Source organism: Narcine bancroftii, chromosome 11, assembly GCF_036971445.1.
Source record: "Narcine bancroftii isolate sNarBan1 chromosome 11, sNarBan1.hap1, whole genome shotgun sequence".
NCBI lineage: Eukaryota > Metazoa > Chordata > Chondrichthyes > Torpediniformes > Narcinidae > Narcine > Narcine bancroftii.
This window is the reverse complement of record NC_091479.1, coordinates 37,114,052-37,186,140: the sequence shown is the minus strand read 5'-3', so window position 1 is coordinate 37,186,140 and position 72,089 is coordinate 37,114,052. Positions and strand designations below refer to the sequence as shown.

The window sequence follows — 72,089 nt, the reverse complement described above, 5'->3', positions numbered from 1 at the left end:
TCTCCTTGCCGGTGGCAGCATCCCAGACCTTCACTGAGCTGGGGAATTCCCTGACCCTTGGCACTGGGACATCTGTCCCATCTGAGCCAGTCCTCTCTCTTCATCCCCCCACACTGGAAGCTGTGCCCCTGTAGCTGGCTGCTACAGTACACACTACCCTTCACCATTTGCCCCAGGACTCCTGCTCTCACTTGTCCTTCGACAAGCTGTGTGACTACAGCCTGGACCTTCCCCCACCTCATTACCCTTGGCCCTGTGGGTGAGTGGGTGGGACATGACAGGGGGGTTGTAGGTGGTGGAAATGGGGTAAGAAAGTTTGGGTGAGAACCGGGAAAGAGAGCGATGATTATCCGGCCAGGGAGAGGCATTGGGGACAGAGTCACTGGGCAGGGGTCAGAGCCTCAGGGAAACAAGGGCACTGGAATTTGAAGCAATCACAGCTCATGGAAAGTCGGAGGAAGAACCCTGGGAACCATTGAGAGTGGCAAGGTTAGCGTCGCGGTTAGAACAACGCTGTTAAGGGGCCAGCGAGCCGGATTCAAATTTGACACTGTCAGTGGGGAGTTGTACGTTTTTCCCATGTCTGCATGGGTTTCCACCAGTTGCTCCTCATCCTTCCACCATTTAAAACGTACCGGGGATTGTAGGTCATTGGTGTAATTGAGTGGTTGTGGCTCATAGGCTGAAAGGGCCTGTTCCTGGGCTGCAGGTGTCAATCTAAAATCTCCATCTAAAATGATAATCCAGCCTGTCATGAATTTTTTAAAGATTCAACTCAAATGACTGGTCCAAATAGACAACTCTGAAACAGTCCTTTCGCTCCTTCTTTTCTGCTGGCCAAGCTGCTTGCAAACAAACCATATCCCTCTCAACCTTTTCATTCGATGGACCCATTCAACTGACATTACATTGTCAACCTGTGGGCCTGTGGGAATAAGTTATTTCCCTGCCTGGCAACCTGATTATGTTCCTCCATACTGGTGAAGTTTTGGAAGTCTGGTTGGCGCATGCGCTGTGGATTTGCGACTTGAAGTTGGGTTCGCGCATGTGCGGCTGATACGCACGTGCCGACTGAGGGCCACTCAGCAAAGTCTTTGTGAAAGCGCCAACTAACAAGTTGCGCATGCGCACTGAAATTAAGATGGCTGCCCCCAGCCGATGGACCCTGAGAAACTGAGTCACAAAATCAATCTGCATATTTTGGGTCGTACATTTTGTCTGTTCTCTGTTCTCGTTTGATTTTAAAAATAGTCTCTAAGACTTCAGGGCTCCTCGCACAGGGGCAAATCTCCGACTTGCGTCCATTGTGGGACCTTTCGGGTTTCATTGCGGTCGCAAGTCGGGGAGGACCTGTCGGGGGTCATTGGGTCGCTTAGGAAGGGATGGAAAACAAATCTGAAGGAGTTTAGAGATAGTTATTATTTTAATTGCAGGAGTTTAGAAACAGTTATTATTTTAATGTCAGGAGTTCTGAAACAGTTATAGAAGGTAGAAAGAAAAAGCAAGAAAAAAGCTAAAATGTTCTTTGTGTAAAATGGCGCATGAAAAACAGCAGAACAGAGTAAACAAGATAACAGAGGAATTTAAGAAATATGCACGTACACACACAAAGAGCTTGTTTAATAGGGGGTGGGGAAAGGAGGTGTGAGTACGGGATAGGAGAAAGTCGGACTCAGTCAAGAGTCAGGCGAATAGGGAAAAGTGCCAAACCAATCCAAGAAGGATAAATGTAGGAACAATGTAAGGGGAGGTGAATTGAAAAATGTATAAAAACAAAGAAGCTTCCCGCCCTCGGTGTACTTTCCCGAGGTAGGGGGAGAGTTCCCAACCTTGCAATGTTGTAAATGTAAATAAATGTTCTTTGTTCTCGACTTTTGTCTCGAGCAGATTTTGTGAACGTGAAGCCACTTCTCACAAATCCATTTTTCTTTGCTTCCCAGTGCTCATAGAATGTGTCTGATTCCATCCGTTGTTCCTGTTGTAGCATCACATTCTTCATAAAGTTAGATGTTATTTTTTAAAGTAGTGTCACTTGAACAATAATGCTCCAATCCTTCTGATCCTGATGTACCAAGTGTTTAAAATGCAATGTTTCTCAGTTACTTGTCCAAATGCCTTAAAAATATAGGGACTTTGGTGTTAACAATACAGAGTCAATATTTCACTAATCCTTTTGAATTTATGATCTCTGGGATTTCTCGTCAAGTTTTCTATTTAGGTTGGTGTATCTTGCAGACCTGTTTGGTTGCAGCAAGTAAGAAGTTATCGCCTTGTAGCATCCGCTGTGGCAGCGCTACCACATACTGTTTTAAATTCCCCACGTGTGCTCGCTGGCCAACCCACTTCTGGTGACGTAATCCCTGACTTCCATCTTTACGTCATTGTGTCGTGGAGTCACTCTCCAGCTGGCTGCCGCTATGTGGAAGTGTAGGGCTCCTCAGCCCATACATGGTGCTAGGAGTGGGCTCCTTCTCGGCAGTGAAGGGGAGTCTGTGCCATCTTGGATTATCCAAGTGTTGCAGCGATTTGGCCTCTTTTTGCTCACCTGGTCTCTTGACGCACCATAATCTCAGCATTTATAAGGGGGAAATTCTTTCAATGTTTCATTCACTTTTATTACAGAATTCTTCCTAGATTATCTGTGTAACATTGAATGTTATGGGTTTTCATGAACAGGGATCATGATTTTACTCATAATTTGGTGAGCAAATGGATGGGACATTTTTACTAATGCCCCATGGGAATCGAAATAAAAATGAAGTGACAAAATTTGGAAGGTTTGTTGACCCTTGTTTTTAAGCAGGATGTCAGGATAACCTTCATGTTACTTGCTGAATTAAAATGTGATTTGTCAGTTCTTAATGGCAGCTGCCATATTGGCATTGCAAGGAGAGATGGGAAATGGGTCAGGTCCTTGGTGGTCCCAGTAATGCAACGCAGAAAGATGTCACGGGGCTGAATGTGGTTTAGGGAGGGTGAGGGTATTATTTTTTAGGAAACGTATGTGGCCAGCCACCTATCAATATTTTTTGTCAAACAGAAACTGCTGCTGGTAGAAGCCATTTCCTACTTTGAACAGGCCCAATGTCAATATCCAAGCACATATTGTTAAGAGCCCATAGGATCCCAAAACCCAGCAGCAAGAGACATTCACCAAGACAAGTGGTTTTTAAAACAGAAGTTATTTTTAATCAAATTTAAACATGAAATTAGAATGAAACTTTAAATTAACTCTATACTTAACTAATCCAAATGAACCACCTTCTAATTCTAAGCACACATGTTTGTAATGTGTATAAATTTAAGAAAAGTTCTTTGGTTCAAGGTTCAATCTCACTTCTCCTTCTTCCAAGTTCTCTGGATGCCCAGCCTCCCCCTCGCCCTACAACTCCCCCCTCACCCTCCCCCTTACCCCTGCCTGGCCCCGCCCCCTCCCCTCATTCACCGCCCCCGCCCCCTCCCCTCATTCACCTGCCCCGCCCCCTCCGGGCTCCCGCCCCTCCCATCACCCTCCCTCTCCCTCATCCCCATCCCCTCCCCGCACCCTGCACCGACCCCTCGGCTCCACCCAAACACCCCGCTGGTACCGGCCACTCCTGGGTGGGGCCCGGCGGGCTGCGGGTCGCCCGCTTGCGCGGCTGAGGAAGGTCCCGGCGCTGCCGCCAACTTCATCCCATTCGCGCCCGCGGCGACGCGACGGACCCCGAGCAGACGACGCCGCCACCAACGTCCCGCCTCCTCACAGCAAGAGCCAATCAGCCCGCGAAACCGCCCATCAATCCAACCCGACTTTAGCGTCCAATCCCATAGCGGCCTCACCGAATCAACCATTGGCTCGCGCAACTGAAGCAACCAATCAGCGAGCGAGCGAACACACAGGTGAACCCAATCAGCATCGCAAGACAGAAATCAAAGGCAGTGGAAGGAGCAGGAGACCTTTCGGCCCTTCCACTTACAACTACCCCAACAACTCAATCTAATCCTTGGGAAACACAGGATCACTTTGTCTTGGCTCCAGGATTCCTCTGATCTCAAGAAATACATTGTACCCCAACTGCAAGGGAGACTATTTATTATCAAACTTTCCTTTATATTTATTACTGCTTCCAATTTAATGGAGGACACAAGTGGTTGTGTCAGCCAGCTGGACCGCCTCGGGGAACCTCATGGAGCAGGCAATCTTGGTGAGAAGGTAACTCATCCCGCGGGAGGCTGGTAGTGACCCTACAATGTCATTGTAGATGTGGCTGAACCTATGTGGTGCTGGCTCGAATGTCTGGCATGGTGCCTTCACGTGTGTCTGCATTTTGGTCATCTGGCAGAGTGTGCAGGCCTTGGCCCACTGACAACCTGTTTCTGGAGGCTCAGCAAGACCAACCTATTGACCACCATTTTGACAGTACTGATGGCCGGGTGCGTCAGATTGTGCACCTCATCATAAAACTGCCATCTCAATGCTGTCGGCACGATGAGGTGGGGTTTGCCATTGGAATGTCGCAGAGGAGCGTCTACTTACCAGGATCGATGTTAACATCCTCCAGCCTGAGCCTGGACACTGCTCTCTTGCTTGCAAGGATCTCAGGGTCATCCTGCTGTCCCCTGCCGAGGGCTAAGTAGTCTATTCACTGGGACAGGGCCTGGATAGACTTGATTGCGGGGATGGGGCAGTGCGTCACCCATGATGTGTTGAATGTCGGTAGTGAACTCAGACTCATATGAGAGGAGTCGCTGCTGCTTGGCCGACCACAGGTCCAACACTTTATGGAAGGCAAAAGTTAATGGCTTCTGGTCCATGAAGACACTGAATTGTCTACCTTCCAAAAATACCTTAAGTGCCTGACTGCCAGGTACAGCACCAATTGCTCTCAGTCAAAGACGCTGTATTTGAGTTCAGGTGGCCAGAGATGTCTGCTAAAGAAGGACAGGGGCTGCCATTCCCCTTTGATGAATTGCTCCAGTGCACCCCCTACTGCTGTGCAGGAAGCATCTACTGTGAGAGTGGTGGGTGTCTCTGGCCTGGCGTGTACCACAAGGGTTGTGTTGGCCAGTGCGTCCTTGGCCTTCTGGAACGCCTCCAAATCCTTTTGTCCCAGGTAATGTCTTTACCTTTCTCCGCATGATGTGGGCCACGGGGGGGCGTGGCAAGATGGTGTAAGGATCAGACGTGCCTTCCAGTCCTCTCCTGACTCTATCTTAATGTTTTGTCTAGAAATGCCCGTTAAAATTCTTTAAAAGTTTAGATAACTTCAGTGATGTTAATTTAACTTATGATGGTAAAATTGGTGGAAAAGAGCAAAAAAAAACGACAACAGATTATCAAAAAACTACATTTTCCAAAAGTTCAAGTTTTGGAGCCTACCTACAGGAAAGACATCGAGACTCAGCCTGAAATGGATCCCAGGAGAAAGGTACAGCTTTCGGATGTAGAGTTCAATATTACATCGGTAGAGCCCTCTAAAGTGGGCGCCAAACAGCCTTTAGAACAAAGAGTTACTCAGGTTCGCACATGTGCAGTACCATCTGACGGCAATGTTATGAATGAACCACTTGTAGTAACATCAGTTGAAGTACCGGCTGGGGAAAGGCATTTGTCAACTGTAGCGGTGGCACTGCAAACTGCACCTTTTGAGATAAAAGAACCTATACAACTTGATGGACTGGGGAAAACCCCGGCCAGCGTCCTCCAGTCATTGCTGGAGAGGCTGTGGCTGGGGTTTCCACACGCAGCTATACTACAAGGAAGGCAACCAGAATGAAGGAAGCAAAAGAAGACCCTTTGGTTATGCAGAAGAAGCAGGAATCTGTTGAGCCAGAATCTCTTCCAATTGAAAAGATTCTTGTGAATCTTGAATCTAAATGATCTTATACAATGCAGGGATTATCCAAGATTATGACTGAACTTGGTACTAGGTTTAATACTCTGTGGTGAAAATACATTCTCAACAGATGGCTGAGTTTGGAGCTTTTAAGCTTGAAGTGAGAGATAAATTTAATTCGTGTGAAGAAGATATAGACGAAATACGAGATCATGTTTCAGATGTGACCAAAATGGTCAAAGACTTACAAACTCAAAATAAAAATTTGGTGAAAAAGATTGATTATTTGGAAAACCAATCCAGACGGAACAATATAAAGATTATTGGTTTGCCGGAAGGAATGGAGGGACCAGACCCAAGAAAATTTTTTACTGAATGGATTCTGCAGGTGCTGGGTCAAGAACATTTCCTGGAAGGTATAATACTGGAACGTGCTCACAGAGGCTTGCGTAGAAGACCTATTTCAGGTCAAAGTCCAAGACCTGTTTTGGTTCGTTGCTTGAATTATTACGACAAGAAATAATTTTACGAGTGGCTATTAGAAATGCACAACAGAGAAAATCACCCTTGATGATTCAAAATAATCGAGTTTTCTTCTATGCGGATTTGAGTCAAGAAGTTATGTTCCAATGACGGGAATTCAATTCTGCTAAAGAGTTGTTGTGGAAGAAAGGTTATAAGGCAACCTTTAGATATCCAGCTGTTTTGAAGGTTTTTCAAGATGGTTGCCAACCAAAGTTCTTTGATTCTCCAAAGGAAGCTATAGCATTTGCTCAAGAGCTGCCAATTACTCGGTTTCAACAGAGACGTAGTCCGCCGCGATCTCTAAGAAGACAAGAGATGGAAGAAAAGAGCCGTGCTACAAGAAGGAATGGTTGTAATGGTGACTCGGCAGTTGGAGCTGATTAAAAGAAGAGTTGTTCTTTTTTTTAAATTTTTTTTTAAATATTAAATAATGATGATGTTAGTTTAAGATGAAGTGAGAGTTGGGGGAGAGAACTGGATGGGCACTATTTCCTGAAAGTCATCTGCTACGTGTGAGTTATCTCACACCCATTTTTTTGGGAGTTACCGCATTGCGCGGTTTAGACGGGAGGGGGTATTTTTAACCTCCTACCTGTTTTTTTTTCCTTTTTTTGTATTATTAGATTAAAGAGTTAAGGGTTTTCTTTTGTGTTTATAAAAAAAAGCATGAGAAAGTATTTGATTGTTCAAAAAACTAAAAATTCATGTGGTTTTTTTTGTAAAGTTTATTCAGTAGATAAGGAATATTTGAAATTTAAATGTGAATGGGATGGATAAGTTTTTTTTTTATATTTTTTCTTTAACTTTAAGGTGAAAGGAGTGGTAATTCTGGTGTATATTATTTTGCTATTTTAGTTATAGAACGAAGGGAATAATGGTGAAAGTTATAAATTGAATTGTACAATTCTTAATGAGGCTTGAATTTTGTTTTTGGCTTATGCTCCATTTGTTGAAGATATAGATTTCGTTGCAGATGTATTTTTATATTTGGATATCTGAATTTTAACGTAATGATTGGGGATATTTAAATGTGGTTTTGGAGCTTTTATTGGGTAATTATTCAAGGTTAAAAGGGAAAAATGGTGGAAGAGTACCAAATTTGAATTGTACAATGTTTAATGAGGTTGGAATTTTGTTTTAAGATGGCAGTTTATGTGACTAATATGATGATAGATGTGAAGTTAGTTGATATTTGGTGAAGGTTTATCTCTATTGAGAAAGTTTTATTTTTCATCTTTTTTTTTCTCATGCTACAATTTTTTTTAAAGAATTGATTATTGTTTCAGAATTTTTGATAGACAATGTTACTGATTTTACTAATTTTTTATATTAAGTTTGTTAATTATATGTTTCATCTTAACTCTGTTAAATATATGCATTTAAGTTTGATTTAAATATGTTTTTTAAGTCTGATATCTTAGTATTAATTACTTTCCTTTTTGTTAGTATTTTAATTGGTTATGTTTTTGTTTTTTTTGTAAGTGGGTTTTTTTCTCACATATATTATTAACTTTATTAATTCTTCACTCTTTATTTTGGGGGGGAAGGGGGGGTTGTACTAATTTGAGTTGGGTTATTAATGTGTAATAATTATTGGGGAGGGTATAGTTTATTTAGATTACTGATACTGTATTGTAATTTTATTGTTTTGTTCTTAATTTTTAAATGTAATTCTATATGTTATTCATGTTATAAAATCTTAAATAAAGTTTAAAAACAAAAAAATGATGTCGGCCACAACCGGTATGAATCAGTGATAAAAATTAATCGTACCAGTGAATTCTTGCAGCCCCTTCATTATGTGGGGTTTGAGGAAGCACTTAACAAACTCTACCTTTTCAAGCAGGGTTTAGTTCCGTGCCTGTTTATTTGACCCCCAAGGAAGTCGAACGTTTCCAACCTGAACTAGCACTTAGCAAGGTTTATATCGTAAGTCCAAATTCCCGCAGCCAGGCGCACAGTCACATTAGACGGTCTCTGTTTAGCTTCATTGCCACCACTTTGACATCTTGTGGTTACTGCCACCCTCTGCTGTTGGAGAATATCCTCCTTGATCTCAGCCCCTCAATGTAACTAAGAACCCCTAAAATGTCCCTAATGTTTTGGCCTTCATCACTACTCCTGGCAAGGCATTCTTGACACCCACAACTCTGGGTAAAAGAAAATACCCCTGATATCTCCCCTAAATCTTCCTCCCTTTGCTTTAGACAGATGTCTTCTAGTGTTTGCTACTCCCATCTGGGTTTCAGGCAAACTGAAGGGCATCTTTCACCGAGTTTCTGGTTTTCCAGCAGTTCTGGATGTCTATCTCTGGATGCTCTGCTCCGTGGACCACCCCGCAGTATCCCATCTAGTCCTGGAGTCTCTGTGTCAGCAATGCTCTGCTGACCACTGCCTGATGGCTTTGTGGTCAAATGTGTTTGTCTATGAAACCGTTCCCAGGAAGGTAAAGGGGCAAAGTCCTGCTGACTGGAACATTGTGCAGCACCATGGCCAGGCCAATCTTTCGCAACACCTGAGCCAGGTAGAACCTCAGCACAGAGCAGCATTTGGTGCCCTTGCACTTTGGTTACAAGCACAGCCACACACAATTATGGTCATGCTGGTTACACCCTTGTCCCCATTGATTGATGATGTACACGGTCCTTCTCCAGACTATATCCATTTTGGACCCCCACATGAATAGGAAATTTGTTTTGGGAATTGACAGGGTGGTGGTGTGGGGATGGGCCAAACCTGGCCCACGTGCAGCAGGACCGAAAGTTCCTTGCACATTGCACCTGATAATCAGGTTTTACCCGAATGACAGAGATGGGTATCTGTGTGGTTCTCCCTGTCTCCTGGACCTGGGGGTCTTTGTACTGCTCCCCATCTCCTTAAGTTGGTGCTTTGTTCTCCACCACCCCCACAAGAAATCCAAGACCCCTGGATGGAGGGCAGAGGCGCAGAGAGATCAGTGAGAACACGGGTAGTTTCAACAGGGTGGGGTCCATCCAGGCGCCTGATAACAGGAGGAACCAAGTGGGAAGGAGGATGCAGGGCATTCGATAGCAGGACATTGCAAGAGCGTGGATTCCTCGAACTCTTCAGGGGAGAAGGCGCTGGTCGATCCATCAGTTTAGGTGGGGCAGGGTATAGACATGGCAGCTGACTGGAATTGTCAGCGGGTTACTGAGACCTGGGAAAGGAGGGGAAGGAGGGTGCAGTAGTGTTCTGAGAGTGCTGAGGGAGAGGCAACATGGGTGCCACCTCAAGGCAACGGTCCCCTGATTGATTGCAGGGATGGGCTCTGTAAATAGACTCATAGATATCCAGCACAGAGCATCTTTGTCGCCCTGCCATCAGGAAGGAGATATGAAGGAATAAAAGCAGAGCAGCCAGGGAGGGAAATAGCATCTTCCCACAGGCCATGAGATTAACAAGGCAACATGAGCTGGATGGGAGCTAAGAATGAAAAGGGTGAGAGGAATATGGACTGATTACAACAGCTCAGCTAGCAGGAGAGAGGGGCTGAAGGGCCTGTTTATGTTTTCTCTATCTGGACCAGCTTTTGAGTTCAAGCTTTAAAAAACCCAATCATTTTTAAATTTAATATCAATGGTACAGAATGAATCAAGAGACAAGATGTCTGTCCAGCAGCAAGCGTCGAGGGCACTTCCTGAAACGGAGGCTCTGAAACCACAGGGAGGTTCTGGACGGAAAGAGGCCCAGCTTCTTCTGGAAGGAGGAGAGGAGAGGCAGGGGAAATGCGGGGGAAGGGAAGGGGAGGGGAGGGGCTAGGGATGCCGTCCACCGTTCACCTCCCCTTTCCTCTACCCCGTTCCCCTCCCCTTTCCACTGCCCGTTCCCCTCCCACATCCCCTCCCCCTTCCAGTCCCCAGTTCCCGTCCCCCGCTCGCCTCCCCATTCCCCTCCCCCTTCCCTTCCACCTACTCCTAACCCTAACCCCTAACAAAATCCTAAACCTAACCTTAACACTACCGATACCCCCTACCACCACTCCACGTCCCCTAACTCTACCCCCACCCCGTCCACTAACCCTAACTTTATTCCTATGCCTATGCCACGCCCTAACCCCAACCCTAATGCTACCCACCATCCCCTAACCCCAAACCTCACTCCTCCTCTACCCCCCTGCTCCTACCCCCTTCCCCTATACCTAACACAGCCCACTTCCCCGAACTATAGACCTAACCATAAACCAAGATATAACCCTACCCCATGTCTCCTAACACTAACCCTAACTCTACCCAACTTACCCAACCCTAAACTAAACCCTATCCCTATCCCTTACAACCTACCTCCTTCCCCTAACCCTACCTCCTACCCCTTCCCCATACCCGCACCCCCTACAACTATCCCCTTCCCCTAACCATACCTCCTACACCTTCCCCATACCCACACCCCCTACAACTACCCCCTACCCTATCCCTTACAACCTACCCCCTTCCCCTAACCCTACCCCTTCCCCATACCCGCACCCCCTACCACTATCCCTACCCTATCCCTTACAACCTACCCACTTCCCCTAACCCTACCTCCTACCCCTTCCCCATCCCCGCACCCCCTACCACTACCCCCTACCCTACCCCTTACCACAACCCCTACCCTTACCCCCTTCCACTACCCCCTTTCTCCTACCCCCTTCCCCTCCCCCTCCTTCCCCTAGGTTAGGGGTAGGAAGGGGAAAGGGAAGGGGGAGGGGAAGGGGAGGAGGAGAAAGGGAGGGGAAGGGGGAGGGTTAGGGGAGGGGATGGGGGAGGGGAAGGGGAGGGGGAAAGGGGAAGGGAAGGGCGGAGGGGAAGAGGGAGGTGAAGAGTAGAGGGCTGGGGTTAGGGCATAGGTGTGAGGGCAGGGGAAGGGGAAGATGAGCGGGAGGGGGTTGGGATGGAGGAGGGGTAGAGGAGAAGAGGGGAAGTGGGTGAAGGGACATGGAAGAGGCAGGGAATGGGGTTGGCAGGGCCAGAGGGATACGACGGGGAGGGGTTCAGGCCATCATGATGTTGTCCGTCCTCTGATCAGCTGGGATGCAAGGTTCTTCTGGACTCGTGTCTTGTCTCTGAGATCGCTCCTTCTCCTGGGAAGAGAAATACGAGTGATAGAGATACTGTCTCTGAGGCCTGAACACAATGACTTTGGAGGGTCCCAACACTTCCCCCATCATCCCCCCTACCCCTGAACCCTCCCCTCCCTCACACCAGTACTCTCCATTTTTCTTGAATTCCTGTCCATATTAAAATCCTTTTCATGCCTTTTTTGGACAAGCCTCCGCTACTACCCCGACAATGCATTCCAGCCACCCACTACATTCTGTGTGAATAAAATGTACCCCTCACGTCTTGCCTAAATTTCCCTCAGCTCACCTTATTTAGACGTCCTCTGGTATTCTCGCCCCAGGAATGCACACAATATTCCAAGTGTGGTCTGACGAGAATTTTATACATCTGCAACGATACCTCTCGGTTTTTGAACTCAATCCCCTGACTCCTGAAGGCCAGCACACAATACACCATCTTAAACTCCCTCTCAATTTGCACAGCAACCTTGAGTGATATATGGAGCAGGATCTAAATATTTCTCTGTCCTGCACACTGTTCATAATCCTGCCATTAACCAAGTGCTCTGCCTACACATTCTTGTAATCCGTATTCAATGAAGATATTGGTCTATATGAAGCTACTTTTAATGGGTCTCCAACCTTCTTTGGAATAACTGTTATTCGTGCCCTTGAAAATTACTCTGGAAATAAACCATGACCAGTTGCTTATTTAAGTACATCTGATTTACAGGATTGAACTCCATCTGTCACTTCTCTGCAAACTGGATGACCTATGACAACCTTCTACACTGTCTACAACATCTCTACCTCTGTGTCATCCCCTGACGTACCCACCCTTCCACTCCCATCGTCATTCATAAAAATCACAAAGAGCAGGGGTCCCAGAGCAGATCCCTTTGGAGCGCCACTAGTCATTGTTCCATCTACTACTACCCTCTGTTTTCTGCAGACAAGCCAATTCTGAATCTACACAGCCAAGGCTCCATGGATCCCATGCCTCCAGACATTGTGAATGAGGCCTCCGTGGGGACCTTGTCAAGCACCTTACTAAAATCCTCGTGCAGCACATACAGACCTTGACCTTCATCTATTTCCTTTGACACCTCCTCGAAAAACTCAATTTGACTCGTGAAGCAGGACCTGCTCCTCACAAAACTATCCATGAGTTTGCCCAGCATGTTTGGGCATTGCTCTCGGCCCAAGAATCTGCAGACTTCCTGGCCAGTCCCTCCCTTACCCCTTCCCTGAGCTTCCGCATCCATTAGAACATCAAGCATTGCTTGGCCCATAAAGGCTGTACTGACCTTTGTAAATGTTCTCCACAACCTTTACCTGTACCACACCCATAGGAACATAGGAAGTGGGAACAGGAGTAGGACAAAAATGGCCTATCGAGCCTACTCCGCCATTCAATACGATCATGGCTGATCTAATTTATGACCAAACTCGACCTACCCTGCCTTCTCGCCATATCCCCAAATTCCTCTATCATGTAAAAATTCTGTTCCCTTACATCCACATGCTCGTCTCAGAGACTTTTATATGTACCTATTCTACCAACCGCTACCACTTTCTCCGGTGACGCATTCAAAGCTCTCACAACTGTCTGCATAAAAAAAATCTCCCCTCACCTGAAGCGGATGCTCTCTGAGATTTGCACCTGACACTTTAGGAAAGGTTTCTGGCTGTTCATTCCATCTAAGCCCCCCACAATCTTATTTAGAATAAGTTATTAAGCTGTGGAAGGGGCAAGTTGGGAGAGGGAGGAGGGGAGAGAGCTGGTGGGGGAGGGGTGAGAGCTGGTGGGGAGGGGACAAGGCCGTGTTGGGGAGAGGGATCAGGACCGCATTGAGGTGGTGAACGGACAGACAGGGGTGGATCTACCTGCCGAAATAAAGGAGCAATAAGAAGGCCATCTCGGAATCTACCAGCATCTTCTGGGGCTTGATGTCTCAATGGAAAACCCCCTGAGGATGGAAGTAGGCCATGCTCTGCTACAGCTGGTACATGAACATCTGGCAACACAACTATATAACATGACCCACTCTGCCTCCACACTGGCCGGGTCTATATCCTGAGGGTAAGGGGAGGTGGGTGACGGGCCCCTCCCTGCCAATCAACATCCATCCTCATCATCCTCTCCACCCCTCTCCCCTCACTACCCTTTCTCTCCTCACCAATACCCATTGAGACCCTCATGCTCCCTTCATCGATATCCAGTCCCCAGCGAGACTCAGCCAGTAAACTCCTTCATATCCTCCAACCCCACCATCCAAGCTTGCCCCAGTGGACAACTTGACCACCCAGACCCACAACCACCTTGATGTAGATCATGGGAATGGGCTGCTTGGCCTTAAACATGCTGGACCATGCAGTGAACCGTCTCGGGAACATAGTCCAGACCCAGATTCAAATAAACCTCCTCTTTCTCTTGGACACAATGCAAACATGTCAGCTTGATTTACCCTTCAACACCCTGTGCCTCTCCCAACTGGAGTGCCAGCCCCTCCTGCTCTCTGTAGGCCTGATGCCCCCACTGTTCAACACAACATGGCATGAATCCAACGGCTCAGCGAGCAGAGCGTCAACAGGCCGTAGTGGACCCATCCGCTGCCCGATTATTCGGCTTCTGGTGAGACTGCACAAAATGTGCAGCTCTGACCGCCCTCCCTCGTGAGGCAAGGATTCACCGGGAGAGAAAAACCATTGACGTTTCAAGATGAGAAAAGTTTGCAGCCAGGTGTTGGCTGGGGTCGTACATGTGGAGGCTGAGTTGTTGGGACGATTCAGAGCAGGCGTTGATTGGGAAGGGCACCAAAAGGTTCTGGGGAAATGAGTTATGGGGGAAAATACATTCGTGAAATGATTTGGGGAAACAGACTGGAGGGGCTGAGTGGCCGAATTTGGCGACCTTGTCTTGTGATCTCGGCTGCTGCGGTCTGAAGTTGAAATGGCAAGAGGTCATGAGTTAATGGGTGAGGAGCAGGGCAGCCAGCGTCAAGGAGTCGGCACTGGTCAGAGGGGCAGGATGGAGGCAACAGAGAGGCTGCAGCAAGACAGATCGATTGAAGGAATGGGGAAGGTAGCAGCAAATGAAATGTATCAGAGTGGGGGTGGGGTGGGTGCATGTGGATCTTACCTTGACTACAGAGGAGTAGAAGTTGAGAAGAGGGACGATGATGGTGTCATCCAACTTTCGCACGATCTGCAATTTGCGGTTCTATGGCGAGAGAGGAACATCAGCAAGGCTGGGCGATGGGTCGGGGCCCTGAGGGACGACTTGTCCAAGTTGAGGGGGGAGGCGGGGAGGAGATTCGTCAAGTGGTCAGAGGTGGGGAACTCCTAGGGAGGCCGTAGTGGGGGACTCGTCGAGAGTCGTTGGGGGGGACTTTTCGTGTCGCTGGAGCGGGGATTCGTCAGGGGGTTCAATGAAGTATCATTTCAGTTTTTATGATTGTTTTCCCAGCTTCTACTAAACAATGAATTTGCAGAAAATCTCTGATATTTGCCAGGGGTGTGTGTGTGTGTGCGTGTGTGTGTGTGTGTGTGTGTGTGTGTGTGTGTGTGTGTGTGTGTGTGTGTGTGTGTGTGTGTGTGTGTGTGTGTGTGTGGGGTGGGGGGTTGTGTGTGGGGATGGGGGGACTGTTGTTGGTTTGTGTGACTTTCTCTGTTTCCAAACCCCATGGCTGCCTTGGTCTCTGTCAGATGCTCCTCTTTCCACCCACCCTTCAAAAATGTGTTTGGGGTGTTGTTTGTCAATTGGGTGTAATTGTGTGAAACGGGTCATGTGTCGCAAGGGCCTGTGAACATGCTGTAGGCCTAAAGTTAAATATCAGGGTGTTCCATTTCCACACAACTGCTCCTGCCCCTCACCTTGAATCTCTTGTCCTACAAGATCTTCTTGATGGCAATCAGCTCTCCGGAGTACACCAGCCTTGCCTGGTGCACCACACCGAAAGATCCATTGTCGATGATTTTATCATCTGTGCACGACACCACCTTGGAGACGTTGGGTCCATGACACGGTGTGGCCACCTCTGTTGTGACCTTATTGCCATGTCCTCTGGGGCAGAAGCAGCAGCATTTACACACCCAGAGGGTACACAACAGGTCATTTATCCCAACCCAGCCTTGCTGTCCAAGTTAGTCTCTACCCCTCCCTCTAACTCCCTTCCAAGGGTCACCTAAATGTCAGAATTGATCCTCTGGTAGTTCGTTCCAGCCTCTCAGTAGAAATATTGCCACCCCAGGTCCCTCTTTGATCACTCTCCTCAGACTGAAGCCAGTTCCGCAGACGTTCACTTTGTCTACAACCCTCCCTCCCTGAGAGGATCGGGTCATCCTTGACCTTCAGCACGTCCCGGGGAGATGAACCACTCTGAACGCTACCACAGGTTTAGCAGAAGCCCTCCACATTCCCAGAAGCTCAGCAACACCGTGATCTTCCATGATGCAAGCGAGACCCCGTCGCCTGAGGGAGCAGGTGGTGCGGAGAGACCCCCACGCTTCATCGCTCAACTCTGCTGGGTCCGCCGCAGCAGAAACACTTTCTAACACCTTGATCCAGGTCCACTGGGGGAAAGAATCCTATCCCGGTTGGGGGGGTGTGGGGGTGTATGCAAGGGTGGAAGGGATCTTGTAACCCGGGGGGGGGGGGTGGGTGGAGGAGCAGTCCTGTCTCTCAGTGGACAGATCCCATTCCAGGTGGAGGGGGAGCTCTGTCCCATATCTGTTGAAAGGTCTACCTTCCATCCCCCTCGCAACTTCTCTTCTCCCTCAGACACCTCACACTCTCCCCTTCCCCGATTCCTCTACCACAATCTCATCCCCCACCCAACACCACCCCCATGGTTTCCCCAGTGCCTTCCGTCCCCTCGCACCCCATCCTCCCAGCTCAACCCTATGTCCCCTACCTCTGATCCAATCTCCCTTGACATTAGCCTGTGGTGCAACCCCGTTCCTTCGTTCTCCCCTCCACTCCTACAGACCCTACCCCTGTATTCCCTCACATGCCATTGTTCTCCCCTCCCCAGTCCCCCCAGCTGCCTCATAAAGTGCCCTGCACTCAGGATGGGGAGAGGGGAAATTAAATGCAGCCTCCATTCTCTCTGCCCACACTGGGTGAAGGATGGTGCCAGAGGAGGCTCTGTCCCAGTCGGGGAGCCTGTAACAGGCTCTTTATCTCACCCATGGGTGCAGGGTGCTTCCAAACACAACCCTGTTGATCAGAGGGTCCCTGGGATGAGACAGTGTTCTACTCCGACATGCGGGCCAGAATCCCCTTCCAGGAGATGCATCTTTCTCGTGTTGCTGTGCCATGGCACAACTCAGCTATGGCTGCCCCATGCAGTGACATCATCACCCCCTCTGTGTCATCATCTCCCCCCTCTGTGACACCTCCCCTCTCTGTGACACCACTAGTGTATTGGGCAGGGACATCCAACCATTTAAATCCTCCTCAATTTCCCCAAGCAAGGGGAGAATAATTCAGCTGGTCTAAATTACTCGTTGTTATCTATTCTAACTCCTAGATATTTGATCCCATTTTGCCTCCACATTTGTTGACTATTTTCTTGACATTGGCTCTAATCCCCCTTCCTAAGTGACATGATTTTGCACATATCCCAAAAGAACTTATACCCAGTGATCTCCCCATAGTCCTCCAGGGTGGTGCACAACTTGGGCAATGAGTGTGTTGGGTCTGTCAGATATATCAGAACAACTTCTGCAAATAAATTGATTTCATGCTCTTCCTGGCCTGTTCTGAAACCTTTAATGCCTGAATCCTGGCAAATGGCCTCAGCTAATCGCTCCATGGCCAGTACAAACTCACTCACTGGGGGAGTGGGGGGGGAGTCAGACCTTGATTGGCATGCCTGTTGGCTACCTCTGTCCCTCTCATCTCGACAACTGTGGCTCAGGTTGGGGGAGTCTGTGCTGCCTCCTGCAGTGCACAGCAGCACTGCTGGACCACCGTTATCTCCTTATTTTCCTGGGCCCTCTCCAAATCTTTCCTTTCTATGATCTCACATTGGTTTCTCAGGAGAAACACTGGCAGCCAAAAGGCACCCTCTGATTCCCCTTAGATTTTGGGAACCCCAACTTCTTGAAGTGGGACAACACGTGGTGATCTATTTTCTCAAGATGTGGATCCAGGAGCTTGGACCAGTCTACCAGTTGCCGTGGTCCGCCAGCATGCTTGCCAAGCTCCCCAACCCTGCACTCTCGTCAGTCCACCCGCAGATCTTGTTCTCCCTGCCTGCACTAGATTTCCTGTCCCGATTCCAAAGCATCTCCACTGCAGCTGTTTTCAGTCGGAACTCGAAGGACCCTGCTCACTGCACCAATTATTATGTGTGTGAAACTGATTCGAGGGTTCCCAAGGGTGGCGAATTTGAACACAGTTGTCTTTTATTGACACATGTAGTGAAGTTGCACGAGGCGTAAAAGACACACACAGACACAACCTCGGCGGATTAATCGATACACTTGCACCCACTCATGGATAGAAGACTTGACAATTAACTTTTCACATACGATACCTTGAACAGGTCATGCATTCACTCATTGATCTTGGATGCCTGTGGGTGGTAGGGGATATGCAGGTGGCCCCAAATACTTGGCATCACCACCCATTGCTGGTCAGACATTACCCGATAGGGTATTCCACATATGGAGCACGCTTAAATGGTGCTTGGTCGGCCCGCTGGCAGGACATCCGAGTATGTGCTGACCATCGTGAGAACATATCACTTTTTATTTTGGCAAGGGAGAGGCCTGATATGGTCAATTTATCAGACTTGGCCAGCTCCCGAACCCCAGCGAATGTGGCCCTTGGTTTTAATTGCTGACAAATAGGGCATTTGGCCATCACAGTTCTTGCAACATCATGAGACCCCCAGATCCTCTGTCCATCATAGTGCCCCCATATGCCCACATTTATGATGCACCAATGCTGTCAAGGCTCCGGGGTCTCTCTGCTTGGGGAAAATAGTGGCAGAGCATATTTGAGCAGCTCAGTCCACAGTGGCATCGCGTCAGCTTCAGCGGTTTTCCTGGAGGTGTGTCCATCCACGTGGTGGACCCTGACTATTCTTTTGTTGTTCCACCTCTCAGAAGATCTGCCAGTGCTGTTGTCCTCAGAGCAGGCAGCCATGGATCTGCCTCCCTGTCTCCTGACGCCGACCCATCCACACTGACCTGCTGTTTGGCACAGCCCAGAAATCCTGTTGCACTGATCGGAAAAGAGGCTCCTGGGCCCGCCTGGTTGTCCCTTTTCGGATCAGTGCCACAGCTGCCAGCTTGGACAGTTGGCTCTCCCCTCCACCTCACCCTCTTGTGTCAATACTTTATCTGTGGTGGGCTGGAGCGCTCCAACTTTACACCGTTGTTTTTTGCACATCCACCTGCCGGAGCCGTCAGTAAACCAAGCTTTTTCCTGCTGTCCAGCATTGAGGATGTTGAACAGTTTGCCCCAGGCCATGGTGCCAAGCTCTTCTCGGGGTCATTCAAGTGGGAGGCTGTTACTTTCGGACAGGACATGATCTGTTCTTGCAAGTGGCTCAGCCCTTCGGGCCCGGCCTCTGTGCGGTCTGCCATGTACCACTTCTTCGGTCCGCTGTGAGTGGCATCCGCAGATTTAACCCATCACATGTTGGGGAGGTGTGGCTGGAGTGTGACTGTCTCTGCTGCCATCTGGTTCTCTGTGGTGAGCAGGCGAGCATCTGACACTCAGATGGGGAGTCGCGGGAGGCAGCTTCCAGGAGGGAATTGAACCAGAAGCTGTGTGGGACTCGGCGACCTTGCCTCTTTTGCTCAAGGCTCCACTAGGCCATTGTCTTCATTGCAGAGACAAGTCATTCAAAGGGTCTTCCAGTTTTGAGGGGTTGGGGGGTGCTTGTGGTCAGTGGCAGTGGTGTTCAACAGCGTGTTTTACCATTTAAGAAGCCATTTGTTGTTCAGGTCGTCAATGAAGCGGAGAGTTTTTTTTCTGGGCAACATTGTACAGTAGATGGAGGGACAGGGTGAGATGGGGAATATGTTGGCACCAGTAACCCAAAAGACCCACAAAACTTTGTGCCTCAACTTGTTGGTGGGCACCGCAATGAGGATTTTGCTTTGAGCAACCATTGATATTTCTCTGCTGCCTGGATGCTCAGGAAAAAGACTGTTGGACTAGGACCCTAGACCTTTTCCAGGTGGTGCCTCCCTGGTGCCAGTATCTGGGGTGCTGCTGCTGGTGTCCAAGACATCTTAAAGTGGTCCAGAGGTTGCGGTACATGGAAATACCAATGACATAGGGAGGAAGAGGGAAGAGTTCCTGAAAAGTGGGTCCAGGGCGTTTGGTGAGAGCTGAAAAGAAATAGCATGAGGGGAGTCATGTTGGGATGACTGTCTGGGCCATGCGACAGTGAGAGCAGGAACAGAATGAGGTGGAGGATGAAGGCGTGGCCTGAAGGTGTGGGTAAAGAGCTCCTTGAGGGCATCCTATTTGCCTTGCTCGGGAGGCTGATGTCAGAAGTCGATGAGCCTTGCTGCCATGTCCTGATGAGCAAGAACATCATGGAAGAGTAATGGATGTCATCAGCGGTGATCTCTTGGAGGTGGAACTGGTCCTTGGCCTGTTTGAACCCCACGTGTGGCTGCGACATCCAGAACATTGACTTCTTCAACCAAACCATCTGAAGAGCCGCCTGGACCGTGATCTTCACGTCCAACTGAAGGGCTGGGTCCTGCTGAGGTCACCACTGTAGCAGACACTTCTGTTGAGGAGAGAAGTGGGAGAGGGTAGGATATTGGGGATGGGGGTGGGGGGTGGTTTCTTTATTCTTTCTTTTATAGATGCCACACATTAGATGAGCATTATTATTAATTGTGTGAATTTGTTGTGGTTTTAAGTTTATAAATATTTTTTTTAAATGATCGGCAGGACCACGAGTGGCAGATAGGATCATGGGGACCCTCTCCCCCCAACCCATCCACCCCAAATATCAATGGGATAAACCGGGTTCATTGTCAATGTCGTCGAGGATCCCTTCCACGTGCCCACAGCATTTGGCAGCTCTTCTCATCAGGAAAGAGGTCGAGGAATATCGGAGCCAGTAGCACCAGGCCCAGAAACAGATTCTTCCTGCGAGCAGTGAGAATGGAGAATGATGGATGACCGGCTCAGTCAAAGACTCCATGACTCTGCTATTGATTCAACAGAATTTATTTCTTTTTTGGGAGGGACTGCACGTGTATCATTTGTCTCTCTGTGCGTAGGTCCCGTTGTGTGTTTGCAGAGGTTTCCACCATGAATACAGTTTCCTCGGGTTAAATTTGAACGGGTACAGAGGAGCTTTCCTGGATAGGAGAATGTATCTCATGAAACAAAGGTGACTGAGTTCGGGCTTTTCTCTTTTTCACACCAAAATTAACTTTATTCTAAAATTATTGACCAAGAGGACAACTGTTCCATGTCTTTTCTCATCCTCGTGTTGCATGCCTATATTCCCTTCACTGCACACGTTCTCTGTTTAACATCATTCCACCACTTTGACACCTTGTGGTTACTCCCTGCACTCTGTGGTTGAAGGGGTTCCCCTTAGTCTCCACCCCTCAAGACCCGGAGGATTAGAGTCCTTCCCCACAGCGCCCTCGTGTTGGCTGCGCCAAGCCTCAGTGCATCTCTCAGCAACCTGGAATAGGCCGGTGGGCAGCGTTCCCTCACCCACATCTCCATGTGCTAAATGACCAGCAGGTTAACGTCGAACAGTTGTGCCCTTCGGACCTCGATGTTGCGCTAACCTATCAATTCCAAGCAAAATAAAAACTTGACCCTTCCTCCTTCATAACCCTCCATTCTTGCAATGGAGGGAGTGCAGAGGCAATTCACTAGCGTGATACCTGGAATGGCAGGAATGACTTATGAGGAAAGATTGCGCAAATTGGGATTGTACTCGCTGGAGTTTAGAAGATTGAGAGGGGATCTCATAGAGACATATAAAATTCTGGCAGTACTGGACAGAATGGATGCAGATGGGATGTTTCCAAGGATGGGAAAATCCAGACCCGGGGCCATGGTTTGAGGATAATAGGCAAACCATTTAGGACCGAGATGAGGAGAAATTTCTTTACCCAGAGAGTGGTGAATCTGTAGAATTCATTGCCACAGAGGGCAGTAGAGGCAGGTTCATTAAATATATTTAAGAGGGAATTAGATATATTTCTTCAGTATTAGGGTATTAAAGGTTATGGAGAGAAGGTGGGGACGGGGTACTGAACTTTAAGATCAGCCATGATCTTGTTGAATGGCGGAGCAGGCTCAAAGTGTCGAATGACCTACTCCTGCTCCTATCTTCTATGTTTCCTTCATTCATGTGTCCAAGAAGCCCTTAAATGCCGCTAATATTTCAGCCTTCATCACCACTCCTGGCAAGGCATTCCTGGCACCCACAACTCTGTGTAAAAACAAGTACCCCTGATATTGCCCCTAAACCTTCCTCCCTTTGCTTTGGGCTTCTAGTGTTTGCTTCTCTTATCTGGGTTTCAGGCAGACCAAAGGGCATCTTTCACTGAGATTCTGGTCTTCCAGCAGTTCTGGATGTCTGTCTCTGGATGCTCTGCTCAGGGGACCACCCCACAGTATCTCATCAAGTCCTAGTCTCTGTGTCAGCAGGAATTCCATGCTGACCACTGCCTGATGGCCCTGTGGTCAATAGTGTTTGTCTATGCAACCATTCCCATGAAGGTGATGGGGCAAAGTCCTGCAGACTGGGACATTGTGTGGCATCAGGGCCAGACCAATCTTTCACAACACCTGAGCCAGGTAGAACCTCAGTACATAGCGGCTTTTGGTGCCCTTGCACTTTGTTTCCAAGCACAGCCATACACAATAGCCATGCTGGTTAGGGTTATTCCCCCATTGATTGACGACGTACATGGTCCTCCAGACTCTATCCATTTTGGACCCCCACATGAATAGGAAATGTGTTTTGGGAATTGACAGGGTGGAGGTGTGGGGATGGGCCACACCTGCCTCACTTGCAGCAGTACCAAGAGCTCCTTGCACCTGATGACCGGGTTCTACCGGATTGACAGAGTTGGGCATCTCTGTGGTTCTCCCTGTCTCCTGGAACTGGGGGTCTCCTTACAGCTCCCCATCTCCTTGAGTTGGTACTTTGTTCTCCACCATCACCACAAGACAACCAAGACCCCTGGATGGAGGGCAGAGGCGCAGAGAGATCAGTGAGAATACGGGTAGTTTCAACAGGGTGGGGTCCATTCTGATGCCTGATAACAGGAGGAAACCAATGGGGAAGGAGGATGCAGGGCATTCGATAGCAGGTGGGGCAGGGTGTAGACATGGCAGCTGACTGGAATTGTCAGGGGGATACTGAGACCTGGGAGAAGAGGGGAAGGACGGTGCAATTGTGTTCTGACGAGAGAGTGCTGAGGGAGAGGCAACATGAGTGGAACCTCAAGGCAAAGGACCCCTGAATTTTTTGCAGGGATGGGCTCTGTAAATAGACTCCCAGATATCCAGCAAAGAGCATCTTTGTCCCCCTGCCATCAGGAAGGAGATATGGAGGAATAAAAGCAGAGAAGCCAGGGAGGGAAATAGCTTCTTCCCACAGGCCGTGAGATTGACAAGGCAACATGAGCTTGATGGGAGCTAAGAATGAAAAGGTGGTGAGGAATATGAACTGATTACAACAGCACAGCCAGCAGGAGAGTGGGGCCGAAGGGCCTGTTTCTGTGTTGTCTATCTGGACCAGCCTTTTCAGTTCAAACTTTAAAAGACCAAACCATTTTTAAATTTAAAATCAACGGTATAGAATGAATCAAGAGACAAGATGTCTGTCCAGCGGCAAGCGTCGAAGGGACTTCCTGAAACGGAGGCTCTGAAACGACAGGGAGTTTCTGGCCCGAATGAGGTCCGGCTTCCTCTGGAAGGAGGAGAGGAGGCAGGGATAATGTGGGGGAAGGGGTGCCTTCCTACATTCACCTCCCATTTCCTCTACACCGTACCCCTCCTCATTTCCCTGCCCATTCCCCTCCCTCATCACCTCCACATTTCCTGTGCCCCGCTCGCCGCCCACGCTCCCCTCCCCAACCTAACCCTAACCCCAAACAAACCCTAACCTTAACGTTAACACTACCGATACCTTTAAACACTACACCACATCCCCAACCCTAACTCTTATTTCCACCCTGTCCTCTAACCCTATACCTACGCTGTCCCCTAAACCCAACCCTAATCTTACCCACCTTTCCCTAACCCCAACTCACACCCCACCTCTACCTCCTACTCCTACCCCCTTCCCCTAAACTTAACACAAGCCCACTTCCCCGAACTCTAAACCTAACCCTAAACCTCGACCTAACCCGAGCCCACATCTCCTAACCCTAAACCTAACTGTACCTCTACCCGTCCCTGACCCTTATCTTAAATCTACCCACCTTCCCCAACACTAAGCTAAACCCTACCCCTATCCTCTATACCTACCCCCTTCCCCTAACCCTACCCCATTCCTGCACCCCCTACCACTAACCCATTACCTACCCCTACCCTCTCACTACCCCCCTTTCTCCTACCCCCTTCCCCTATCCTTCCTTTCCCTAAGTTAGGGGTAGGAAGGGAAGGGGAGGGGAAGGGGAGGAGGGGAAGGGTAGGAGGCAAAGGGGAGGGGGAAAGGAGAGGGGAAGGGGAGGTGAAGGGAGGAGGGCTAATTTTAGGGCATAGGTGTGAGGGTAGGTGAAGGGGAAGGTGAGTGGGAGGGGGTTGGAATGGAGGAGAGGTAGGGGAGAAATGGGAGGGGAAGTGGGTGAAGGGATATGGAAGAGGTGGTGAATGGAGTTGGCAGGGCCAGAGGGAGAAGGGGAGGGGTTCAGGCCATCATGATGTTGTCCGTCCTCTGTTCAGCTGGGATGCAATGTTCTTCTGGACTCTTGTATTGTCTCTGAGATCGCTCCTTCTTCTGGGAAGAGAAATACGAGTGAGAGAGATGCCGTCTCCGAGGCCTGATCACGATGACTTTGGAGGGCCCCAACTCTTCCCCCATCACCCCCCTCCCTACCCCTGCACACTGGGGCCTTTCCCTTCCTCTGCTTTACCTGAGGAAGTGTGTTATGGAGGAAACCACAATCTATATCTGCAGAGCTCAGAGTACCGTGTTTCCATCAGGCAACACCCTGGTTCACCACGACATGGCAGCAAGATGCTGGACAAATCATGGATGGATCAGTCGAGTCCCTTCAGCTGACCCATCTGAACCTACCCCACAACAATATTACTCTTCCCTCCCTCTCACCAGTACCTTCTATTTTTCTTTTATTCCTGTCCCTATATTAAAATCTTTTTCATGCCTTTTTTGGATGAGCCTCCAGTACTATCCCTGGCAATGTATTCCAGCCACCCACTACATTCTGTGTGAATAAAATATGCCCCTCACATCTTGTCTAAAGTTCCCTCATCTCACCTTATTTAGACGTGCACTGGTATTCTTGCCCCAGGAATGCACACAATATTCCAAGTGTGGTCTGACGAGAATTCTGTACATCTGCAACGTTACCTCTCAGTTCTTGAACTCAATCCCCTGACTCCTGAAGGCCAGCACACAATACACCATCTTAAACTCCCTCTCAATTTGCACAGCAACCTTGAGCGATTTATGGCGCAGGATCTAAATATATCTCAGTCCTGCACACTGTTCATAATCCTGCCATTAACCTAGTGCTCTGCCCTCACGTTCTTGTAATCCGCATTCAATAATGATATTGGTCTATATGAAGCTAATTTTAATGGGTCTCCAACCTTCTTTGGAATAACTTTTATTCGTGCCCTTGAAAATGACTCTGGAAATTAACCTGTACCAGTTGCTTGTTTAAGTACATCTGATTTACAGGATTCAACTCCATCTGTCACTTCTCTGCAAACTGGATGACCTATGACAACCTTCTACACTGTCTACCCACCCTTCCACTCCCATCATCATGCATAAAAATCAGAAAGAGCAGGGGTCCCAGAGCAGATCCATTTGGAGCGCGACTAGTCATTGTTCCATCCACTACTACCCTCTGTTTACTGCAGACAAGCCAATTCTGAATCCACACAGCCAAGGCTCCATGGATCCCATGCCTCCCGACGTTCTGAATGAGGCCACCGTGGGAACCTTGTCAAGCACCTTACTAAAATCCACGTGCAGCACATACAGACCTTGACCTTCATCGATTTCCTTTGACACCTCCTCGAAATACTCAATTTGACTCGTGATGCAGGACCTGCTCCTCACAAAACTATCCATGAGTTTCCCCAGCATGTTTGTGCATTGCCCTCGGCCCCAGCATCTGCAGACTTCCTGGCCAGTCCCTCCCTTACCCCTTCCCAGAGCTTCCGCATCCATTACAACATTAAGCATTGCTGCCCAGTACAGACCTTTATAAACGTTCTCCACAACCAACTAACCCTTACCCGTACCACACCCATAACTATGGGTGGATTCAATATCCAATTAACTTCTTTGTGAAGTAATGCATCAGGAATTTGATGTTGATTCCCATTTTGAATAACTTTTCATAATTCTCGCTCAGCTCCTTTAAAGTTAGATCCATTATCAGAACATAATTCTTTTACTTGACCATGTCTAGGAATAAAACGCCAAAGAACATTAATAAAAGAGTCTGTATCAAGCAATGACGCTGCTTCAATATGAATTGCTCTCATAGTCAAACAAGTGAAAATAACTCCATATCGTTTTTCAACACTTCGTCCTCACTTTACTTGCAAAGGACCAAAATAATCAACTTCCACGGATGTAAATGGGAATTCATCAGGTGAAACTCTGTCCTGTGGTAAATCTGCCATTTGTTGTTGTCCAGGTTTTCATTCTCTCTGTTAATCACAAAGAGATGACACCTCATGATTTCATTATTAATATATTTAAGCACTGATGTTCTATCAGTCCAAAACACAGGATCTGCTAACTCCATCTGTAATTCTCTTCTTAACATAGCGTCCATTTTGCTCGCCATAGTAGCAGCAGTCAATTCCATTCAAGGTCTGGTGACTGACTTTAATGGAGCCACTCTGGCTTTTCCCATTACAAATCCACCATCTACTCGCACTTGGTTATTTCACAGGACTCAGTAACTGACAGGATCAAATCCACCTTCACTTACATCAGAAAAATGGTGTAACTTAGCAAATGTGGCCACTCCAAAGTCTGTTGACGTCAAAACTTCCAAGTATTTGAAGACGCTCAATCTAATTTTTCCAATCTTGTGCAATGGATTCTGGATTAGTTTCATCCCATCCAAATGTTCTTCTGCACAAAACTGGTATTTGGCCGGGCTGATCATTAGGCTGAATTCGGCCAGTCGGGAGAAGAGGGTGTGCAGGTGAGACTTGTGTTGTGCCCAGTCTCTGCTGGCAACAAGAATGTCATCCAGATAAATGAACACGAATTTCAAATCTCTGCGCACTGTATCCATGAGGTGCTGGAAGGTCTGGGGGGTGTTCTTGAGCCTGAAAGGCATGCATAAAAATTCGAACAAACCGAAGGGGGTGATGATGGCCGTTTTGGGGATGTCCTCGGGGTGCAATGGGATTTGATGATACACGCACACCAGATTGACCTTGGAGAATACTCTCATATCATGCAGATTGGCCATAAAGTCCTGAATGTGAGGGATGGGGTAACGGTCAGATACTGTCATGTTATTAAGCCGTCAATAATCTCCGCAGGGGTGCCAGCCATCGGAGGCTTTTGGGACCAGGTGGAGCGGTGAGCCCCAGGGCTGTCAGAGCGACGAATGATCCCCAGTTCCTGCAGATGCGAGAACTCCTCTTTCGTTATCTGAAGCTTATCTGGCGGGTTTAACAGTAATGTACGATAAATTGTATCAGACACTGTGACCCCAGGTTCACAGTTGGGAGAATAATTAACGGTGATGTACAGTCGACGACTTTGGCAGATACTGTGACACTGTGTTCACAGTACTGAGAAGGTTTAACAGAGAAGTATGGTAGAATAAGGCAGAATCTGTGACTCCAGGTTTACAGTAGTAAGAAGGTTTTAAAATGATGTACAATAAACTGAGGCAGATACTATGAAATCTGGTTCAGTGTGGGGAGGAGGTTAATGGTGATGTAGAGGAGACTACGTAGATACATTGATACTGGGCTCAGAGTGGGGAAAAAAAGCTTTATTGGTGTTGTTTGGGAAACTGAGGCAGTTACTGTGACACCGGGTTCATAGTGGGGAAAATGTTTAACAGACCTGTACGATAACCTTTGGCAAATAAAGTGACACCAGCTTCATATTGGGGAGAATTTTTAATGATGATGTACACTAAACTGTGGCAGATACAGTAACACCAGGCTCACATTGAGGAGAAGGTTTACTGGTGATGTACAGTAGAGTGGCAGGCTCTGTAAAACCGAGTTCACAGTAGTGAGAAGGTATAATAGTGATGTACAATAAACTGTGGCAGATACAGTAAAACCGGTCTCCCAATGGGGAGAAGGTTTAATGGTGATGTGTGGTAAACTTAGGCTGATACTTTAACACCAAGTTAACAGGGGGAGAAGGTTTAACGTTGATGAACGGTAGATTGAGGCAGAAACTGAGAGTCAGCATTCACAGTAATGTGAAGGTTTAACAGTGATTTACTATAAACTGTGTCAGATACTGTGACAAGATGGGGCAGAGGGTAGACGTGTGGTTCCACCCTTCCCCAGTTAGACTATTAAATGCTCCATTTTAAAAGTTGTAAAAGTGATTAAAAATACTGTTTATAGACTTTGGAATTGTGGAGGATCAAAATAGCTACAAATGTGAAAAAATCGAAAACTCAGTTCCAGAAGAAATTACCTTTCAAAAGTGTTGAAGAATTATGGCCGAGTTCAACTTGAAGCAACGGAGTTGTCGACTGGCGTCTCCAAGCCTCAGAGGACTCCTGCCCGGCGAAGTATTTCGTCAGCACCACTTGCGCTATCGCAAGATGGCACCAGCTCAGCGATGAGTTCAGCGGTTTTGACTCGTGCATTCATGAACATAGGCGAGAGGGCGGGCCAGCTGAGCGAGGACAGGCCCGTGAGCCTGCAGCATTGCCTGGTGGTCAGGGGAGGTACAGTGTAGCATCAGAAGACGCACCTGCGCAGTCGGTGGCCCTACCGGGCATGCACAATGTGTCGAGGGTCCACAAACCTTTGGAGAAGGTGTGGGCTGTGGAGGAGTCTGAGCGACGGTGAACTGACGAGGTCGGCACACTGTTGTCGGGTGTCCAGACCCGCAGCAGCACCGGAAGAGGATCTATTGCTATGGAGGAAGAGGATGCTCAACTTCATTAGAATTTGAAGAACTGGGGACTGCGGCAAAAGAAGGTCGGCCTCAAAGGGAGATGATGGATCCTGGACTGGATTCTGTGTTTCCAATTCTGGAAGGGATTGCTCAGCTCATGGAAGATATGGCAAATATATCAATGCAGATGACTCATCAGATGACTCAAGGATTTTCAGAAATGAAAACTAAAATGAACACTGTGTGTGAAGAAATAACTTTTATGAAGCAAGATATTAATGTTGTTAAGAGTGATATTACGAGATGGACACGATCAGTGGATACTGCGCAAGATCATTTTAAAAAGATTGAGGAGGCTTTCTTGAATGCAAGAGTCAAGTGGAGCGTAATAGAGAAAAAATGGCAAAAGTGGAAGATCCTTTTGTAGATTGGGGGATTCAGAAGAAGGAATTATTGAAGAAGTTTGACTCATTAGAAAACCAAAGTCGTAGAAATAATGTTAAGATAGTAGGTCTTCTGGAAGATATGCAAGGTTTGGATCCGGTGAAGGTTTTGAAGAAATGGATCCCAGAAGTGTAGGGCAGGTAATTCATTCCAGATGGACTGGAATTAGATCGAGCGAACAGAGCATTAAGGAAGAAACCATTTCCGGGCCAATTACCACGAGCAGTTTTGATTCGCTGTTTTAAATATCAAGACAGAGAGATGATCCTCCGATTGGTGGTGCAGAAAACACGGCAAAATCAGGCTCCACTGATGGTTCAAAATAATAGGGTTTTTATAATGCAGATCTGAGTCAAGAAATTATCAGAAGAGACCGAGAATTTAATTCAGCCTAAGAAGTATTGTGGCGAAAGGGATATAAATTTGCTTTACGTTATGCAGCAGTATTGAAAGCTTTTTATGGGAATTTTCAATCTCAGTTTTTTGAGAATGACCAAGATGCTTCAATATTTGCTAATTCATTGCCAGATGGACGAGGAAATGGGCGATCGTCACCATTGTCACCGAAGAGAAGAGTCAATGGGAATGGAAATGGGAAGATTGGAAAATATGGAAAGAATGGGAAAAAAGTTGAATTGATGCAAAGTCTTCTCGATATTGAAGATCCGGAACAATCAGTGGGACTGGAATCAATGGGTTGAATGTGTTTGTTTCAGTACTTTGTGAAAGTCTGACTGGGGTTGGGTGACACTGAGTCCTTTAGTCACCTGCCACTTGTGGACTTTACCACACCCAGATTTTTAGGCGGCTACTACTTTTGAGTAGCTTGTTTTGGGATTGATTTTTATATTTTTTTTGGAATTTTTAAAATAGGTGGGGATTCTGTGACACCAGGTTCACAGAGGGAGAAGTTTTAACAGTGATGTACGGTATGTTGAGGCAGATAATTTGATACCAGGAATAAAGTGGAGATCAGGTTTAACTGTGATGTACTGTAGACTGAGGCAGATACAGTGACACCAGGTTCACAGTGGGGAGGAGGTTTAATGGTGATATACGGGAGACTGAGGCAGAATCTGTGCCACCAGGTTCACAGTTGGAGAATGATCAACAATGATGTACGGTAGACTGAGACAGTTACTGACACTGGGTTCACAGCAGTGAGAAAGTTGAAAAGTAATGTCCGATAAACTGTGTCAGATACTGTGACACCAGGTTCACATGGGGTGAAGGTTTAACGGTGATATACGGTATGTTGAGGTAGATAATGTGACACCAGTTGCACAGTGTGGATAAGGTTCAACGATGATGTCCGGTAGACTGAGACAGTTACTGTGACGCTGGGTTCACAGCAGTGAAAAGATTTAACAGTAACCTACGATAAACTGTGTCAGATACAGTGACACCAGGCTCACAGTGGGGACAAGGTTTAAAAGTAATGTACGATAAGCTGTGTCAGATACAGTGACACCCATTCACAGATGTGTGAAGGTTTAACGATGATGTATGGTAGACTGATAAGAGATACTGAGACAATGGGTTCACAACATTAACAAGGTTTAACAATCATGTACGATAAACTGTGTGAGATACTGCGACACGAAGTTCAGAGTGGGGAGATGTTTTAACGGTAAAGTACAGTAGACTTTGGCATATACTATGACACTGAGTTCAGGGCAGTAAGAAGGCTTAATGGTGATGTGCGTTAAACTGAGGCAGATACTTTAACACCAGGTTCACAGGAGGAAAACGTTTAATGTTTATGAATGGTAGATGAGGCAGAAAATGTGAGATGGATTCCACAGTAGTAAGAAGGTTTAACAGTGATTTACTATAAACTGTGTCAGATACTGTGACATCATCTTCACATTGGGGATAATGTTTAACAGTGATGTACGGTAAATTGAGATGGATACTGTGACATGGGGTGCATAGTGGGGAAGAGGTTTATCAGTGATGTACGATAGACTGAGATCAATACTGTGACACCAAGTTCACAGTAGTGAGAAGGTTTAACGGTGATGTACGGTCGACTGAGTCAGATACTGTGACACCAGGTTCACGTTGGGGAGAAGGTTTAATGGTGATATACTGTAAATTGAGATATATACCGTGACACCAGGTTCACAGTGGGGAGAATGTTTAACGGTGATGGACGGTAGACTGAGGCAGATACTATTACACCCGGTTCACAGGGGGGAGAAGGTTTAATGGTGAAATACTGTAAATTGAGATATATTCTGTGACACCAGGTTCACAGTGGGGAGAAGGTTTAACGGTGATGTATGATAGACTGAGGCAGAAACTTTGAGACAGGATTCACATTCGTGAGAAGGTTTAACATGGATGTACGATTAACAATGACAGATACTTTGACATCAGGTTCATATTGGGGAGAAGGTTTTACGGTGATGTACAGTAGAGGGAGGCAGATACTGTGACACCAGGCTCATTGAATTGTTCATTTATCTTATTTACAACATCTAATTTATGTGCTCCATTTTTTTGTGGCAACTTCCAAACATTCCATAAACTTCAATTCTAATCATATTTTGTTCATTTAAATAGGTCACCACTAAAAGACCAAATCGTTTGGTCTCTTAAGTACACTGCACAAAATTAAATTCTTGACCTGGGTTTGGTTCAACGGCACTTCAGTCTGCTTCATTATTTTTTCAGCCCCTCGTTTTGTGCTTTCTGCTTTGCCCAGCTTATTCGCCAAATGGGCATCCAACTCTGTCTTCTCAGCCTGACCCAACGTCTCCTCTGTAAACTTAAGCAAACCAAGGAGACCAAAGTTAAAATTTTCACATTGGCATTTTCAAACACAAAAATGACGCTGTGACTTGCAGTTTCACATCAAAATCCCACTTGCTAAACTTGCAAGCAACTGAATCGCATCCAACAGCTGGAAAAATGCAAGAGCACTGCTTGGTTAATGCAAAAATTCCACCCAGTCACGTCATTAAAGGCCTCCAAGTTAACAACAGATAGCAACCTGAAAGTTAAATACAAAGATCTGTATCAGGAATATTAACGGGCTTTTAAAAAAAATCTTTTCCACTATTGAAAGAAAACTCCTCAGGGAACACCAGGCTCTTGTTGAACAATTTCTGTTGTATTCCTCAAAATGGTTTGAATCTTGATTTCAAGCAGAGTCATTTGGTGAGATTGTTGGTCCAGAACAAACCCTGCCCACACACTCCCTTAAGTACCTGCAAAATCGTGGCTCAGCTCTGCTCCATGCTAAATTTATCAAGCTTTTCTGAAGAGATAACAGACTTCAGATGCTGGTACATTGAGTCCCAAAACACTAATGCTTCCCTGAAAAACACACCTCTATCTGAAAACCAACAAGAACCTTCCCGAGTGGTAAATATCAACAAGACATAATATCATGTAACTGTTGTGTTTGTGTTGTTGGAGAATTGCCTTTCCATTCAATCAGAATTAGAGTTTTGGGTGCCGTATTTGAGAAAAGATGTGCTGGTGTTGGAGAAGGTCAGAGATGATTTACTGGAATGATATCAGGAATGAAAGGGTTAGTGTATGAGGAACAATTGCCAATTTTTCGACTGTACTAGTTGGAGTACAGAAGGATAAGGGGGACCTCAGAGGCATTTCAATGGCTGAAAGGCTTGGACAGAGTACATATGGCAAAGATGTTTCCCATGGTAGGGGATTCTAGGACAGGAGAGCATAATTTCAGGATAAAAGGGTGTCAATTTAAAACAAATGTGAAAAAATTGATTTTGTCAATGGGTCGTGAAACCCACGTGAGGTCATTGGGTGTATTTAAGGCAGAGCTTAACAGGTATTTGATACTTCAAGGAATTAAGGGTAATGGGGAGAGAGCTGGACAGTGGGGATGAGTGGAAGAATGGTGGAACAGACTCGACAGGCCAACTTCTGCTCATATATAACATAACATAACAATTACAGCACAGAAACAGACCATTAGGCCCTTCTCGTCCGCACCGAACCAAACACCCCTTTCTAGTCCCACCTCCCTGCACAATGCCCATAACCCTCCATCTTCTTCTCATCCATATACCTGTCCAACCTTTTCTTAAATAATACAATTGACTCCGCCGCCACTATTTCTCCCGGAAGATCATTCCACACGGCTACCACTCTCTGAGTAAAGAAGTTCCCCCTCATGTTACCTCTAAACCTCTGCCCCTTAATTCTTAACTCATGTCCTCTTGTTTTAATCTTTCCTCCTCTTAATGGAAATAGTCTATCCACATGCACTCTGTCTATCCCTTTCATAATCTTAAATACTTCTATCAAATCCCCTCTCAACCTTCTACGCTCCAAAGAATAAAGACCTAATCTGTCCAATCTCTCCCTATACTCTAGATGCTTAAACCCAGGTAACATTCTGGTAAACCTTCTCTGCACTCTCTCCACTCTGTTTATATCCTTCCTATAATTAGGCGACCAGAACTGCACACAGAACTCCAAATTAGGCCGCACCAACGTCTTATACAATCTCAACATCACCTCCCAACTCCTATATTCCATGCAATGATTGATAAAGGCCAGCATACTAAAAGCCTTCTTCACCACCCTATTCACGTGAGTTTCTACCTTCAGGGAACGATGTACCGTTACTCCTAAATCTTTCTGCTCTTCTGTATTCCTCAATGCTCTCCCATTTACCACATATGTCCTATTCTGATTCTTCTTACCAAAATGAAGCACCTCACACTTATCAGCATTAAATTCCATCTGCCATTTTTCAGCCCACTTTTCTAAGCAGCCCAAATCCCTCTGCAATCCTTGAAAACCTTCTTCATTATCCACTATTCCACCTATCTTAGTATCGTCTGCATATTTACTAATCCAATTCACCACCCCATCATCTAGATCATTAATGTATATAACGAACAACAATGGGCCCAATACAGATCCTTGAGGCACACCACTGGTCACCGGCCTCCAACCTGACAGACAATTATCCACTACCACTCTCTGGCCTCTCCCTTTCAGCCAATGTTCAATCCATTTGACTATCTTAAAATTTATACCTAAAGACTACACCTTCCTAACTAACCTTCCATGTGGTACCTTATCGAAGGCCTTACTGAAGTCCATATAGACAACATCCACTGCGCTACCCTCATCCACATTCCTCGTCACCTCTTCAAAAAATTCAATCAGATTGGTCAAACATGACCTTCCTCCCACAAATCCATGTTGAGTGCTCCTGATCAGACCCTGTCTATCCAGATGTTTATAAGTACTATCTCTAAGAATTTTCTCCATTAATTTACCTACCACAGACGTCAAACTTACAGGCTGATAGTTGCCAGGCTTCCTCCTTGAACCCTTTTTAAATTACGGAACCACATGCGCAATGCGCCAATCCTCCGGCACTATCCCCATATCTTGTGATCTATATCCTGCTGGAGACCAAGACAACCCTCCTCTTGTATTCCATTCTTAGAAAACATTCTGCATCGTGGTTTTATGTCACATGAACCCATTTCCGATTGAATCCCATGTTACAAATAACCCAATACAAATTCTGCATTGAGAGGACTGCAGCTTCCTCTTCTTAAAAATTGTTATAGAGCAGCTCAAATGAGATTTCTTGCTTCTTTATTTGAAAGGGATAAAATAGAATCAAATAAAATAGGAGAGGGAAAAGCAGAAGAATTATGTACAAGTGGGAATCAAAATTAATGGTTGGTGATAAAGATACACAATTGTTGAAACATTTGATTAATATATGGAATAAAATAAATGATGAAATTGGTGTAAGTGGATGTACATCACCCAGAATGGCTTTGATTCAAAATCCTCGTCTCTTTTTCAAAGGATCATCAATTTCTGGATAGCGGGTTTCGTAAGGGATTTATAAATGTTGAAGATTGTTATGAAAGGGGTCAATTAATGTCATTTGACCAACTGAGAAATAAATATCGTACAACTCATCGCAATCTTTTTTGCTATTTCCAACTAAGAGCATATTTGAAGGATAAGTTAGCACCAACCATGTTGTACTGAAATAGAAATTCCTTATAAGAGGAATTGTTAAAAAATTATTTGATGATGTCCACTTTATTACAAGTAGGAACTTTTAAGTGAGGAGTTCATAAGTTGAGACAAAGGTGGGAAATGGATCTGAATATTGTAATTGATTGGCAAATATGGGAGATCCATATAAGGAACTCAATGAAAGATATAAATTAGTTCAGTATCATTGTTTTGACATCAGTCATGTAGCAGATGTCAGCAAGGATTTTATCTGAAAGCTGCACCTGGAGTCAGGTGACTCAGGCTATTGGATTTGAAAACCTCCTCAGGAAGCTGATTTGGCAATAGAAACATAGAAGATAGGAGAAGGAGTAGGTCATTCGACCCTTCGAGCCTGCTCCACCATTCAACGAGATCATGGCTGATCTTAAAGTTCAGTACCCCGTCCCCGCCTTCTCTCCGTAACCTTTAATACCCTTATACTGAAGAAATAGATCTAATTCCCTCTTAAATACATTTAATGAACCTGTCTCTACTGCCCTCTGTGGCAATGAATTCCACAGATTCACCACCCTCTGGGTCAAGAAATTCCTCCTCATCTCGGTCCTAAATGGTTTGCCTATTATCCTCAAACCATGGCCCCGGGTTCTGGATTTTCCCACCATTGGAAACATCCCATCTGCATCCATTCTGTCCAGTCCTGCCAGAATTTTATATGTCTCTATGAGATCCCCTCTCAATCTTCTAAACTCCAGCGAGTACAATCCCAATTTCTGCAATCTTTCCTCATAAGTCATTCCTGCCATTCCAGGTATCAGCCTGGTGAATCGCCTCTGCACTCCCTCCATTGCAAGAACATTCTTCCTTAGATAAGGTGCCCAAAACTGCACACAATGCTCCAGGTGTAGTCTCACCAAGGCCCTGTACAGCTGCAGTAAAGTATCCTTGTTCCTATACTCAAACCCTCTTGATATGAAGGCCAACATACCATTTGCCTTTTTAACCGCCTGCTGTACCTGTATGCTCGCCTTCGGAGAAAGGTGTACAAGTACCCCTGGTCTCTCTGCACTTCCCCATCTCTTAATATATTGCCATTCAAATAGTAATCTGCCCTCCGGTTTGTATTACCAAAGTGGAAAACCTCACATTTATCCACATTGTAGTGCATTTGCCATGTATCTGCCCAGTCCCTCAATTTATCCAAATCACACTAGAGCTTCCTGAACCCCTCTTCCATGCACACAACCCCTCCTAGGTTGTGTCATCTGCAAATTTGGAGATATTACATCCAATCCCCTCATCCAGATCATTAATGTAAATTGTGAACAGCTGGGGTCCCAGTACAGATCCCTGTGGCACCCCACTGGTCACCGCCCCCACTGGTCACCGCCTGCCACTTAGAAAATGAGCCATTTATCCCAACTCTCTGTCTTCTACCTGCCAGCCAGTTCTCAATCCACATTAATACTTTTCCCCCAATCCCATGAGCCTTGATTTTGGAAGCCAGTCAATTATGCGGGACCTTATCGAAGGCCTTTTTGAAGTCCAGGGACACCACATCCACTGGCTCTCCCCCATCTATTTTACCTGTCACCATCTCAAAGAATTCCAATAGATTTGTCAAGCACGATTTACCTTTTGTAAATCCATGTTGATTCTGTCCGATCCCTTCTCTGCTAGTCATATGCTCCACTATTACATCCTTAATAATGGATTCCATCATTTTGCCCACTACAGATGTAAGGCTCACCGGCCTATAATTCCCCGCTTTTTCTCTACCCCTCTTTTTAAATAGTGGGGTAACATTAGCTACCCTCCAATCCATGGCTACTGATCCTGAGTCTATCGAGTTCTGGAAAATAATTCTTAAAGCATCTGCTATCTGAATGTCCACTTCCTTAAGAACCCTAGGATGTAGATTATCAGGCCCTTGGGATTTATCTGCCTTCAATCCCATCAATTTCCCCAAGACCATGTCCTTAGAGATACTGATTTCTTTCAGTTCCTCCCTTGCATTAGTCTCTATGTTTCCCAACATCCTTGGGAGGTTATTTGTATTCTCTCTTGTGAAAACAGAACGAAAGTAAGAATTTAATTGGTCTGCCATTTCCTTATTCCCCATTATATATTCCCCTGATTCTGACTGCAAGGAACCTACTCTGGATTTCACCAATCTTTTCCTCTTGACATATTTATAAAAGCTTTTGCAGGTTTTTATATTTGCCGCAAGCTTACTTTGGTAATTTATTTTTGCTCTCTTGATCACGTGATCCAGGGGAGTTGTAATAATTCACTTCAATGCAGCATTTTGGATCTATTGACCAGAGTTCCACACTACAGCAGTGAGGAAGGAATTCACAACTAGTTTTTCTTCTATAGTTACTTCTTACACCAGTGAAATTGAATAGAATAAAATCAGAATTATCAGATGAATGTTTGAGGTGTGGTGAAGATGTCGCAACTTTCTTGCATTCATCTTATCTTTGTCCAAATGTGAGATCATTTTGTGGAGAGCAGGGAGAGCAGCAGCGGCCCCGGCCCCGGTCCGGGCGAAGGGTAGACGGCGGCGGCCCCGATACGGGCAGGAGCAAGGGGGAGACGGCGGCCCCAGTCCGGGCACAGGGAGAGCAGCAGCGGCCCCGGCCCCGGTCCGGGCGAAGGGTAGACGGCGGCGGCCCCGATCCGGGCAGGAGCAAGGGGGAGACGGCGGCCCCAGTCCGGGCACAGGGAGAGCAGCAGCGGCCCCGGCCCCGGTCCGGGTGAAGGGTAGACGGCGGCGGCCCCGATACGGGCAGGAGCAAGGGGGAGACGGCGGCCCCAGTCCGGGCACAGGGAGAGCAGCAGCGGCCCCGGCCCCGGTCCGGGCGAAGGGTAGATGGCGGCGGCCCCGATACGGGCAGGAGCAAGGGGGAGACGGCGGCCCCAGTCCGGGCACAGGGAGAGCAGCAGCGGCCCCGGCCCCGGTCCGGGCGAAGGGTAGACGGCGGCGGCCCCGATCCGGGCAGGAGCAAGGGGGAGACGGCGGCCCCGGCCTCGGTCGAGTGAGGCAGGCGGAGGCCCCGGTCCGGGCAGGGAGTGGGAGGCAGCGGCCCCAGTCCAGGCACAGGGAGAGCAGCAGCGGCCCCGGCCCCGGTCCGGGCGAAGGGTAGACAGCGGCGGCCCCGATACGGGCAGGAGCAAGGGGGAGACGGCGGCCCCGGCCTCGGTCGAGTGAGGCAGGCGGAGGCCCCGGTCCGGACAGGGAGTGGGAGGCGGCGGCCCCAGTCCGGGCACAGGGAGAGCAGCAGCGGCCCCGGCCCCGGTCCGGGCGAAGGGTAGACGGCGGCGGCCCCGATACGGGCAGGAGCAAGGGGGAGACGGCGGCCCCGGCCTCGGTCGAGTGAGGCAGGCGGAGGCCCCTGTCCGGGCAGGGAGTGGGAGGCGGTGGCCCCAGTCCAGGCACAGGGTGAACTGCGGCGGCCTCGGCCCCGGTCCGGGCAGTATGGACCGACCTAGGAGGGGAGGCAGGCCCCTCCAGCCCGGGTAAGAAACCTGCATAGGAGAAGGCCACTCCGATATAAAACCTACGACCCAAGGACCTCGCTGCCACGTCCCAGCTTGCTTGGCCACGGCACACGAACCATGGGTGTAAAGGGTGGGGCCAGTACTGCACGCACTGCACTCCACCTAAAAGCTCCTTTGCGCAGGCCCGAGGACAGGTCCACGTCCTCTCCCTCCACGTCCTCCCCCTCCACGTCCTCCCCCTCCACGTCCTCCCCCTCCACGTCCTCCCCCTCCACGTCCTCCCCCTCCACGTCCTCCCCCTCCACGTCCTCCCCCTCCACGTCCTCCCCCTCCACGTCCTCCCCCTCCACGTCCTCCCCCTCCACGTCCTCCCCCTCCACGTCCTCCCCCTCCACGTCCTCCCCCTCCACGTCCTCCCCCTCCACGTCCTCCCCCTCCACGTCCTCCCCCTCCACGTCCTCCCCCTCCACGTCCTCCCCCTCAAAAGATGCTCACAAACTCAAGCTAGCATGCTGGAACATCAGAACCATGCTAGACAAGACTGACAGCCACCGACCTGAACGTCGGTCTGCCCTCATTGCACATGAACTCCTCAGACTTGACATCGACATAGCCGCTCTCAGTGAAGTCCGCCTGGCAGATGTAGGCAGCCTCCAAGAACGCGGCGCGGGCTACACACTCTACTGGTCTGGCAAGCCTTTGGATGAACGACGCCTATCTGGTGTAGGCTTCATGGTCAAGAGCTTCATTGCCTCCAAACTCGAAAACCTTCCGACAGGCCTCTCGGACCGAATCATGTCCATGCGACTCCCACTTCAAAACAAGCGTCACATCACCCTCATCAGTGTCTATGCTCCAACCCTCCAGGCGGAACCAGCAGAAAAGAACAAGTTCTACACCGACCTGCGCAACCTCATCCAACGTACCCCTACAGCCGACAAGGTTGTCATCCTGGGCGACTTCAACGCTCGTGTCGGCAAAGACTCAGAAACCTGGCCAGGAATCCTGGGCAAGCATGGCGTCGGCAAGTGCAACGACAATGGGCGCCTCCTGTTGGAGCTCTGCGCAGAACAGCGGCTTGTCATTACAAACACCCTTTTTCAGCAGAGGGACAGCCTTAAGACCACCTGGATGCATCCCCGATCCAAACACTGGCACCTCCTGGACTACATCCTGGTGCGAGAAAGTGACAAACAAGATGTGCTCCACACCAGGGTCATACCTAGCGCGGAATGCCACACTGACCACCGGCTGGTTCGCTGCAAGCTCAACCTTCACTTCAAGCCAAAGCCCAGGAACAATAAAGCCCCCAGAAAGAGGTTCAATGTTGGAAAACTGCAGTCAGACGAAGCGAGAGGAAACCTCCAGGCAAACCTCAAAGCAAAGCTCGACGTTGCAACCCGCCTCCCGGACCCGTCCCCTGAAACCCTCTGGGATCAGTTGAAGACTACCATACTGCAATCCACTGAAGAGGTACTGGGCTTCTCCTCCAGGAAAAACAAGGACTGGTTTGACGAAAACAGCCAGGAAATCCAGGAGCTGCTGGCAAAGAAGCGAGCTGCCCACCAGGCTCACCTTACAAAGCCGTCCTGTCCAGAGAAAAAACAAGCCTTCCGTCGCGCATGCAGCCATCTTCAGCGCAAACTCCGGGAGATCCAAAATGAGTGGTGGACTAGCCTCGCCAAACGAACACAGCTCAGCGCGGACATTGGCGACTTCAGGGGTTTCTACGAGGCTCTAAATGCTGTGTACGGCCCCTCACCCCAAGTCCAAAGCCCGCTGCGCAGCTCAGACGGCAAAGTCCTCCTCAGCGACAAGATCTCCATCCTCAACCGATGGTCAGAACACTTCCAATCTCTTTTCAGTACCAACCGCTCAGTCCAAGATTCCGCCCTGCTCCAGCTCCCTCAACAGCCCCTAAGGCTAGAGCTGGATGAGGTTCCCACCCTGGATGAGACATATAAGGCAATCGATCAACTGAAAAGTGGCAAAGCAGCAGGTATGGATGGAATCCCCCCAGAAGTCTGGAAGGCTGGCGGCAAAACTCTGCATGCCAAACTGCATGAGTTTTTCAAGCTTTGTTGGGACCAAGGTAAACTGCCTCAGGATCTTCGTGATGCCACCATCATCACCCTGTACAAAAACAAAGGCGAGAAATCAGACTGCTCAAACTACAGGGGAATCACGTTGCTCTCCATTGCAGGCAAAATCTTCGCTAGGATTCTACTAAATAGAATAATACCTAGTGTCGCCGAGAATACTCTCCCAGAATCACAGTGCGGCTTTCGCGCAAACAGAGGAACCACTGACATGGTCTTTGCCCTCAGACAGCTCCAAGAAAAGTGCAGAGAACAAAACAAAGGACTCTACATCACCTTTGTTGACCTCACCAAAGCCTTCGACACCGTGAGCAGGAAAGGGCTTTGGCAAATACTAGAGCGCATCGGATGTCCCCCAAAGTTCCTCAACATGATTATCCAACTGCACGAAAACCAACAAGGTCGGGTCAGATACAGCAATGAGCTCTCTGAACCCTTCTCCATTAACAATGGCGTGAAGCAAGGCTGTGTTCTCGCACCAACCCTCTTTTCAATCTTCTTCAGCATGATGCTGAACCAAGCCATGAAAGACCCCAACAATGAAGACGCTGTTTACATCCGGTACCGCACGGATGGCAGTCTCTTCAATCTGAGGCGCCTGCAAGCTCACACCAAGACACAAGAGAAACTTGTCCGTGAACTACTCTTTGCAGATGATGCCGCTTTAGTTGCCCATTCAGAGCCAGCTCTTCAGCGCTTGACGTCCTGCTTTGCGGAAACTGCCAAAATGTTTGGCCTGGAAGTCAGCCTGAAGAAAACTGAGGTCCTCCATCAGCCAGCTCCCCACCATGACTACCAGCCACCCCACATCTCCATCGGGCACACAAAACTCAAAACGGTCAACCAGTTTACCTATCTCGGCTGCACCATTTCATCAGATGCAAGGATCGACAATGAGATAGACAACAGACTCGCCAAGGCAAATAGCGCCTTTGGAAGACTACACAAAAGAGTCTGGAAAAACAACCAACTGAAAAACCTCACAAAGATAAGCGTATACAGAGCCGTTGTCATACCCACACTCCTGTTCGGCTCCGAATCATGGGTCCTCTACCGGCACCACCTACGGCTCCTAGAACGCTTCCACCAGCGTTGTCTCCGCTCCATCCTCAACATCCATTGGAGCGCTCACACCCCTAACGGCGAGGTACTCGAGATGGCAGAGGTCGACAGCATCGAGTCCACGCTGCTGAAGATCCAGCTGCGCTGGATGGGTCACGTCTCCAGAATGGAGGACCATCGCCTTCCCAAGATCGTATTATATGGCGAGCTCTCCACTGGCCACCGTGACAGAGGTGCACCAAAGAAAAGGTACAAGGACTGCCTAAAGAAATCTCTTGGTGCCTGCCACATTGACCACCGCCAGTGGGCTGATAACGCCTCAAACCGTGCATCTTGGCGCCTCACAGTTTGGCGGGCAGCAGCCTCCTTTGAAGAAGACCGCAGAGCCCACCTCACTGAGAAAAGGCAAAGGAGGAAAAACCCAACACCCAACCCCAACCAACCAATTTTCCCTTGCAACCGCTGCAATCGTGTCTGCCTGTCCCGCATCGGACTGGTCAGCCACAAACGAGCCTGCAGCTGACGTGGACTTTTTACCCCCTCCATGGATCTTCGTCCGCGAAGCCAAGCCAAAGAGACAATATTTATGGAACAAGTTTTAGGAGATGTTTTTCCACAGAAACTGACCTTATTTTTATTGAGAAATATTGAAGGAACAAGGCCCAAATTAAATCTATTAATATATCAATTGAAATTTGTTAAATTAACGTTAGCGGTGATGAGGACATGTATTGAACTTACTTGGAAATCACATATATTTTTAGGGATGCCCAGATGACATGCAAAAATTCAAAGTTGTATTCCTTTGGAAAAAATTACATTTCACTTGAGAAATATATACTCTATGCTTTTGCAAATTTGGCACCTGAATATTCAAATATCAGGCTTCAATTTGTAATAATGCCCTTTCCATCCCTCTAGACATGTGAGATTCTCCTCTTAGTTACATTTTTTTTATTTAGATTTGTTAGATTTCTTCGCCACCGTGAACTCTGGGGAAGCGGACGACTAGTGCAGGGCACCAGAAAACAGAAAGACCACACCCCACCAACATCTCAGAAGCAGACAATTCAATCTACAGGTCAGTGACCAAGGAAGCAGACCATTGAGGGGTTCTGCAGCTGAAAGACCCACATAGGTGGCAGGCTGTTGGTGACTTGAGGAGAGGAACCCACGCAGGCTGTGGGCTTCTGGACAAAGCAGTCAACGAACTCACACCAGGCTGTGGAATGCTAGAGACTGGGTCAAAACTGGCTAAAATGGTGTCAGGTATCAGACCTGGGATACGAGTGAGTGCTAAATGGTTCCTAATTATGTCAGAGGTTCAAAACTGGAGCTCACATTGCCAATGACTTGGATAGTCTGTGAGCACTGAAAGAGAATCCACAGACCCTCAGTGACTTGACCCAGGGCTAGGGATGGTGGGGGTGGGGGAGCACTCAGTCTTTCTCTGACTGCAAGAGGCATTTCAGGCAATTTCTGCCAGAGGTGAGTCTGTTTGTCTTACAGCAGGAAAAAAGCAATTTTGTGTGATATGACACTTTTTAATTACATGACAGTAAATTGTCTCCTGAAATAGAGAGAGAGGTTCAAGTTTCAAACTATTACAAACTCCACTCACCAGATTATACCTCTTCCCACTTTTTTTTTGTAAGGACACCATTGATTTTATCACAACTCCTCTGCTGCATCTGTCCTGTGACAGATTATATATTTTACATTGTATATAGAGATTTTTTTGAAAGAGATGGATTGTAGGAGTCGTTTAGGTCACAAACAAACACATACACTGTACAAAACAGCTCTTATTTAAATTGCAAGAGCTTTGCTGAGAGTGAGTCATGCAGGCGCCAAGAGCCTTTGCAAAGACAAAACAAGGAGACTGCTTTGCTATAATTTCAAAATTAGGTGCAAATGGATTATTGTTTTTAAAGCAACAGATGAATGGACTCAGAAGTTTGGGTCAGGTGCAGTCATCTGGCTGGTTGCAGTTTGCTGTTCTAAGAAGGTCATGTGGTTTTGCAAGCAGAGAGGAGAGGCCAAATAGGCTTTTCTTCTAAAAGAGAGAGAGAGAGATGGCAAGCTGACATCTTGTTGAAACCCCATTTTGAAGACGGGTTGTGAGTTCTCAGTTCAGCCTGTTGAAAAACCTTGTTGTCCATACAAGAGGAAATGGCTGGCTAGAAATGGTGTTTCACCTGAAATAAAGGAAACAAAAGGAACTCAATGGTGACCTGCAGAAGAGGTTATCATTTGGAAAACCCTGATGGGTCAAGTTTCTTTGGCAAGACACCAAAGTGGCTGATCAAAGGGAATCAGTTTATGTGTGTCCAATTAGCAAGAAATCCCTCTCTGAAATCAACAAAAAACTTCCTGGAGGGTAAACATTTACTTTTAAGCACCAGAGCTTATCATTCATATTCAAATTCATAAATGTTGAATTCTATGCACAGTATCAGAATTGATAGACACCGGTGAACTTGGAGTTGTGTCAAAGAACTTTATGCACATTAAATACACATGCTCTTCGAATTAGAAGGGGGTAATGGAAGGCTGTTAGGTTAATACTGATGTTAAAGTTTGATCCTGTTTTTTTTAAAGAAAATTAAAAACAATGTTTGTTTAAGTATGAATGGTGTTATTGTTTAAAATCTGCCTCTGATCGAAAGTATTCTTAGACTGAATAGACATCTGGGCCAAATGGCTATTTAAGGACAATCTGTACATGATTGTACATCCTAAAGTACAATGACTACTTCTATCCACTAAAGATTGTTAAGGAGCAAGAATAGACAATACAATCACATAAAATTCCCATCCATACAGCACACGTATTAATACACAAAACAATCACACCTCCTTATCGGTCAGGAAGGCCCTACACTTCCCAAAGAGGCTGAGGAGGTCAAGGCCAACGACTCTCATCCTGAGATTTTACAGAGGCGCAGTTGAGTCTCGACCATTGGATGGTCTAGTTGCTGTATAGCATCAGACAGCAATGATGCAGAGTAGTGAGGATCACTGGGGTCTCCCTTTTTCTGTAGATGACATTTTCTGGGAGTGTTATTCAAATTGGGCTCAAGGAATAGTACAAAGACCATTTTGATCTAGTGAACAGCATCTTTAACCACGTCCATCATCAAAATCAGGACTTACATGCTGGGGAATAGCTTCTTCCCACAGGCTGTGAGATGGATGAAAAGTATCCTGTAAGTGTGATCATCCTCCCAAATATTTATATATGTAGCGTCTACTTTGATAGAGCTACTAAAGCAACACACACACACACACACACACACACACACACACACACACACACACACACACACACACACACCTGGTTAGTCAACACAAAAGTGCTTTATTCAGTCTTTACAGGCTTCTTCTATTTACAGCATGTCCCGGGCTCCATGGGCCAAGGTGGGACATCATTTATGAGTTTGCTGCAGATCCACGGGACCACAGGTTTAAATTAAGTCCTGTGAGTGTCCCGTACCTTCCGGCAGGGGAAATCACAGATCAACGTGCCATTCCTCGGCACGCAGGACCACGTGCATGCGATCAATTAAATGGATGAGTTCCCAGCTGTCTGCCTTATGATTTCATGTGCCGGCCAAAGAACCTTGCCCTCTCGGCCCGCTACAGAGCTGATGCACAACCCCCCCCCCCACCCCCAGAACCCTTGCCAGAAAGTAAAACACCAGCTGCATGCACCTTAGGTGGACACCCTCATCGTCTGGGCACTGAATGGGTAAAGTGGGATCCACATGAGCAGGCTTTTGTCTGTCCCAACTAAACAGTTGCGAATGTCCCCCAATGTCCAAAGTATACTCAAACCCATCCTTCTTCACCACGCGGAAAACACCCTCATACGGTCATTGTAACAGCACTCCTGTGTCCTGTCTGCGCACAAAATCAAAATCAGTGTCCAGGAGTGGTGGGGTACATTCTGTTAAGGGGATCCAAGCCAATGGGTAGGAAAAGCTTTGCTGATCACGATACCATGTCGAAGCTGTGGAAGGAAGTTCAGATCAGAGTTGGTTGTGAAATGAATGTCCCATGAAACTGTAAGGACCGTACCATAAACCATCTCTGCAGACAATGCAGATGTATCTTACTTTGGAGCTGTGTGCACTCCCAAAAGAATGCATGGCAACTCATCAACCTAATTGGGACCAGTGAGTCGTGCCTTAAAAGTGGACTTCAGTTACCGGTGGGAACGAGGGTGAATTGTGTTCCGCGGACTGAATTAATGTGGGAAAACCAAATCTAGCCATCCAGTTGACGATGAATGCTCTGGCCCTTGTCTCAGTGTCACTGGATGGCAACGGGACGGCATCTGGGCAGCACGTGAAATGTTCTACTACTGTTAGAATATATCTCATGTTTTCAGATTCTGGCAATGGTCCAAGCAGGTTTACATGCACGTATTCCAACTGTCTGCATACCGTGAGGAAATGTTGAAGAGGTGCCTTAGTGTGGCACTGAGTTTTGGCAGTCTGGCAGGAGGAACATGTGCAAACCCATTGCACGACGCCTTTTCTCAGTCCATGCTATACATATTTATTTGACATGAGCTTAACAGATGTTCTGATCGATGGATGAGATAAGCTGTGTATCTGGTCAATAAGGTGTTTCCTCCAAGATGCAGGAAACATTGGTCTAATGTAGCCCAAATACATGTCACAAAGTAAGGTTGGCCACCCAGTTGTGCTGGCCCCTGCTGTCTGTCCAGGTTAGTCATGGCTGTACTGTATGCCTGAACATCAGCGTCCATTGCTTGGACACTGGCTAATTCAGGAATATCAATGTCACCTTGAATGTGAAATATAGTCAGTCTGGAGAGAATATTCATGACGAGATTGTTTTTACCAGATGTTATCCAAGTAGATGTAAGGGAACTCTAAATCTTTGCCCAAAGTGCTTATAACCTGCTGGCAGGTTTGAACAGCATTCTTCAACTCAAGTGGCATCCTAAGACATTCAAAAAGCCAAGAAGGGGTAATAATCACCGTTTTAGGAATGTCTTCCTTATGGATGGGATCTGATGGTATCTCATAAAAAGATCAACCATGGAGAAAGCACAGAAATTGTGCAGATGGGAGGCAAAATCTTGCATATGAGGGACGTTAAGACAGTGGGTCTTATCCTGAGATATGTTACGTGGCTTACAACATCTCGAGTACAGACAAAGATTAAAGAGACAGCGACTTTATTCATTGGAATGTAGATGGATGAAGGGGGTTATGGTAGAGGTATTCAAAATTATGAAAGGAATAGATAGACTAGACGTGAGTAGACTCTTTCTCCTGAGGGCAGCGGTGGTTGGAACAAGAGGGCATGAGTTCAAGGTAAGGGTGCAAAACTTTTGGTGAAATGTTAGAGGATGCTTCTTCACTCAGAGAGTGGTGGCAGAATGGAATGATTTTCCAGAAGAGGTCATTGCGGCAGGGTCCTTTCTGTCATTTAAGAGAATGTTGGATGTGTACATGGATATGAGGGGGTTGGAGGGATATGGCCAGAGTATTGGAGGGGAAAACTAGTGGAGTTGTTCATGTGAACTGGCACAGTCTAGAAGGGCCAATATGACCTGTTTCCATGCTGTAAACGGTCATATGGTTATATGTGCTGGGCTCCACAGGACAAGGTGGGACCTCATTAAGAGTTTGCTGCCGGCAGGTTTGAATTAAGCCCCGTGATTATCCCATGCTTTCCGGCAGCAGACTCCAAATTTCAAAAAGATGAATTAACTATTTCCATGAACCCTCCACTTTTACGTCTATTTTTCTAAATCCACCCCATAATCTAGACATCTTTACTTAACCCAACCCACATTTCTTCTCCCATTCAAAGCTCTCAGTAATACACCAAGGCAGTAAAATAAAAACTCAATGCTGGAAATACTCAGCGGGTCATCTCCTGGAAAAATAATCGGAGTTGAAACCTTCAGGTCGATAACCTTTCACTGGGATTCAGAAAGATGATCAAATAAACCTGATTCTCTTTGCTGAGAAAAAGAAGAGCGGAAATAACAAATTGAAAATGTGGGATGAAATGCCCGAGCAGCAGAAATGGCAGTGGTGCTGGATGAGTGGAGTCGACTCGCTGATCTGCACATCTGTCTGGATGGAGGGGTAAAGGATGAACAAGACAAACATGATGCCGTCACTGTGAGGTTCAATACGACAGCTGCAGAGAATCTGAAATGAAGGAATGGTGAAAATACTTGTTTTTGGATCAATGTGACAAAATTTGACCTGACAAAAGAAAACAACATTGCTTTGCTCTTCCAGAACTCTCTCGATCAAGGGGCACAATAAAATAGTCCAGAAGTCAACATTAAGAAATTGAACAGAGAAGTTATACAAATCTGCAGCAAGAGATAAAACACAGTTACATAATTTCATGAAAGTGGTGTCACAGGACGACAGGGTTCTAAAGACAGCTTTTTTTCATCTTGGTCTTCATTAATTAACATATTGAAAATAGGAGTTGGGAAGTTATGGTGAGGTTGGATAAGATGTTGGTGAGGCCAAATATGGAGTATTGTGTGCAATTCTGGGCACGTAGCTACAGGAAGGGTATTAGTAAGATTGAAAGAGTGCAGAGAAGATTTATTCGGACGCTGCCAGGTCTTCCTGAGTTGAGCTCCAGGGAAAGGTTGAACAGGATTGGACTTTATTCCTTGGAGTGTTGAAAAATGAGTAAGAGATTGCTTAAAGTGGCATATGAATGGGAAAAAAGGCTAAGAAAGACTGCAGTGGACCCAATTGTGAAGGAAACATTTTGCTCGAGAAAAATTGTCTTTGGCCCATTTCCTCTGGAGTTATGAAACCACTCACAGAACAAGTCAATGACGTACGATTAAAATAGAGGTTTTCAAACTTTTTCTTTCCAATCACATTCCACCTTAAGTAATCCCTTACTAACAGAGCACTTCTGGCACAGGGACTAAGTGGAATATGATCCGGCGGTTGGGGGTGGGGTTGTGGAGGAGGAATTTGAAAATCACTGCTCCAGATGTAAAGATTACTCCATCTCAGTTTTAAGCAGACATCCTTTTATTCTGAGGTTGTGCCCACTGGTCCTAAACTCTCCCAGTACTGGCAAAATCCTCTCTATTTTGTGAGTTGGTACAGATTAGTTCAGATTTTGAGAAAAGATGGATGGACAGAACTTTGCAACAACATAATGACAGTCAGTACAAAAGAAGCCACAGCGAGCTTGCATGGGAGCCAGGAAGGGAAAGTAGCCACTTCATTGAAATGGAAGCAAGAGAATGGGCTCAGGAGCCAGAACCCAAGTGAGAGAAATTCTGGTTCATGAGCAAGTCACTAAAACCCAATGATGCTTTCCAAAGTGCATTCCGATTTGGGAATACGAGGCATTCATCTCGACTTATTTCACCAGTTTGGGCATTTTAGATCATTAATATTCCCCAGTATTCTTAAAAATCTGATGATGAGGTGTTACATGTGTTGTTAAGAGGTGTAACAATGCAGCTCGCAGTATTTGCACAGCAGATATAATAAGGGATCCACCCTTCCCCCTCTCCTTCATAGTGTTTATTTAAGACAAACATTTTTTCTCTCAATTTGCCCATAATCTGCAAAGAAATGATGATGAGATCACGAGATGTAGCAGTAGAACTTCATTCATCTTTTGATTTGATCGCCTAAACAAGTTTTTAAAAAATTACAGAGCAGTGAGGGTCTGGGATGCATTGCTGGGGTGGAGGTGGGGGCTGGAGCAATAAGGACATTCAAAACACTCTAAGATACATGGATGGAAAAATAATAGAGGGTAATGAGTGTAAGGTAGGGAAGGGTTAGATTTGTAACGACACTGATATACCATAGTTTACAAACAATTAAAGAATACCCTCACTTGTTTCTTCCAGAAGACAATGCAGTCGACCTTCTTTATCCTCCTCAGACACAACATTGCATTCTTCAACTCCCCAAACACCACTCAGCCAAACCCTTTTGACCTTCTCATTGGCTCAGTGCCACATTGTAATCCTGACCCTGTCTCTCTACTCCTCCTGCATCCGAGATCCATCACCCATATACTGATGTTTAACACACCCGGACACGTGGGCTATTCCTCCAGCGCGATTATCCAATTACATCATCAGCGGCAACTGGCACCGTTCCCAAAGCAGGCAGATACATCACCGTGACAGCCCCGCCCACCTCCAGCCTCCAATCCATGGAAGGAGGCGACTGAATGGAACTGTCCCCAGTGTAACGGTCTGGAGGGTTGACAGTTCGGCCTCATCTCGTATGATACTGCAAGACAGACGATGCAGGGGTATGACTGGTCCTCTGGCTCTGGCCCTGATGCAGAACGTGTATTCGAAATACACTGGCTTCAACCTGTTGATGGAAACAGTGTTACCTTTTCCATTCCTGTCAATCACAAAACACTATGGATGGTGTCATAAGACCCAGACAGAACCATCGTAAATGGGCTAAAGTGGTTTACGAACATCATCATGTCAAAGAAACACATGAGTACAGCGTGGTAAATCATTTGGCACATCCACTGCAGATGATGCTGCCACATAGGAGAACATCAGAGTAATCTCATTTTCTCAAAGACGGTCAAGATAACTGACCTGTTCATGGAGCACTGTGTCTGGACTCAGATTCACAAACTCACCTGGCAAGGTCAGCATACAGCCATAGACTAGCTCTACCACTAAACATCCATGATCTGCCCTAAGAGCTGTAGTCACACAAAGGAGAACCATGGGCAAATGTTCGCTCCATGTCGATGATTTGCCACCTGCTGTCAATGGTGCTATCGATTGTCAATGGAAATGCTCAAAGAAGCTGTTGGCCCTGAAATGCTCAGCGATAATTCAGGTAGTGCCCAGAGGATCAGTGAGAGCTCAGACCAATGCTGACTCGAACTGAGACCCTCGATCTGTTGTAATAGTGCCCAGAACACCAGAAGATGGAATCCAATGATCCACAAAAGTCCAAGCAATTGTCTCTGCAGAGATGCCAATGATAGGAATTTCATCCTGCCACCTGGTAGTCCTGTCCTCACCCGTGAGCAGTGAAGTACATTGCCAAGATGGTGGAAGTGGACCTTGGAAGCCACAAGGTGCACGTGCTGGAAATAGGAATCCAAAACAACAAAATCCCCCAGCTTGAATTTCATGTGCCTGGAGACTTTAGTGTGTTGACCCACCAAGCAAGTCCTTGCCCATAATCCAACATGCTGTTTCACACAAAGCCAGGTAAGATGTTCCTTAACCAGTTTGATTGATGCTCTTCTACCAGGAAGAGATAGATTATGAAGAGAAAATCTCCTGCTCATAGCCGCCCACACAAACAGCCTAGTCCTTCCTGTTGGGGGAAAAAAAAAATCAGACCAACTTTTCAGCCGATTCATCCAGGGTCACATCTTGAAGATGGAGACCAGAGTTGATCTGGTTACACCGGATGAAATCGGGATCAGTGCACCGTGCATGAGCCATGGCATTGAAATTGATGTCAGTAGTTGTATGTAATGTCGCACCTGGATTAGGCACCAACCACAGCATTCGCTTTCTCTCAGATGTCATGTGTGTCAAATGAAAATTGAAGGATGAAGTGCAAGTGCCGAGTCTCCCTTGGAAAGTAGAGATAGAGTATGCATAAGAGGCTGGTGGTCTGTACAAATGGTCAAAGGATGACCTTCCAATAAAAAGCTGAAATATTGCATTGGAAATTAGGATTCATGAGGGAATTAGAAAGAAACATTTCCAAATTGTATCTTCTACTTCAACAGGAATGTCCAAACCCAGACTTGAATAAATCAAAAGAAAGATATGAATTGGATTTTGGAACTGAAATTGATCCTTTTTGGTGGTCTGACATTTGTTGGGACAATAATTAATGTTTTTGATAGTTAATTATAACTTATTCATCAATTATATTTAATGCCACATCAATTAATTTATTCCTAATTTTTCAAATTCATGTTTTAGATCTGAATCCCATCTTAAAATTGATTGTGGGGAAATGGAAAATTGTATTCCCTGAGCAAATGTGACTTATAATATTAGAACTGGGTATGATACATAATTCAAAATATGGAAACCATATTTAGATATGGGTTTGGATATCTAATGTTTTCACTTCTCCACCCCACCACCACTTTTTTTTTAATCTTAATGGTTGAACCTTATCATGTTGATTTAATTCTAATATTTTATTAATATCCTGCCTTTCCTTTTGGGAGGGAATAGTTACCACAGGAGCTTTGCACCTAGATCTGTATTTTTAATCTTTTATACTTTTTTCTCTTTTCACTTTTATGTACATTAAAACATTTATTTTTTATTCTATTTTGATCAATGTATCATTTGGATATGTTTCTATTATTATATTGAACTGTATACAAAACTATAAATATATTTTTTTAAAACTTAAATATTTCACTGCGAGATAGATAGCTTAGAGTTCTTGCCTAAATGTACTATACTTTGCCTGAGCTGGTGACTACTTGGCTGGAAAAAAAATGCCAAAGTTTCCATTCGCCCACAGACTCATTGTTCGAACACTGGTTCCACAGCACTGACCGATGCATCTGCGGTAAGAGAGCAACGCCTTGGGCATTTGATGTACAACCTTAGTGGCATTTGTAAGAACAGTGTTCACTTCATGGAAAGCATACACGGCATAGTCTTTCAAAGTTAAGGTCTTTTTGAAACAGACATCAGATCCTTTGAGTCATTCAGCAAGAGGAAATAGAGATGCTGTGGCATTCACCAGGAAACAGCAATAAAAATTCCTCATACCTAAAAACCATCACAACTGGCCAACCTTAACGGGGGGAGGAAATTCTCAAAATTCACGCACTTCCCATTCATCAGGCAAAATACCATGTTACATAACTCTAGGCCTCAAAAATACAAGATCAGAAGCACCAGAAACAATTTCCTGGGATTGATCATGATGCCACGTTCCTCAAGCCTTGGAAACAATGAGATAAGGTGGCTCTTGTGCTCCTCTTCATCCACATTTACAACCAGAATCTCCTCGATCAACACAAGCACCAAACAAACCCAAGGCCAGTGAGTTTGTGGTCCATGAACCACTGGAATGTCTGAGCTGCATTCCATAGACCGAATGGTATTCTCAGAAACTCAAACATGCCGAACGGGAGCATCACTGCTGTCTTTGTGACATCCAGAGACTCAAATGGAATCTAATAGTAAGCACGTTCTAGATCTATTTTAGCAAATGCATATTTGCTGTGGAGGTTTGCTGAGGAGTCTTGTAAATTTGGAATATTGTATCAGTCAGGCACGGTGGAATTGTTCAGGGGACGATCATCTCTGCAAGGCCGCCAATCCCTAGTTTTTTTCACAACCATATGTAACCGTGAAGCCCAGCAGCTGTCAGATCTGTGGACTACGCCCAACTCTTGCCAATCCAATCTTGCGATTTTAAGATAATCTGGGGGTATTACGAGCCTGCGTCTCAGACCATGCCTTTATATGGTGGCTTATTGCATGTCTGTACACCGTTACGATGGGGTCACAGGTGAGGAAAACACTTGAGCAAGGCTTGGAAAGGGCAGGAATCAGGTTGAAGGCTTGTCAGGCAGCAGATGGCACTGGAAGGACAACAAATGCAGCTCACTTGCATTCAAGAGCTGCAGTCCACACAACGTTTTTTCAAATACATCACGGAAAAATGTGACAAGAAATCCACTCCCAAAATGGAATTTTCCACATTTACAACTGAAAAACCACCCAAAAAGATTGCAAGACAGAAATGAAACACGAGTAACCTGTGGCCATGTTTGAAAAAGAGAATCATTTGTAGCTGAAAGAACAAATGACATATTAGAAAGACAATGTTCCTCAGGGATTGGAGAGACTGGCACCGATCCAAAGTGACAGATAATTTTGGAGTTTTACATAGAGATGGCAAACAAATAACCTACTCCAACAATTGCCTCGAATGTTTCCATTTTTCTCAGTTGCCTTCGATAATCTCTCTCAAATGAGAACAAGATCCCAAGAAAAAAGAACAGAACCAGGCCACCAGGCCCATTGAGTCTGCTCCGTAAATACACACTGAGCTACTCTTACACTCCTTCCAATTTCCAGCCTTTTCCCCATATCCCTTCATGCCCTCACTAACGAGATACTTGTCTATTTCTTGTTTAAATACTTCCAGTGATCTGGCTTCCACTGCTGTATGAGGCAGTAAGTTCCACAGCTCCATGACACTCTGGTGAAAGAAGTTCTTCCCAATCTCTGTTTTGGATGGATAACCTTTAATTTACTTGTCCTCGATTCACCCACCAAGGGAAACATCTTACCCGCATCCACCCTATCTAAACCTTTCAAAATACAAAATGTCTCCATGAGCTTTCTTCTTTAATTTCCGATACCCCAATGAATACAACCCAAGAGCTGTCAAGCACTCCTTGTACATTGTATTTTGCATTCTGGGAATCATCCTCGTCATTCTCCTCTGCACCCTCTCCAAAAATATCACATCCTTTCTCAGTTAGGGGGCCCAAAACTGCACCCAGTACTCGAAATGAGCTCTCACCAGTGCCCCATAGAGCCTCATAAACACCTCTTTACTCTTGTACACTATTCCTCATGAAATGAATGCCAACATAGTATTCGCTTTCTTCATTACCAATTTCACCTGGTCATTAACTTTTAGGTTTCCTTGCACAAGGACACCCAGGTCCCTTTGCACATCCAAGGTCTGATTTTCATCCCATCCAAATAGTATGCTTCCTGTTTATTTCCACTGCCAAAATGTACAACTGTACATTTCTCGGTGTTAAATCTCATCTGCCATCATTTTGCCCAGTTTCCTAATCTGTTTATATCCTTCTGCAACTTTACGGTTTCTACATTTCCTTCTCTGTCCCCTATCTTGGTGACCTCCGCAAATTTGGCCACAAAATCATTTAAACCACAATCCAAATCTTTAATTTATTTATCCTTGGAATATATCTATCCTGCATTCTTTTTATTACTGCCACATGCCAATCCAGAATCGATCATTACTGAACCTGAACATGTTTATTGTGATAAACATCTTCTAATAAATGTTCTGGATTTAATATTTTAAAATGTTGTTGTGGTTCCTCTTCATCACCTCTTTGGAAGCTGAATTCACAAAATTTTCCAAATATTTTTTCAGTAATAATTCTGTGGTACAGAGGGTAATTAATCTTTCCTAGAGGTTAAAAGTTGCATTTTGATTTTGTTGTCTCAACTGAACATTGAACAAGGTGAAGGCTGATTAAAATGGATTTAGTAATGATGGCCTTCAAATTTTGTATTATTGCTGTGGCTACACGGCTTGAATAATAAACTGGTGTTTCTACCGGGAATTAACTCATGGAAATGTTCTAAATACATTCATTGGAGATAGACCTTTGTGAAGAGTTTATTGCCCATTGGCAACAATCCTTGAAAAGAGATGAATCATCACCCAATAGAGCATAATCCAATCTGTCAGCACATGGTCCATACACATCACCCATTATTCCCTCTTGTTCATGTGCCCAACTAAATGCCTCTTAAATCGTGGTGATTTCACCACTATCCTGGCAACGTGGGCCAGACCCCCACCGCACTGTGCAAAAACCTGCCTCACTTTTCTCCTTTTCCCCTCTCATGTTCAATATAGGCATCGTAGTATTTTTACATCTCCCACAGGGGAGGGGGAAGAAGAAATCTACCTTCTCCAGGACTACAATAATTGGATAAATTTCAACCAGGTCATCACTCAGCTTCCAATGTTCCAGAGAAAACTATCCAAATTTGTCCAACCTCTCCCCAGAACCAATGCTCTATCCCAAGCAACCCCCTGATAAACTCTTTTTGTTATGCAGCAACTAGAAATGCAGAAAACACTTGAAATGTGGTCTAACCACGTTTATACTTCATGCCCTGCTCAATGAAGAATACTTTCTTTAACACCCTACACTTTTGTTGCCACTTTCAAGGAGCTCGCGCTTGCACCCCAAGATCCCTCATTGCAACACTACTACAACTCTTCTCAAAGTGCAAGACACTTGTCCAGATTAAACTCCATCTGCCATTTCTCTGCCCACATTTATAAGTCATCTGGTTTGGAAGGGAAAATACGAGGAGAACTGGGTGAATCAATAGGAGAGAGAGATAAATATGGGGGAGTGTGGGCAGGTTACATGAACTAGGAAAATTCCATATTCATACCATCGATTCACAAATTCAATAAGAGATGGTTCCTCTGGATTTGACCTCACCCTGACAATGGAGGAGGCAGAAGACAAAGGTCAGAGTGGGAATGGAATGGAACTTAAAACATCTTGTGACCATGAGCCAAGATGGCCATTGTGATCGACGTGGAGGTGCTCAGCCAATCTGTCATTTACTCTGGATAGGATTTCCTGCCACAGAGTGCAAGGACATGGTTGGAGGAGGTGATTGTGAAACATTACCCAGCATGAGAATCCCTGGATGGTGGTAACTGATGTAGATTGCAGGAGAAAATGCCCGAGGACTGGGAGGAATTAGGAATCTGTAATTATTTGAAAGATCTTACTGTAAGATTCATCACCAATGAGTAGGAAAGCAGATTCAGTCTATTCTCCCTCTCAGAAAGATTTAGTTAATAAACAAAACAATCTTTCAGTACAGCCAGGGGCAAAAGGGCTCTTAATTTAGTCTTGCAATCAACAGACTTTGAAGATACCCACTGTAAAAGACTCAAAATTCAATTCTAGATTCACTTCTGGTGAAAGTATAAGAGCCAGTGGCTTGCTTAATCAGATTAGCCTTTTTCTGAGTTTCCATTTTGACTTTCACACCATCAAATGCAAGCCCCAGTTTTTGATCCCCAAGCATTTTCTATCCTTACCCACTTTGCAACCACACCTACCTGAAATTGGAACAAACAACAGCTAATTTTAACATGTATAAATCATATACAAAATAATTTACCCACATTTTCACATCACTGTCGCCACTGAGTGATAACTTGTGCCCATCAGGAAACTGCACCAGCCACTAAAGGGTGCTATTTACCTTGGTGTTACTGACTCTTTTCCAGTGTTACTTTCAGACATAATGACATATTCAACATGCACAATATTTCTTTTCTTACTGACCAGACCTATAAAGCATTATGTAAAAAAGAGAAAAGCTCAAGTCAACCAGGAGATACAAACTCCTGACTGCAATGTTGCTGTGCAAATTTGCTACATTATTGAAGTCTCACAGTGTTTACAAGAGATAATTCAAAGTCAAGCAATAACAGAAATAACAGAATATTACAGCACGGTACAAGCCCTTTGGCCCACGATGTGCTGATCTAGATATTTCTAACAAAAAAAAACCCTGTAGCGGCTACTGCGGTAGATGCTACTCAATAAAGGCAAACACATACAAAGGTAGTCAACTCAAGACTGGTTTATTGCAGACATACACAGACCTTTTATTCCCTGCCTGTCAATGAGAATATTAGTGAACACCTTCCGGTCCACAGGACCAGCAGATTAAAGCTACGAGCCATTAGTGCCCAGTGCCTTTAGGCAGGGGCTTCATCTGATCCACTCACTGTACTTTGGTGCCCAGCACTGTTAGCTCGCGACGTGTCAGGTAAGTCTGTGAACTGATGGTGGTGGTTTGTAATACTGCGCTGTGCATCCGCTACAACCCTGTTTTTCTTTCACCCATGTATGCCTGTCTAAGAGTCTCTTAAATGCTCCTTACGTGATATTGTAATGGATAAATATATTTGGAGAATTTGGTAATATTTGGGATTTTGGTAAGATTTAGAGTAGGTTACATACATACACACACAAATACATTTTAAAACATCTTATTTGAAAGACTGAAGAAATATTGAAGATCTCTGGAGAATGTTATGCACATTCACAAGTAGGTGTTAATCAAACTGATGTCATAAAATGAATGACCATTGTTTGGAAATGGAGCCAGGATGGCTACAAGTACATTTCTGCAGGGTGCTTACAGGAAATTCACTCCTTGGTTTTGTTTATCTAACACTAGGTTAAGCAGAAGAAAGAACTCCTGTTGTTTGGAAAAAGAGGAATGGAACTCTGTAGTAGCTTGCAGGAAGAAGTTACCCTCTGGAAAACCCTAACGGGGCAAAGTTCAACAGTGAGACATTGAGGTGACTAATGGTCACAGTTGTGGAAATCCTGGAACAACACATCTCTCTCTAAAAACCCTACAAGAACTATCCTGAGCGGTAAACATTTACCTATCGAGCACCAAATCCTGGTGAAATGTATACACATTCCATTCTGTGCACAGCGGAATTGCCTGCATCCAGAGAACTTGGAAGAAAGAGAAGTAAGATTGAACTGTGAACCAAATCACTTTTCTTAAATTTAAACACATTACAAATATGTGCACTTAGAATTAAAAAGGGGTTAATTTGGGTTTGTTAAGTATAGAGTTAGGTTAAAGTTTAATTCTATTTTCATGATTAAATTTGATTAAAAATAACTTCTGCTTTAAAAACCACTTGTCTTGGTGAATGTCTCTTGCTGCTGGGTTTTGGGATCCTTTGGGCTCTTAACAATATCTGCTTGGATAATGACATTGGGCCTGTTCAAAGTAGGAAATGGCTTCTACCAGCAGTAATTTCTATTTGATAAAAAAATATTGATAGGTGGCTGGCCACATACTTTTCCTAAAAATTAATACCCTCTCCCTCCCTAAACCACATTCAGCCCCGTGACATCTTTCTACATTGCATTACTGGGACCACCAAGGACCTGACCCATTTCCCATCTCTCCTTGCAATGCCAATAATGGCAGCTGCCATTAAGAACTGACAAATCACATTTTAATTCAGCAAGCAACATGAAGGTTATCCTGACATCCTGCTTAAAAGGAAGGGTCAACAAACCTTCCTAATTTTGTTACTTCATTTTTATTTTGATTCCCATGGGGCATTAGCAAAAACTGTCCTATCCATTGGCTCACCAAATTATGAGTAAAATCATGATCCCTGTTCATGAAAACCCATTACTTTCAATGTTACACAGATAAACTAGGAAGAATTCTGTAATAAAAGTGAATAAAACATTGAAAGAATTTCCCCCTTATCAACGCTGAGATTATAGCCCACTAGGCGACCGGGCAAGCAAAAAAGGCCAAATCACTGCAACACTTGGACAGTCCAAGATGGCACTGAGAAGGAGCCTGGGCCGTGCACCATGTGCGGGCTGAGATGCCCTTCACTTCCGCGGAGCGGCCAGCCAGCTGGAGAGTGATGCTGGAAGTCAGGGGTACGTCACCAGAAGTGGGTGGGCCAGTGAGCACACGTGGGGAATTTAAACCAGAAAAGCCAGTCTTTGTTTTACACTCACCTTGGTTGGATGTCTCTTTATTTGGTAGCGCTGCCGCAGCGGATGCTACAAATGGATAACTTCTTACTTGCTGCAACCAAACAGGTCTGCAAGATACACCAACCTAAATAGAAAACATGACCAGAAATCCCAGAGATCATAAATTCAAAAGGATTGGTGAAATCTTTACTCTGTATTTTTAACACCAAAGTCCCTATATTTTTAAGGCATTCGATCAAGTAACTGAGAAACATTACATTTTAAACACATGGTACGTCAGGATCAGAAGGATTGGAGCATTATTGTTCAAGTGACACAACTTTAAAAAATAACATCTAACTTTTTTTTTAACATTTTTTATTTTTCACACCATAAATCACATTAGCCATGATACACACTTTTTCCTTTTCACACATATACAGTGACATTTTCTCCTCCCCCCTCCCTCCTCCCAACCCACCCCCCCCCACCCCCCCCCACCCCCCCCCATCCATTTAAGGTATACAATCTAGGTTACAATAAACAAGTCAGACAATGTTGTCATTCAACAAAAATACACCAGAAATTCTACTGAGTCCATTCTTTTCTTTCCTTCTCCTTCCATCAACTTAGGTAATGATTGTCCCCGGTAGGTTTTCACTATTGTATTTAATATAAGGCTCCCATATTTGTTCAAATATTTCGATATTATTTCTTAAACTATATGTAATTTTTTCTAATGGAATACATTTATTCATTTCTATATACCATTGTTGTATTTTCAAATTATCTTCCAATTTCCAGGTTGACATAATACATTTTTTTGCTACGGCTAGAGCTATCTTAACAAATCTTTTTTGTGCATCCTCCAAATCAATTCCAAATTCTTTGTTTTTTATGTTACTTAGGAGAAAGATCTCTGGATTCTTTGGTATATTGTTTTCTGTTATTTTATTTAATATCTGATTGAGATCTTACCAAAATTTTTCTACTTTCTCACATGTCCAGATTGCATGATTTGTTGTTCCCATTTCTTTTTTACATCGAAAACATCTATCAGATACTGTTGGGTCCCATTTGTTTAACTTTTGAGGTGTAATGTATAGTCTGTGTAACCAGTTATATTGTATCATACGTAGCCTCGTATTTATTGTATTTCTCACCGTTCCAGAACATAATTTCTCCCATGTTTCCTTTTTTATCTTTATATTTAAATCTTGTTCCCATTTTTGTTTAGTTTTACCATTTGTTTCCTCATTATCCTTTTCTTGCAGTTTAATATACATATTTGTTATAAATCTTTTGATTAACATTGTATCTGTAATCACATATTCAAGGTTACTTCTCTCTGGCAAACTCAAACTGCTTCCTAATTTATCCTTCAAGTAGGATCTCAATTGGTAATATGCCAGCGCTGTATCTCCAGTTATATGGTACTTATCTCTCATTTGTTCAAAGGATAAGAATCTACTTCCTGAAAAACAATTTTCTATTCTTTTAATCCCTTTTTTTTCCCATTCTCTAAAGGAAAGGTTATCTATTGTAAAAGGGAGTAACTTATTTTGCGTCAATATTAGTTTTGGTAATTGATAGTTTGTTTTATTTCTTTCTACATGAATCTTCTTCCAAATATTGAGGAGTTGATGTAATACTGGAGAAGTTCTATGTTGTACCAATTTTTCATCCCATTTATATAATATGTGTTCAGGTATCTTTTCCCCTATTTTATCTAATTCTAATCTCGTCCAGTCTGGTTTTTCCCTCGTTTGATAAAAATCTGATAGGTATCTTAATTGTGCGGCTCTATAATAATTTTTAAAGTTTGGCAATTGTAAGCCTCCTTGTTTATACCATTCTGTTAATTTATCTAGTGCTATCCTCAGTTTCCCCCCTCTCCATAAAAAATTCCTTATTATTTTCTTTAACTCTTTGAAGAATTTTTCTGTCAGTTGTATTGGCAATGCCTGAAATAAGTATAATATCCTTGGAAAATGTTCATTTTAATACAGTTTATCCTTCCTATTAGTGTTAGTGGTAAATATTTCCAATGCTCTAAATCGTCCTGTAATTTTTTCATTAGTGGATAATAATTGAGTTTATATTGTTGGCCAAAATTTTTGTTTATTTGTACACCTAGGTATCTTATTGCCTGCATTTGCCATCTAAATGGAGATTCCTTCTTAAATTTTGAGAAGTCCGCATTATTCATAGGCATTGCTTCACTTTTATTTACGTTGATCTTGTAACCCGACACTTCTCCATATTCCTTCAATTTCTTATATAATTCTTTTATTGATAGTTCTGGTTCTGTTAAGTACACTATAACATCATCTGCAAATAGACTGATTTTATATTCCTTGTCTTTTATTTTTATTCCTTTTATATTATTGTCTATTCTTATGTGATACTACAACAGGAAAAACGAATGGAATCAGACACATTCTATGAGCATTGGGAAGCAAAAAATGGATTGGTTTTCCATCCCTTCCTCAGCGACCCAATGACCCCGACAGGTCCTCCCCGACCTGCGACCATAGTGTAGTCCAAAGGATCAATCAGACCCCACAATGGTCGCAAGTCGGCGTTTTGCCCCCGTGCGAGGAGCCCTGAAGTCTTAGAGCCTATTTTTAAAATCAAACGATTTGACAAACAAGAACAGACACAGGACACGTAAAACCCAAAATGTGCGGATTGACTTTGTGACTCAGCGTCTCGGGCTCCATCGGCTGGGGACAGCCATCTTAATTTCTGTGCGCATGCGCGAGTGTCAGTTGGCGCTTGCAAATACGATTCAGTTCGTGGCCCTCAGTTGGGACATGCGTATCAGCCGCGCATGCGCGAACCGAACTCCGTTGCCAACCCACCACGCATGCGCAAACCAGACTTGCCAATCACCTGCCCCCACCCCTTCCCGCTGCAAGTAAGCCCGCGGCCTCCAGCCTCGCCCTGTCGGCGGCATCAGGCCTCACACCGACGCCTCGGCTCGACCCAAACACCCCGCCGGTACCGGCCGGTCCCGGGTGGGGCCCGGTGGACTGCGGGGCGCCCGCTTTCCCTGGACCGCGCCACTGTGGAAGGTTCCGGCGCCTCCGCCAACTTACTCCCATTCGCGCCCGAGGCGACACGACGGACCCCGAGCAGACGACGCTGCCGCAAATGTCCCGCCTCCTCACAGCAAGAGCCAATCAACCCGCGAACCCGCCCATCAATCCAACCCGACTTCAGCGTCCAATCAAATAACGGCCTCACCGAATCAACCCGTTTCCTCGCGTAACTGAAGCAACCAATCAGCGAGCGAGCGAGCGAATACACAGGTGAACCCAATCAGCATCAGAAGACAAATCAAGCAGTCGAAGGATCAGAAGACCCTTCGGCCCTTCCACTTTTTACTAATCCAACAACAATCAAATCCTTGGGAAACACAGGATCACTTTGTCCTGGCTCCAGGATTCCTCTGATCTCAAGCAATACATTGTACCCCAACTGCAAGGGAGACTATTTATTCTCAATCTTTCCTTCATATTTATTACCGCTTCCAATTTAATGTCTGCTACTTTTTTCCAAGTATTTACATCTAAGTTCAATGCATATGATCCCTCTACGAGTGGGTACGGCAATAAACTCATCACAAGTCCATGGATCCCAATTTCAAATGCACCTTCAAAAGTAGAGAGAATTCCAAGGATATTACATTTTCATTGAAGACATTTCTTAAAGTCTAAGCAGCTGATCGGTTATTGGGAAATTGTGACACTTGGTGTTCGGCTCCTTTGCATTATCCTCTCTCGATCCGTGCTGCTGTGTCCTCTCATAATGTTGTAAGGTCATCTCCCTTTTTACCAACGACCAAGAGATCCACATTCAAACTTTCCTTCTATCACCTGCTTAAAACACCCCAGAAACAAATCTGATGATCTTTGTGCACTTCTCATGCTTCAGGTAAGGAAACTGTACACGTGACTCCCGATGTAAGATGAGCAAGACCATTCGATGTGAAATTGGAGCGTGCGCGCTACTGTGATGGGTGGAAAGGCAGACACACGCCCAAAAAATCAAAGTCAAAGACTCCTTTATTACACTTGCAGCTCTGCTTCTATTCTCTCCCTGCTGCTGTCGACTGGAGTGATGTCACATCCATGCCGGCCTCCAATTGTTTGGTGTTCCCTTCTTTGTTGATTCCTGCCGTGCGCGTTGTCCCCTGGTATGAAAGTCGTTGGTCCCCGTGGACTCTGAACAGTTGCCACATTCGTTGGCCATCTTGTGTACAGAGTGGCATCCCAGTTAGCATGATGCCCCACCTCCCTAGAACCAGCGCTGTTCGCTGCTTTCGGTCACCTATATCTGGGTCGTGGGGGCTGAATTTGCTAATGTCCAGATGTGCTGGTTTGAGGTGGTCAATGGTGAAAGTCTCTTCCTTCGCACCGATATCCAGCACACTCACCATGATGTGTGGAATGAATGATACACACCCGTGAAGTTGAAGTCGAAGACTGGTTCGTTGAACTGGCAGCTCTGCTTATATACTCTCCCGCTACTGATGACAGGTCTTACGAGACGGCAAAGCCAGCCTCGGATTGGTGGGTGTTCTCGCCATTGCTCATTGCTTCCCACTGTGCGGGATGTCACCTGGGACGAAGATGATTGGTTGCCGCAGGATCTGTGTAGTCACCGTGTTCGTCATCCATCTTGTGTACTGGCTTTCGTCCTGGTGAGCAGGCCACCTCAACCATATATTTTGGAAGAATATGGACCCCATATTTACAAAGGGTGGCTCTAACATTCCCTTTCTGCTTCAGGCCTCAGTTTTTGAAAAGGAACGTTAAAGTAATTGGTTCTCCTGTTGGGGGTCCCTTGTCCTCATTTTTCTACTTTTTCTTTTAGCAAGGGGATGGAGGGGAGATGGGGTGGTTTAATTGGGGGGGGGTGGGATTTCTTTATTCTTTCTTTTAACTATGACAAGTGTATTTATATTTTATCTGTGTTATTATTAATTGTGTGAATTCTTTGTGGATTTTATTTATAAATAATATTTTTTAAAAAATGATCAGAGGTCAATCCACAGGACGCAAAGTGGCCTAGAGCAACACTGGGGACACCCTCCTGCCCCCCACCACCCCAAATATCAATGTGATCCACTATGATCATTGACAAAATCATCGAGGACCCCTTCACCCGGCCAACAGCATCATCCAGCTATTCCCGTCGGGAAAGAGATCCAGGACTTTCAGAGCCAGTACCACTAGGCCCAGGAACAGCCTCTTCCTCCAGGCAGGGAGAACGTGGAACGATTGATGAGCTGCTCATACAAATACTCCTCCACTCTGCTATTTACTCAACAATATCGAGTAATTTTTCTGGACGTGCTGCACATGTATCATTTGTCTGTTGTGTGAGGGCTTGGTTGTGTGTTTGCGTATGTTTACCCCAAGAACTCTGTTTTATCAGGTCGTACTTGTGCTATCGAAGGGTAATAAATTTGTTCTTGTACTCTGGAGCGGGTGCAGAAGAGATTTTCTGGATCGGAGAATGTATCTCATGAAGCAAAGTTGACTGAGTAGGGCTTTTCTCTTCCCCTCCCCCAACGCCACAAAATTGACTTTATTTACAAATTATTTCCAAAGAGGAAGACCATTCCAAGTCTTTTCTCCTCCTCCTGTTGTATCCAGATATTCCCTTCACTACACATTGCTGTATATGTCTCTGTTTACCTTCATTGCCACCACTTTGATACCGTGTGGTTACTGCCCCCCTCTGCTGTTGGAGGAGTTCCCCTTGCTCTCAGCCTCTCAGTGCACGGTTATGGAAGGATTATGATCCATCCCCATAGTGCCTTCGTGTTGGCTACGCCAAGCCTCCGTGCATCCCTCAGCATGTATGCCTGCAGCCTGGAATGTGCCAGTCGGCAGCGGTCCCTCCCCGACATATCCGCTTGCTGAAAGACTGACAGGACACGTTTAACATAGATCATGAGAGCACAGTACAAGCAGTTCAGCCCGCGATGTTGTGCCGACCGATGTATTCATACCAAAATAAAAATAACTAACCCCTTCCTCCCTCATAACCCTCCATTTTTCTTTCATCCACGTGACTCAGAGCCTCTTAAATGCCCCTAAGGTTTCAGCCTTCACCACCATCCCAGTTCTAGGGCTCGTTCCATGTCAATGACCTGGTACACATACACTGCATTCCCTCCCCTTGTCACCCTCCTGCTCCGCCCACCCCGAGCCAGTAGTGAAGGTGGTTTCTGTCCCAACAGGTGTTGCAGACCTCATCCAGGGAGCAGATCCGGGAGATGAACCCAAACTGCAACGAATTCAGCTTCCCGCAGATCAAAGCCAAGGTGAGTGACCCGAGGTGAACCAGAGCTCCAGGGGTGGTTTTGTCCTCTGGGTCCTTCCCTAATACTGTCCCCTGTCAGCCACCTGGCCCTTCCCCAAAGCCCTCATCTCCAACCAGGCCTGTTCCCAAACCCCTCACCCTGCTGAGATCATCCCCAAAATACTGTCAGGCCTGTCAACAAAGCCCCTATTCCCCACTGGGCCCATCCCCAATGCTCCACCCATTGCTTGGACCGTCTCCAGAGCTCCTGTCTCCCACCAGGGCTTTCAACAAGCCCCTGTCCCACAACATGCCCAGCCAAAAGTCCCTGTCCCCGTCCCCCACGCCAATTCGCCTGTATCCAAAGGCCCAACATCAGGTCTGTCCTCCCACCAGACCAGTTCCTTCACTGGGACCCTCTCCAATCGATTACCCATCACAACTACCCCACCAAAGTTCTTTAACCTTCCCCTTCCCCCACCCACAGGCCTTGGTATCTGAGCTGCTCCTAGGACCCCTAGACAGTGGAGATGTGGGGAGGGCAGTGGTCCATCTCCTTCCCGTTGACAGTGTCCCATACCTTCACAAAGCTGGGGAATCCCCTGACCCTTGGCACACAGATATCTATCCCATCTGAGCCAGTCCTCTCTCTCTCTCTCTCTCTCTCCCCCCACCATCCTGGAGAATGTGGCCCAGTTCAGCTAGCTGCTACAGTACACACTGCCCTTCACCTCTTCCCCAGGATTCCTGCTCCCACTTGTCCTTCAACGAGCTGTGTGCCCACAGCCAGGAGCTTCCCCCTCCTAGTTACCCTTGGCCCTGTGGGTGAGTGGGTGGGACATGACAAGGGTTTGTAGGTGGTGGAATTGGGGTAAGAAAGTTTTCGTGAGACCTGGGAAAGAGAACGGTGATCATCCAGCCGGTGTCAGGCATTGAAGACGGAGTCAATGGACAGTCCCCTGCCGGGTCCATCCCCCAGCATGTCTATCTCCAAAACTGACCCCGCCAGGTCCATCCTCAATATCATCCCCTGCCGGGTCCATCCACAATCCCCTCCCCTGCTGGGTCCAACCCCAAAACCGTCCCCCGCTGAATCTGTCCCCAATACCGTCCCCCGCCGGGTCCATCCCCAATTCTGTGCACGCCGGGTCCATCCAAAATCCTGTCTCCCTCCGAGTCCATCCCCAATCCCACCCCCCACTGGGTCCATCCCCAATCTTGTCCCCCACTGGGTCCAACCCCAATACCGTCCCCCACCTGATCCATCCCAATACCATCCCCCACCGGATCCATTCCCAAACGCATCCCCGCCAGGTCCATCAACATCCCATCTCCTGCTGTGTCCATCCCCAATGCCATTCCCAACTTGGTCTGTCACTAATTCTTTTGCCCGACAGGTCCTCCCACAAACCCACTGGTCTCTCCCCAAAGCCCCTGACCTCCACCAGGTCCATTTCCAAAGCCATTGTCCCCCACCGGCTGGTCACCAAAGCTCCTGCCTCCCCACAGGATCTGTCCTGAAGCCCCAGCCCTCATGTCTGTCATGTCTGTCCTCCCACTGGACCGATCCTCTCGATCACCATTCAGAACTACCCCTCCCCAATTCCCGAACCTACCCCTTCCCCCACTGACAGGCCTTGGAACCTGAGCTGCTCCTGGGACCCCCAGATGGTGGAGATGTGGGGAGGGCAGTGGTCCAGTCTCCTTGCCGGTGGCAGTGTCCCAGACCTTCACCGAGCTGGGGAATTCCTTGACCCTTGGCACCGGGACATCTGTCCCATCTGAGCCAGTTCTCTCTCTCCCCCCCACCCTGGAGGCTGTGACCCTGTGTAGCTGGCTGCTACAGTACACACTGCCCTTCACCTCTTGCCCCAGGACTCCTGCTCTCACTTGTCCTTCGACAAGCTTTGTGACTACAGGCTGGACCTTCCCCCACCTTGCTACCCTTGGCCCTGTGGGCGAGTGGGTGGGCCATGACGAGGGGGTTGTAGGTGATGGAATTGGGTAAGAAAATTTGGGTGAGAGCCAGGAGAGACTGGTGATCATCTGGCCAGGGAGAGGCATTAGGGACAGAGTCACTGGGCAGGGGTCAGAGTCTCAGGGAAACAAGGGCACTGGAATTGGAAGCAATCACAGCTCATGGAAAGTAGGAGGAAGAACCCTGGGAATAATTGAGAGTGGCGAGGTTAGTGCCGCGGTTAGAAAAATGCTGATAAGGGGCCAGCGAGCCAGGTTCAAATTTGACACTGTCTCTTGGGAGTTGTATATTCTTCTTGTGTCTGCGTGCATTTCCACCAGTTGCTCCTGGTCCTTCCACCATTTAAAACGTACCGGGGCTTGGAGGTCTTTGGTGTAATTGAGTGGTTGTGGCTCAGAGGCTGAAAGGGCCTGTTCCCGGGCTGCATGTGTCAATCTAAAATCTCCATCTAAAATGATAGTCCTGCCTGTCATGAATTATTTAAGGATTCAACTCAAAAGTGTGGACAAGATAGACAACTCCGAAACCATCCTTTTGGCCCTTCTTTTCTGCTGGCCAAGCTGCTTGCAAACAGTCCATATCCCTCTCATCCTTTTCATTCCACAGACCCATTCAACTCGCATTGCATTGTCAATCTCACGGCCTGTTGGAAGAAGTTATTTCCCTGTCTGGCAGCCTGATTTTGTTCCTCCATATCTCCTTCCTGATGGTAGTGGGTCAAAGATGCTGTGTGTTGGATGTCTGCGGGTCTATTTACAGGCCCCATCCCTGGACAATCAGAGGCCCCTTGTCTCGAAGTCCCATCCATGTGGCCCCTCACTCATCAATCCCTCGTCGGAACACAACTACCCCCTCCTTACCTACCTCTACCAGCCCTTAGTATCCTCATGACAGTTCCAGGCACCTGTTATGTCGACCCTTGATGACCTGCGCCAGCTCTAATTTGGACCCTGGCCTCACCTAAACCATTGGAATAACCTGCGCCTTTTACCCTCGAGAGCCCGAGGGAATCTGCACCCTCAGCAGTGTCCTGCTGGTGCACCATCGAATGCCCTCCATCCCCTTCCACGGGTTCCCTGCTGTTATCATGCTCCTGCATGGACCCCACCCTGGCAAAACTACCCATATTTTCACTGATCCCTCTGTGCCTCTACATTTCGTCCAGGGTTCAGGGTTGTGCTGGGGGACTGGTGGAGAATAAAACAACAATATCAGGAGACAGGGAGCAGTGTAGAGACCCCCAGATCTGCAAGATGGGGACAGTACAGAGACCCCCAGCTCCCGGAGACAGGGAGCAGCACAGAGACCCCCCAGTTCTGGGAGACCGGCTGAGTTGTACACAAGTCTGTAAGTGGCTGGACCAGGAAGTATACAAATCTATGTTCCAGGGTAAACTGGAACAAAAGCGAGGAATGCACTTTGGTAAATCAGTCCGCTGTCCTTTTCACAGTCAGATCTGACTACCTGAAGGTGTCGGGGATCTGGCTTGGAGAGGCCGAGGCATGCAACAAAAAAATGGTCAGAGCCGATTGTAAAAGTCCACCAGAAACTGGGTCTGTGGGAATGACATTCCCTCTCAGTAATGGGGAAGAACCTGGTCATCAGGTGCAAGGTGCTCTCGGTACTGCTGCATGTGATGCAGGCGTGGCCCATCCCACACACCTCTGCCCTGGCTATTACCAGAGCAGTTTCCCTCTTCATGTGGGGATCCAAAATGGATGGAGTGGGAAGGAGGTCCATGTACATCGCCAGACTATGGTGTTATGAGCCCAAAGGACCCCAAAACCCAGCAGCAATAGACATTCACCAGGACGAGTAGTTATATAAAGATAAGTTGTTTTTAATTATCTTTAAACATGAAAACAGAATCAAACTTTAACTTATCTCTATTAACTTAACTAACCTTAATCCCCTTCTAAGTCTAAGTGCACATGTATGATGTGTGTGTAAATATAAGAAACGTTATTTGGTTCACAGTTCAATCTCACTTCTCATTCTTCTAAGTTCATTGGTTGTAGGCAATTCTGATACTGTGCACGGAATTGAACATGTATAAAGTTTATCAGGCTTTGCCACTCAGGAAAGTTCTGTAGGGTTTGCAGAGAGAGATTTGTTGTTCCAGGATTTTCACAACTGATCTAACACCATTAGTCAGCTCAATGTGTCGCTGATAAAACTTGGCCCATCAGGGTTCTCCAGATGATAACTTCTTTCTTTCAGGCTAGCACTGTGGTCCTTCCTGTTTCACTTATTCCGAGAGTAACATCAGGCAGCTAGCACTTCCAGCGAGCACCTAGGATTAGGTGGAGGTTAAACATGTGGCTCAAGGGGTGGAGTCAGAGACTGGGTTTCAATTCTTGGACAACTGGGACCTTTTTTGGGGAAGCTGGGACCTATACCATAATGATGGGTGACATCTTAATCTCAGAGGGACCAGACTCCTGGCGGGGGCATTTGCTAGGGCTGTCAGGAGGGGTTTAAACTAGTATGGTTGGGGACAGGGTTTCAAGTTAGGCAGGACAGTAGGGTGAGGGTTAGTAGGATAAGGAAAGAGACAAGTTTAGATAATTTGAGGGAGGAAAAGCAGGAAGTAGTAAACAGATACTGCAGTGAAAATTGTGAGAATGGTATAGAGGAGGATATGCAGTAGGTAGGATGTAGGAGATCCCTGAGTTGTATTTATTTTAATGCGAGGATTAATGTGGATTGACATGTGGCATTATGATGTGTGGCCATTAGCGAGACATGGTTGAAAGAAGGTTGTGACTGGCAGTTGAATGTTCCACGATTTTGCTGCTTCAGATGTGATAGAGTTGGTGGATTAAGAGGGGGAGGTGTGGCATTACATATCAAGGAGGGTATTACAGCAGTGCTGAGACAAGATAGACTGGAGGGCTCGTCAAGAGAGGCAGTGTGGCTAGAGCTGAAAAATAAGAAGGGTGAGGTTATTATTATGCGGATTATTAAAGGCCTCCAAATGGGAAAAGGGAACTAGGAGAGCAAATGTGCAAGGAAATAGGTGGGATATGCAGGTAAAATAGGGTGGTGTTGGTTGGGGATTTCAATTTTCCAAATATTGATTGGGAAATGCAGTCAGTAAAAGGGCAGGATTGCTTAGTATTTATGCATTGTGTTCAGGATTGCTTTTTGCAGCAATATGTTGAGATGCCAACTAGAGTGGGAGCAGTGTTCGATCTGTTGTTTGGGAATGCAATGGGGCAGGTGACGGAGGTGAGCGTTAGGGAGAACTTCAGATCCAGTGATCATTTTGACATACTCTTAAGAACTTGAAGAGGGAAATTAGAAAGACAAAAAGAAGGGATGAGGTGTCCATAGCTAATAAGGCGAAGGTGAATCCTCAGGGTTTTTTCAGATCTTTGGCTTGGCTTCGCGGACGAAGATTTATGGAGGGGGTAAAAAGTCCACGTCAGCTGCAGACTCGTTTGTGGCTGACAAGTCCGATGCGGGACAGGCAGACACGATTGCAGCGGTTGCAGGGGAAAATTGGTTGGTTGGGGATGGGTGTTGGGTTTTTCCTCCTTTGCCTTTTGTCAGTGAGGTAGGCTCTGCGGTCTTCTTCAAAGGAGGTTGCTGCCCGCCAAACTGTGAGGCGCCAAGATGCACGGTTTGAGGCGATATCAGCCCACTGGCGGTGGTCAATGTGGCAGGCACCAAGAGATTTCTTTAGGCAGTCCTTGTACCTTTTCTTTGGTGCACCTCTGTCACGGTGGCCAGTGGAGAGCTCGCCATATAACACGATCTTGGGAAGGCGATGGTCCTCCATTCTGGAGATGTGACCCATCCAGCGCAGATATGTGAACAGTAAAAGGAGGGTTAAACATAGAATAGGTCGACTGGATGATGGGACCAGTGAACTATGTCAGGAACCGGATGAGATGGAGAAATATTGAACAATTTGTTCTCGTCTGTATTCACGAGGGAAATGGACATTGGGCAATACAAGATAAGAGAGGCAAAGGGGTTAGTTATGGAAAGGATAAGGATTAGTAAAGTGAGAGGTTTGGAGCTTCTTGGGTCAATTCAAGTGGATAAGTCTCCTGGTCCTGATGAGATTTTTCCCAGGACTTTAAGGGAGGTCAGGGAACAAATAGCGGGGGCACTGACAGCGATTTTTCAAAGATCACTGGAGGAGGGTGTGGTGCCGTGGGATTGGAGGGTTGCAAATGTAGTTCTGTTGTTCAAAAAAGGCAGTAGGTGGAGTCCAAGTAATTATCGGCCAGTAAGTTTGACTTCCGAGTGGGGAAGATTATGGATGATATACTTCGAGATAGTATGTACAAATATCTGGATAGGCAGGGATAGATCAGGGGCACCCAGCATGGGTTTATGAAAGGAAAATCATGTTTGATGAATCTTGTTGAATTTTTTTGAAGAGTTGACAAGAAAAGTGGATGAAGGTCGGATGGTTGATGAGATCTATTTGAATTTTAGTAAGACTTTTGATAAGGTTCTGCATGTAAGGTTATTTAGGAAGGTTCAGTCATTAGGGATTAATAGATAGTGGGATGGGTTCAGAAGTGGCTGGGAGATAGACAGCAGAGAGTCATGGTGGGCAACTATATGTCATGTTGGAAGCCTGTGACAAGTGGAGTGCCTCAGGGATCGATGCTGGGTCCCTTGTTGTTTATCATTAATATTAATGATTTAGAGGAGGGTGTGGTTAACTGG

The 72,089-nt window shown here is 46.2% G+C and overlaps 1 long non-coding RNA gene across 1 annotated transcript; it reads right to left on the bottom strand.

The window, feature by feature from the left end:
• Window positions 1-30,608: 30,608 nt before the first annotated feature.
• LOC138745253 (uncharacterized) lies at window positions 30,609-62,268 on the bottom strand. The gene is made up of 3 exons (XR_011346103.1): window positions 62,206-62,268; window positions 59,147-59,249; window positions 30,609-31,902 (listed from the first exon to the last, which is right to left on the bottom strand). It is a non-coding gene; the product is annotated as an uncharacterized lncRNA (long non-coding RNA).
• Window positions 62,269-72,089: the final 9,821 nt, after the last annotated feature.